A 69,371-nucleotide genomic window follows, 5' to 3' on the forward strand; every position below is an offset into this window, starting at 1 on the left:
TTATCTTCTGCATCAACCATCCAGGGTGAGGGATCACGCAGCATCTTACTAGTTGGTGCCGGACCGCCGGGTCTGGACACCGACAGGCGGTAACAAATATGGTCTTGTTATTATTGATGATTTTTCTCATTTTACTTGGGTGTTCTTTGTGAATGACAAAAGCGAAGTACAAGGAATTGTCAAGAAATTCATTAGAAGAGCTCAAAATGAATTTGAGTTGAAGATCAAGAATGTTAGAAGTGACAATGGCTCGGAATTCTGGAACACTAATGTTGAGGAATATCTTGATGAAGAAGAAATCAAGCATGAATTCTCCGCTCCATACACACCACAACAAAATGGCATTGTGGAGAGGAAGAATAGGACATTGATTGAAGCCGCAAGAACCATGCTTGATGAGTACAAGACTCAGGATATCTTTTGGGCCGAAGCAATCAACACGGCGTGTCATGCCATCAATCGTCTCTATATCCACAAGTATTTGGGCAAGACACCCTATGAAATAATCACTGGTAACAAGCCTTAGGTGCATTATTTTAGAGTTTTTGGTTGCAAGTGTTACATACTTAACAAGAAAGCCAAAAGCTCAAAGTTTGGACCAAAGGTTTATGAAGGTTTTCTACTTGGTTATGGTACTAATGAACATGTCTATCGTGTTTTCAACAAAACCATGGGTGTTGTTGAGACCACGGTAGATGTGAAGTTTGATGAATCCAACGGCGCTCAAGTAGAGCAAGTTGATATGAACCTTGTAGATGATGAAGAACCTCCAAATCTATCAATCATGAGGATGGGCTTAGGTGAAGTAAGGCCACAAGAAGAAAAGAAAAATGCTATAGTTGAAGCAAGAAATGACGACACATCATCATCCCCTAGAGTTGAGCCATCAAACTCTCAAGTCCCTCAAGATCAAAGTCATGATCATGGTGACGATCATGATCATGGCATGGATCAAGGGGGAGCACAAGGTGAAGAAACTCAAGGAGAAGCACCTCAAATTGAAAGAGATGATGATGGTGAACCTATTCAACCACAACGCCAAGTGTCTCATCCAAGATTGAATCAAAGTGTTCAACGGGATCATCCCGTTGACAATATTCTTAGGAGTATCCAAAGAGGAGTAACTACTCGTTCTCGTTTAGCAAGTTTTTGTGAGCATTAGTCGTTTGTTTCCTCTTTGGAACCTCTTAAGGTAGATGAAGCACTCAGAGATCCGGATTGGGTAATGGCTATGCAAGAAGAGTTGAACAACTTCACAAGAAATAAAGTTTGGGAATTAGTGCCAAGACCCAAGCAAAATGTCATTGGAACCAAGTGGGTTTTTCGGAACAAGCAAGATGAACATGGGATTGTGACAAGAAACAAGGCTAGATTGGTTGATCAAGGTTTCACTCAAATTGAAGGATTGGATTTTGGTGAAACCTATGCTCCGGTGGCTAGGCTTGAATCAATTCAGATATTGCTAGGCTATGCCGCTCATCATGATTTCAAGTTATATCAAATGGATGTCAAGAGTGCCTTCTTGAATGGACCACTCTCCGAGCTAGTCTATGTAGAGCAACCCCCGGGCTTTGAAGACCCCAAGCATCCCAACTACGTGTTCAAGCTCCATAAAGCGCTCTATGGGCTTAAGCAAGCTCCTAGAGCATGGTATGAATGCCTTAGGGAATTTCTTCTCAAGAACGGATTTGTAATGGGCAAAGCCGATTCTACTCTCTTTACTCAAAAAGTAGATAAAGATTTTTTTTGTATGTCAAATTTATGTTAATGATATTATTTTTGGTTCTACTAATGAAAAGTTTTGTGAAGAGTTTAGTAGGATCATGACCAAGAGATTTGAGATGTCCATGATGGGTGAATTGAAGTTCTTTCTTGGTTTCCAAATCAAGCAAATGAAGAAAGGGACTTTCATATGTCAAACCAAGTATACACATGATATGCTCAAGAAGTTTGACATGACCGATGTTAAACCCATCAAGACTCCCATGGCCGTGAATGGACATCTTGATCTAAATGAAGATGGAAAATCCATGGATCAAAAGGTATATCGCTCCATGGTTGGTTCTTTGCTTTATCTTTGTGCATCTAGGCCGGATATTATGCTTAGTGTGTGCATGTGTGCAAGATTTCAAGCTAATCCTAACGAATGCCATTTGGTAGCCGTTAAAAGAATCTTGAGATATTTAGTTTTAACTCCAAACCTTGGCTTGTATTATCCCAAGGGCTCCACTTTTGATTTACTTGGCTATTCCGATTCGGTTTATGCCAGTTGCAAAGTTGATCGAAAGAGTACAACGGGGACTTGCCAATTTCTTGGTCGGTCCTTGGTGTCTTGGATCTCTAAGAAACAAAATTCCGTTGCGCTATCCACCACCGAGGCCGAGTATGTTGCAGCCGGTGCTTGTTGTGCTCAACTACTTTGGATGAGGCAAACCTTGAGTGACTTTGGTTGTGAGTACAAAAAGATACCCCTCTTGTGTGACAATGAGAGTGCTATCAAACTAGCCAACAACCCCGTCCAGCACTCAAGAACCAAGCACTTTCACAAAAGACATCACTTCCTAAGAGACCACGAAACCAAAGGAGATATCGCTTTGAGTCATGTGAGTACCAATAAGCAACTAGCCGATATCTTCACAAAGCCCCTCGATGAGCAAAGGTTTTGTTTTCTTAGGAGTGAGCTAAATATCTTGGATTCTCGTAACTTGGCTTGACATGTTGCACATATCTTGTATTGATGCCTAGACTAGAGAAAAACTTGTTATTTTTGTGAGTTTTTCTAAAACTTTTGATGTTGTGATCGTTGGATCATTCCTTGACTCAAATGATCATTATTATGTATTGTTGGTTGTGCCTGATCATTTTGAGTTAAGGATCTTATATGTCCATACATTATTCTCTAAATCATCGGATCAAAAATCTATCATCAAATTCATCCTTCTTGGCAAAACTTTCTGGTAGAACCCGGATGATCTGGACATCCGTCGGATCATACGGCCAAAACTTTCTATGCAAGTCCAGATGATCCGGCCCTGTCCCAGATCATCCGGCCTGAGCACCCGGACCTTTCTGGTCAAGTCTGGATGATCCAGCCCTACCCCGGATCATCCGGCCCTGACAGTCGCCCTATATAAAGAGCCGGTGGCGGGGGTGCCCTAACTTCTATTCTTTTCTCCCCGCCGCCCCCACTTTGCTCCTCAAATCATCATGCGGCGATTTCAAGTTTGGACCAAGGATTTGCTGAGCTCTCTTGTGCCTTTGATTCTCCACGTCTCGAAAGATCCGGCTCCTCCGGAACTCCTACGATTCGCGCGGGAAATCTCAAAGGTATTTGATTCAAAATCCTCACGGCCCGATCTCTTAATGTAGGATGTTCTAGGGGATTTCCTCCAGTGAATCATCTCATTTATCTATCTAGAGGTCATGCCTAGAGTTTCATAGGTTTTTGTTGGCCAAATCCTCGGATTCATGGATTTGGGGTTCATCCCGAGCGCAGCCCGGATGATCCGGCCTATGCCCGGATGATCCGGACCTAGACAGGTCCGGCTATCCCCAGGGATGAACTACTTATTCTTTGAATCTTTCAATTTCTATCCATCATATTCTTAATCTTGGCTACCTATCTTGTGTTCTAGATGGTGAAAACAAAAGTGAGCAGGAAGAAGGGTCCTCCCACTCCCACCGACTCCGACAGTGATGAATCCTATAGGGGGAGCTTTGATGAGGATGCTCAAGCCAGGCCGCAAAGCACTAAGAAGGGTGCAACCAAGAGGAATGTCAGAGGTCGTGGCTCAGGAAATCCACCAAGGCGAGGCAGAGGTACTTCTAGAGGGCAATCTAGCTCGGCTCTAGCTGATCCTGTGCCTGATATTGACATTTCACATCTTGAGAATATTATGGCTACTGTTCAACGCCCAACTCATCACCGTCTCGATCCTCCTATGGTGAACTACAAGAAAGGTGGAAATTCTGTTGAGCACTTGAGATATAGTGAGGATCCAGTTGAGGTTGAGCGTATTTTTCGTGGTGATTCTCGCTTTTGGTTTCCTCATCAAGCCAACTGGTATGAGTCAGTCATTATTACCAAGAAGCATGTCACCACAGAAATGAAATGGATTGACTGGAATTATCTAAAGGGATTAGCTTCACCTCTCAACGAAGTTGTAGATGCTGTGTTTGACCGCTGTCAGGAGATGGACTTGACTGAGATCATGAGCTTCTCTTGTGATTGGAATGAGGAAGTGGTGGCCCAATTCTATGCCACACTTCATATTAGTGATTTGGAAGAATCTTTCAGTTTGTTATTGGAGGGAAGCGGTTCACATACACCATGGCTCAGTTTAGCTTCTTGTTTGGTCACGGTGAAGATCAAATTGGCTATGGTGGCAGCTATATCGTAAATCGTGATGCGTCAAAGGTGGATCTTCATGAAGGTAATGAACTTGATGCCTCCAGAATGCACTTCATGTATGATAGAGCTTATGGTGATATAGTGCTTGGGCAAGTCAAGGGCCTCACTCCATTTTATAGATTGCTCAACACTTTGTTCCATTTCACTCGGATAACATATCACATAGGGCCAAGAATTTGCTAGTTCATATAGCTCCTGGGAAGCGCAAGTTTGCTATTATGGAGTTCATTTGGAATGAGATCATCACTTGTGCATCAGATCCTTCTAGTGCTTGTCATTATGCTCCCTACATATTCCACATGATCAAGTCTGTGACTCATCTCAACATTGTGCCCAACACCTCACATGTGTCATACCATTCAAGCAAGGGCAAGATTGAGCAGTCTCTCCACATTGGCAGGCACAGCACTGGTATTGATCCTATTGGACCTTTTCCTGGTGCTTATTCATCTTTATTTGCTCCTGGTGCATCATCTTCTGGAGCGACTCCTCCACCTTCTAGAGGAGCTCCTTCATCTTCTCGGGCAGCACCTGCATCACCTGGACCATTCACCTCACGTGGGCGACGGGCTCCCAAGGGCAAGAAAGGAAAGCTGGATTTCATTGCTCAAGGTATATTTGCTTGCTTCAATATGTGTCACCAAAACTCCCAGGAGATCCGTGAGCACAGAAAGTATATGGATGAGGAAATCCTGAAGCTTGAGAGGAGGCAAAAAGAGATCATGGCCAAGGTTGATCTTCCATATTCTCCAGTTCGTGAGCCTAGGGACTTTCCCACTCCTCCTAGAGTCTACAATCCTTGGGATGACTATATGCCGCAAGAGAATCCAGATGAGGACATTGAGCTTGACTATGGCGGTCAAGAAATGCCGGGTCAAGCTCATGATGATGAGGAGAAAGAGGCCGGAGATGATGAGGTGACCGAGTCTGACGGAGATGGAGATGACGATGACGACGACGACGAGTAGCTTCCTTTTTGGCACTTGATGCCAAAGGGGGAGTGAATTTGGCGCTTAGATGCCCCTCATTCGCTTTCGCTCTATCATTTCATCTATATATCTTATTTATGTATTGGACTTATAAGAACTATTTGTGATGGTGTTATGTGTGGTGTGTGCCACGTGAACAATTTCTATTTGTAAGAACTTAATTTGCTAGTGTGATGTTGAACTCTTATTTATCTATGGTGTGATGCTTATGGATGATGTATTGTTATTTCTCACTTTATTGTTGTGTTGATTTTATCATATCCATCACGGATATTACTTCACACAAAAGCACATATATGCAATGCTGTAGGGGGAGCTCACTTAAATATGTGCATTGGCATTTGAGGTCACTTTGAAAGTTTTATGCACATATTTAGGGGGAGCTCTCCTATCTCTTGTTTAGAATTCTTGAATCTTATTCTCCCTTTTTGAGCCCAAATTGGTATTATCATCAATCACCAAAAAGGGAGAGATTGAAAGTGCATCTAGGCCCCTAATTGATTTTGGTGATTTTTGACAATCACAATTTGGGGATATCATGCTTTGAAGAAAGTGTGTGCAGGAATAAAATGAGAAAAACAAGAAGAAGATGAAAGGAAGGTCCCCAATTTCAAAATTAGTATGGTGGATTCAATCGGGATTTAATTTTAGTTTTCGGTTTGAATTTGAGTATAGGTTTCACCGTACTATCAGGGGGACGCTTTCGAATGAATTTCAGGTTGTTAAAATGCTTCACATGAGATGCAACTCTTGAGAGAAATTCACTCACAAAAATTTAGCCTCTGCACATTATTTCAGCACATGGTCGGATGATCCGGCCGAACAGTGCCCGGAAGTTCGGAGTAAGTCCGGATGATCCGGCCCTAGGCCGGATGATCCGGACCTGGTGACTTGTGAGCGTCCAGAATGTAACACCCTAATTTAAATTTCAGCATTTATTAATAAATTTAATTGGTTTTATTCAAATTTCTAAGATTTATTGTGTTTAGTTGGCATTTAAATCTAATTTTTTGTTCAATAAATAATTAAAATCCATCATAGGTTAATTTTGTTGTTGCATCATGCTGGAGCATCTTTTCTTTTGTTGTGTGGTTAGGTTTTGAATTCAAATTAGTTTGAATTCAATTAGTTGTTTTGTTTGAATTAGAAATAGGAAAGGTAACCCAAGACCCAAAGCCCAACAAACCAGAACCCAGTCCAACCCTTTCACCCGGCCGGCCCAGCTGCAGCCCGCTAGCCTCCCCGGCCTGCCTCGCACCACACGGCCCAGCTCCCTTTCCTCCCCAGCCCGCTCGCCTCCCGCTTGACCCGGCTCCGCACGGCCCACACTGCAGCCTGCCTCCGCCCGCTCCCCGCGCGGCCCAGCGCCCCGCCCCCTCACCCGCACCGCCTGGGCCCGCACGTCAGCGCGCCCCCGCGTCGTCCCGCACGCCACGCGCCTCGCCCGCCCGACCTGCCGGTCCCACCCGCCAGCGGCACCCCGCTCGCGCTCGCCCCGTCTCGCTGCGCCGGGACCCCACCTGTCGGTCCTTCCCCTTCCTCCCGCAACCGCCGCTCGCGCAGCTCGCCCCGCCCGCAATCCCCGCCGGGATCACGCTGGGCACGCACGCCCAGGATCCTCGGCCCCCTCCTTTAAACACCGCCCGAGACCCTCTGCGCCCACACCTCGCCTCGCAATCGCCGCCATAAACCCTAGCGCCGCCTCCATCTAGCTCCGCCGTGCTCCTCCACGCCGGTGAGCCCCTGTTCCGCTTCAATTCGTCACCTCCGGTGACCACCGGACTAATTCGGCTTTGGACCTCCCTCGCAGGACCCGCACGGACCCCCTCCGGCAGATCCAGCGCCTGGAGCACCCCCGTACCGGCCCCGCCACCGAGCTCTGCTCCCGCCTCGCCGCCGGTCAGCATCGCCGTCGACGCTGCGCTCCTTCTCCGGCCAAGCTGAACCCTCAGTAAGAACCAGTGCCCCTCCCTTGCCCTTTTGCGCCTTTTGCCGTAGCCTGTAGCCCTTGGCGTCGCCCAGCGCACTCGCGCCGGCGAGCCTCCGCCGCGCTGACCCGCCATCGCCGGTGCGCCCTCCGCCACAGACCTCCCCGAGCCCAGTAAAGGCCACGGGTGGATCACGCATAACGCGTAGATCCTCCCCGACCCAAGCCCGCTCGGTTTTGACCCCCGGAGCGCCGGATTGGGCGTCTCCGGCGAGCCGCCGCCGCGGAAAACCGAGCTCCGGTGGCGCTCCGCCGCCGCCGTCGCCCGCGAGGCACTCTGGCCGTCCGATCCGAAACCGACGCTCCAGATTAGATCGTAGGTTGATCAAATCCAAACCGCCAGATCTGAATCCTGCGGTCGAGATCTGTAGATAACGGTTCGGCCTGCTCTTTTGCTAAAGAGCCCCCCAGCTTGCTTGAAATAAACCCGCCGTCCCTGGTAGTTCAAAAACAATTAGATCCAGGTCCGGTTTTTAGCACTTAACACCCTGAGCTTCCTGGTTTTCAAACCCGCCGTCCAGAGCTGTTGGTTTTGCACGTTAGCCCTTAGATTTAATGTTTATTTACGTTTTAGTCCTCGGTTTTAGCAAAAAAGCCCCTGAAGCTTCAGTTTTCTTACAAATAAGCCCCTGAACCTTGTTTTAGGCCTAGTTTATGCGTTTTAGCTCCGTTTTTAGCGTTCTTTATATCCACGCGATCGTTGTGACGCGTAGAATAGTTCTAGAGTAGTTTTGTGCGCTGTTTTTATGTATTGATGTACTGTTCTTTAGTTTTTGTTAGTGTTTGCTTGTATGCTTATTTTTGTGCATTGTTTTGGCCATGTGTTCGTGAGTAGACGTTGATCCATCTGAGGAGCCCCAGTACCAGTACCCGGAGCAGCCGTCTTCGGAGCACTTTGAGCAGCAGCAGGAGCAGTACGAGGAAGGCAAGTATAACATGAACAACCTATCATCTTTAAATACAATTTCATACTGCATTTTAATACTGTATGCCTTTAAGGATTTCCTAGCCAGTTTATATCCTTTAAATATAACCTTGGGTTGCATTTTGGTTAGTTGTGCTAGGTTGCTGCGCTATAACACACTCTGGTCCTTTTTAATTAATTTGACTAATGGTTTACTTGAACTTAATTCTGAGAGTGGCACTCTGTGTGGCTTGAGTGGCTCACGTCTCGTTAAAATTGGCTTTTGTTAGAAACATGGTTTAGGGGGCCAGCACGGTGCTTAGTGCTTGGTTGGCCACTCTCCATAAGGACCGGTTCATAGAGCGACAACCTGGGACAACAGCGCTACCACAAGACTGGAATGGGACGGTCTTGGCTTACTAATTAGGCCATTTTGGTTCGGGAGTAACTTACCGACGGGGCATGGGGGGTGGTGAGCTTCAATGGTGGCCAGGCTACGAGGCTGGTCTGTGTGTCTTGTACCCCCTCGAGGTGGTTACCATCGTTGCGGAGCCTGATTCCTTAGCGGTTACACCTTGCCAATGTGTCCTTTGTAACGGCCTCGTAGTGAGTTTGCTAGTCATCTCACCTAAGGAAGTGTGATGAACAACTGGCGTAGCTCACGACTTGTGGGTAAAGATGTGCAACCTCTGCAGAGTGTAAAAACTGGTATACTAGCCGTGCTCACGGTTATGAGCGGCCCAGATCCTCCTTTTGATTAGTGAAGTTATCTCCTTCCGACGAGGGAGGTGCTTCTCGGGGTTACCTTGGTGGCTTGGTCGTGGTTTGGTTCTCAGTAGTAGTATAATTTAATTCTGATTAATGACTATGTAACTGGGTTAATGGTAATTCATCAATTCGTAGTAAATAGCTTTAATAAAATTTTGCCAACACTTAAAAGCTAATGCAGTTGAGTCAGCCAACCTTAGAGCCTCATAGTTTGTGTTATACTTGTTGAGTACAAGTTGTGTACTCACCCTTGCCTCTTCTCTACTTTTTCCTCTTGGCTACGCTACTGCTGCTCAGTTCCTGCCGACGCGAGGGAGTTCGCTCAGCGCTACCAGGACTACGAGGACTTCTAGGTGTTCGTCTCCCAGTCGACGTCCCTGTGGCGCCCTGCTTCAGCTTCGGAGAGCTTTTTCGTATTTTTGTACTTCGCTTCCGCTGTATCAGACATTTTGTCATTAATGTAATAAATAACATTCGTATTCGCTTTATTATGTCTTTTTACGTGATATGTGCTATGATATATTGTTCATTCTGTTGTATATACGTGTGACTTGATCCTGGCACGTATATGATTGCTCGGTTTATGTTCTTTTATAAACCGGGTGTTACAGAGTGGTATCAGAGCCATATCGACTGTAGGACGAAGCCTAGATAGAACTGGTCGAGTTTTAGGACTTCTTCTCACCAATCCTTGTCTGCTGAAACTATTTTACTATTATACCCCTTGACTTCTTTGACTTTTTACCCTTCTTGCCTTGATTTCTCTCTCTGAAGAATAGTTTCGTAGATTTTGGCCTGAATCAGTCATCTGACCACCATGAGCATAGCTAGGTGACCTTTTTAATAATAATACGATAGCACGTTCTGCGACGCGTTGTGTTAGTCGAGTCTTTTGCTAAACTCGGCTAAGTCGTGAAAATTGTCTGCTTGTTATTATGCTACATGCTTGATTTGGATTTTTGGAATGATTGCATAGTTTTGTAGTATAAATTTGTTTAAAGGAAATCACTCAGATGTTAAAGTTAACTGATTAATAAAATGAGTTAGATCGTTGGGGGTAAAACAGTCAACTCTATCCTGCCTACTTTATCATGGCTGAGTCTTTTTCCGCAAAGAGTTATCATATCCATCTGAATTTATTCCTGCAATATCCTTACTCGTGAAATCTTTTGGTCAAATCAGATGGTGAACACCAGGAACACCGGTTCCGGTTCTGGCCAGCAGCAGGGTCAGAACAACCAGGGTACTGGGATCCCGATGCCTCCACCCTTGACTCCGGAGCAGTACTTCCAGCTCCAGATGCAGATGATGGCTACCCTGAACAACACTGTTCAGGCTCTTCAGCACGCTCACACTCAGCCTCCGCCTCCTCCACCGCCGCAGCCTCGCGACAGGCGTGCTGAGTTCCTGAGGGGTCACCCGCCGACGTTCTCTCACACGTCCGACCCTCTTCAGGCCGACGACTGGCTCCGTGCAGTGGAGCGTCAGCTGGACATCGCCCAGTGCGATGATCGTGAGCGCGTCTTGTACGCAGCAGGACAGCTGCGAGGTGCAGCTTTGGACTGGTGGGAGTCCCACCCGGTCCATGACCGCGAGTCTCTCACCTGGCTCCAGTTCAGGGAGCGTTTCCGCAGCCACAACGTCCCCGCGGGCGTTATGAAGATGAAGCAGAAGGAGTTCCTTGCACTGAAGCAGGTAATCTTAAGTATAATCATTCAACGGTTTCTTTTGAGCTAATGCCCCTTGTTCTATCCTTATGAATCCTGAGTTAATTTTCCGATATCTATCTGTCTTTGTGAATTCAGGGGACTATGTCGGTCACGGAGTATCGTGATCGTTTTCTTCAGCTGGCACGTTACGCCCCTGCCGAGGTTGCGGATGACCGCAAGAAGCAGGAGCACTTCATGGAGGGTCTTGAGGACTACCTCCAGTACGCGCTGCTCAACCTCCGCTTCGACGACTTCAACCGTCTGGTTGACAGTGCGCTCAACACTGAGCATAAGCACCTGGAGATGGAGGACAAGAAGAGGAAGGTTGTCCCCGTTGCTTCCGGCAGCAACACTCGTCCTCGACTCCAGCAGCCCCAGCAGTACCAGCCTCAGTACCGGCCTCCTCAGCAGTACCAGCAGAGGCCACCGCAGCAGTACCCGCCTCGACAGCAGCAGGCAGGTCAGGGCCCGAGGTTACCGGCACCTCCGGCTCGTACTGCTCTACCAGCTCCACCGGCACCGCAGGCTCCACGTCCGGCAGCTCCTACCGGACAGCAGGCTCCAGCACCTCCTCGCGTCTGCTATCACTGCGGCCAGCCGGGGCACTACGCCAACACTTGCCCCCGGAAGGCGCAGGCGGGACAGCAGGGGCGCCCAGCTCAGCCCAGGGCGCCACTTCAGGGCAGAGTGAACCACGTGACGGCCGAGTCAGCGGCCGAGGCTCCCAACGTGGTTATTGGTACGTTCATGGTCAACTCCCATCCAGCTTCAGTGCTTTTCGATACTGGTGCTACTCATTCTTTCATCACCAAGTCATTTGTTGAGGAGCATAGTTTCTTTACCACTGCATTAAAGAACTGTCTGCTAGTTTCTTCACCGGGAGGGGAGTTGAGATCCCATATTGTTTGCCCCCGAGTCAGTGTAGCCATAAGGGGGGCAACGTTCAGTGCTGATCTGAGGGTGCTAGACACCAAGGGTATCGATGTGATTTTGGGAATGGATACTCTTGCCAAGTGGGGAGTCAGAATTGATTGTGCTCATCGGGCAGTTCACCTGACAGCATCTGATGGCCAAGAGGTGACAGTTAGTGCTTCAGAGCCTTCGGGATTTCTTCATCAGATGGAGGCTAGACCCACGGACGGTATTCGCGTGGTGTCTGAATTCCCGGATGTCTTTCCGGATGATCTGCCAGGTATGCCGCCTGAACGCGCCATTGAGTTTTGTATTGATCTCTTGCCTGGCACAGCTCCTATTGCAAAGCGGCCCTACCGTATGGCGCCTATAGAGCATGAAGAGGTCAAGAAAACTATTGATGAGTTGCTAGCCAAGGGCTATATCCGTCGCAGCTTCTCTCCTTGGGCTTTTCCATTGCTGCTAGTAGATAAGAAGGATGGCTCGAAGAGGATGTGTGTGGATTATCGTGAGCTGAATGCAGTCACTATCAAGAACAAGCATCCACTGCCCCGTATTGAGGATCTCTTCGATTTGCTTCGAGGTGCTCGTATATTCCCGAAGATTGATCTTCGTTCGGGATATTTTCAGCTGAGGATCCGTCCTGGGGATATTCCGAAGACGGCATTCACCTGCAAGTACGGGCTATATGAGTATACAGTCATGTCCTTCGGCTTGACTAATGCCCCGGCTTTCTTCATGCATCTGATGAACATGGTCTTCATGGATTATCTGGATGTCTTCGTGGTGATTTTCATTGATGATATTCTGATCTTCTCCAAGACAGAAGAAGAGCACGAGGAGCATCTGAGACTCGTATTGCAGAGGCTAAGAGAGCATCAGTTGTATGCCAAGTTCAGCAAGTGCGAGTTCTGGATTGACGAGGTTCCATTCCTCGGTCATGTTATCTCTCAGGGAGGCATTGCTGTTGATCCGAGCAAGGTGAAAGATGTGCTCGAGTGGGAGACACCGCAGACAGTAAAGGAAGTCAGGTCTTTCTTGGGCTTAGCAGGATATTATCGGAGGTTCATTGAGAATTTCTCCAAGATCGCGAAGCCTTTGACTTCTTTGCTGGAGAAGAATGTGGCTTTTGTATGGACTGATGAGCGTCAGATGGCCTTTGATTAGCTGAAGAAAAGGTTGACTACGGCGCCAGTCCTGACTCTGCCGGACCAGACGAAGAGGTTCACCGTATATTGTGATGCTTCGAAGGATGGTCTTGGGTGTGTTCTGATGCAGGAGGGCAGAGTGATAGCTTATGCTTCACGGCAGCTACGCCGGCATGAGCTGAATTATCCTACTCATGATCTTGAGTTAGCCGCAGTTGTGCATGCTCTGAAGATTTGGAGGCATTACTTGTATGGGCAGCGATGTGATATCTACACTGATCACAAGAGCCTCAAGTATATTTTCACGCAGAATGAGCTGAACATGCGGCAGAGAAGATGGCTAGAGTTAGTCAAGGATTATGATCTGGAGATTCACTATCATCCGGGCAAGGCCAATGTTGTAGCAGATGCTCTGAGCAGAAGAAGTTATGTCAACATGGCCGTGGCTTTCCAGATGCCTCCAGAGTTATGTGAGGAGTTTGAGCAGTTGAGTCTGGGCTTCTTGCATCATACCTCCAGTGCAGCATTTGAGGCAGTACCGACTCTAGAGTCAGAGATCAGGCAGCATCAGAATGATGATGAGAAGCTGCAGGAGATTCGTGAGTTGCTCAAGAAGGGCAAGGCTCCTCATTTCAGAGAGGATGATCAGGGTACCTTGTGGTACAAGAACCGGATCTGTGTTCCAGATGTGAAGGATCTTCGGAAGTTGATTCTGAGTGAGGCCCATGATACAGCTTATTCTATCCATCCGGGCAGCACGAAGATGTATTATGATCTGAAGGAACGTTTCTGGTGGTATGGGATGAAGCGTTCAGTGGCAGAGTACGTGGCTATTTGTGACACCTGTCAGCGTGTCAAGGCTGAGCATCAGAGGCCAGCAGGTCTATTGCAGCCTTTGAAGATTCCAGAGTGGAAATGGGAAGAAATCACTATGGACTTCATTGTTGGATTGCCTCGTACTCAGAAAGGGTACAACTCCATTTGGGTAGTAGTGGACCGATTGACGAAGGTTGCTCACTTCATTCCAGTGAACACTACTTACTCCGGTGCTAGACTTGCAGAGTTGTACATCTCTCGGATTGTCTGCTTGCATGGTGTGCCGAAGAAGATTATATCTGACAGAGGGTCTCAGTTCACTTCTCGTTTCTGGGAGCAGCTCCATGATTCGTTGGATACGAAGCTGCGTTTCAGTACGGCTTATCACCCTCAGACAGATGGGCAGACAGAGAGAATCAACCAAGTGTTGGAGGATATGCTGAGAGCTTGTGCTATTCAGTATGGTACTAGTTGGGATAAGTGCCTGTCATATGCTGAGTTTTCATATAATAACAGCTATCAGGCCAGTCTGAAGAAGTCTCCCTTTGAGGCACTGTATGGCAGAAAGTGCAGGACTCCTCTCTATTGGGATCAGATTGGTGAGAAGCAGCTCTTCGGTCCTGAGATCATAGATGATGCAGAGCAGATGGTTCAGGCTGTGCGAGAAAATCTGAGGATTGCACAGAGCAGACAGAAGAGCTATGCAGATGGCAAACGGAGAGACCTGACTTTCAGTGTCGGTGATTATGTGTATCTGAAGGTGTCTCCGATGAGAGGAATCCGCAGATTTAATGTCAAAGGGAAGTTAGCACCTCGTTATGTGGGGCCATTCAAGGTGCTAGAGCGGAAAGGCGAAGTTGCTTATCGCCTGGAGTTACCTCTCAGCCTCTCAGGAGTTCATGATGTCTTCCATATATCTCAGCTGAAGAGGTGTTTGCGAGTACCCGAGGAGCAGGCACCCCTGGATGGAGTCGATGTGCAGGAGGATCTGACTTATACTGAGCATCCGGTGAAGATTCTGGAGACGTCAGAGAGGGTTACTCGGAACAAGCGCATCAAGATGTGCAGAGTTCAGTGGAGTCATCACAGTGAAGCTGAGGCTACATGGGAGCGAGAAGATGAGTTGAAGAAGACATATCCGGATCTCTTTGCTAGCCAGCCCAGCTAAATCTCGGGACGAGATTTCTTTAAGGGGGTAGGGTATGTAACACCCTAATTTAAATTTCAGCATTTATTAATAAATTTAATTGGTTTTATTCAAATTTCTAAGATTTATTGTGTTTAGTTGGCATTTAAATCTAATTTTTTGTTCAATAAATAATTAAAATCCATCATAGGTTAATTTTGTTGTTGCATCATGCTGGAGCATCTTTTCTTTTGTTGTGTGGTTAGGTTTTGAATTCAAATTAGTTTGAATTCAATTAGTTGTTTTGTTTGAATTAGAAATAGGAAAGGTAACCCAAGACCCAAAGCCCAACAAACCAGAACCCAGTCCAACCCTTTCACCCGGCCGGCCCAGCTGCAGCCCGCTAGCCTCCCCGGCCTGCCTCGCACCACACGGCCCAGCTCCCTTTCCTCCCCAGCCCGCTCGCCTCCCGCTTGACCCGGCTCCGCACGGCCCACACTGCAGCCTGCCTCCGCCCGCTCCCCGCGCGGCCCAGCGCCCCGCCCCCTCACCCGCACCGCCTGGGCCCGCACGTCAGCGCGCCCCCGCGTCGTCCCGCACGCCACGCGCCTCGCCCGCCCGACCTGCCGGTCCCACCCGCCAGCGGCACCCCGCTCGCGCTCGCCCCGTCTCGCTGCGCCGGGACCCCACCTGTCGGTCCTTCCCCTTCCTCCCGCAACCGCCGCTCGCGCAGCTCGCCCCGCCCGCAATCCCCGCCGGGATCACGCTGGGCACGCACGCCCAGGATCCTCGGCCCCCTCCTTTAAACACCGCCCGAGACCCTCTGCGCCCACACCTCGCCTCGCAATCGCCGCCATAAACCCTAGCGCCGCCTCCATCTAGCTCCGCCGTGCTCCTCCACGCCGGTGAGCCCCTGTTCCGCTTCAATTCGTCACCTCCGGTGACCACCGGACTAATTCGGCTTTGGACCTCCCTCGCAGGACCCGCACGGACCCCCTCCGGCAGATCCAGCGCCTGGAGCACCCCCGTACCGGCCCCGCCACCGAGCTCTGCTCCCGCCTCGCCGCCGGTCAGCATCGCCGTCGACGCTGCGCTCCTTCTCCGGCCAAGCTGAACCCTCAGTAAGAACCAGTGCCCCTCCCTTGCCCTTTTGCGCCTTTTGCCGTAGCCTGTAGCCCTTGGCGTCGCCCAGCGCACTCGCGCCGGCGAGCCTCCGCCGCGCTGACCCGCCATCGCCGGTGCGCCCTCCGCCACAGACCTCCCCGAGCCCAGTAAAGGCCACGGGTGGATCACGCATAACGCGTAGATCCTCCCCGACCCAAGCCCGCTCGGTTTTGACCCCCGGAGCGCCGGATTGGGCGTCTCCGGCGAGCCGCCGCCGCGGAAAACCGAGCTCCGGTGGCGTTCCGCCGCCGCCGTCGCCCGCGAGGCACTCTGGCCGTCCGATCCGAAACCGACGCTCCAGATTAGATCGTAGGTTGATCAAATCCAAACCGCCAGATCTGAATCCTGCGGTCGAGATCTGTAGATAACGGTTCGGCCCGCTCTTTTGCTAAAGAGCCCCCCAGCTTGCTTGAAATAAACCCGCCGTCCCTGGTAGTTCAAAAACAATTAGATCCAGGTCCGGTTTTTAGCACTTAACACCCTAAGCTTCCTGGTTTTCAAACCCGCCGTCCAGAGCCATTGGTTTTGCACGTTAGCCCTTAGATTTAATGTTTATTTACGTTTTAGTCCTCGGTTTTAGCAGAAAAGCCCCTGAAGCTTCAGTTTTCTTACAAATAAGCCCCTGAACCTTGTTTTAGGCCTAGTTTATGCGTTTTAGCTCCGTTTTTAGCGTTCTTTATATCCACGCGATCGTTGTGACGCGTAGAATAGTTCTAGAGTAGTTTTGTGCGCTGTTTTTATGTATTGATGTACTGTTCTTTAGTTTTTGTTAGTGTTTGCTTGTATGCTTATTTTTGTGCATTGTTTTGGCCATGTGTTCGTGAGTAGACGTTGATCCATCTGAGGAGCCCCAGTACCAGTACCCGGAGCAGCCGTCTTCGGAGCACTTTGAGCAGCAGCAGGAGCAGTACGAGGAAGGCAAGTATAACATGAACAACCTATCATCTTTAAATACAATTTCATACTGCATTTTAATACTGTATGCCTTTAAGGATTTCCTAGCCAGTTTATATCCTTTAAATATAACCTTGGGTTGCATTTTGGTTAGTTGTGCTAGGTTGCTGCGCTATAACACACTCTGGTCCTTTTTAATTAATTTGACTAATGGTTTACTTGAACTTAATTCTGAGAGTGGCACTCTGTGTGGCTTGAGTGGCTCACGTCTCGTTAAAATTGGCTTTTGTTAGAAACATGGTTTAGGGGGCCAGCACGGTGCTTAGTGCTTGGTTGGCCACTCTCCATAAGGACCGGTTCATAGAGCGACAACCTGGGACAACAGCGCTACCACAAGACTGGAATGGGACGGTCTTGGCTTACTAATTAGGCCATTTTGGTTCGGGAGTAACTTACCGACGGGGCATGGGGGTGGTGAGCTTCAATGGTGGCCAGGCTACGAGGCTGGTCTGTGTGTCTTGTACCCCCTCGAGGTGGTTACCATCGTTGCGGAGCCTGATTCCTTAGCGGTTACACCTTGCCAATGTGTCCTTTGTAACGGCCTCGTAGTGAGTTTGCTAGTCATCTCACCTAAGGAAGTGTGATGAACAACTGGCGTAGCTCACGACTTGTGGGTAAAGATGTGCAACCTCTGCAGAGTGTAAAAACTGGTATACTAGCCGTGCTCACGGTTATGAGCGGCCCAGATCCTCCTTTTGATTAGTGAAGTTATCTCCTTCCGACGAGGGAGGTGCTTCTCGGGGTTACCTTGGTGGCTTGGTCGTGGTTTGGTTGTCAGTAGTAGTATAATTTAATTCTGATTAATGACTATGTAACTGGGTTAATGGTAATTCATCAATTCGTAGTAAATAGCTTTAATAAAATTTTGCCAACACTTAAAAGCTAATGCAGTTGAGTCAGCCAACCTTAGAGCCTCATAGTTTGTGTTATACTTGTTGAGTACAAGTTGTGTACTCACCCTTGCCTCTTCTCTACTTTTTCCTCTTGGCTACGCTACTGCTGCTCAGTTCCTGCCGACGCGAGGGAGTTCGCTCAGCGCTACCAGGACTACGAGGACTTCTAGGTGTTCGTCTCCCAGTCGACGTCCCTGTGGCGCCCTGCTTCAGCTTCGGAGAGCTTTTTCATATTTTTGTACTTCGCTTCCGCTGTATCAGACATTTTGTCATTAATGTAATAAATAACATTCGTATTCGCTTTATTATGTCTTTTTACGTGATATGTGCTATGATATACTGTTCATTCTGTTGTATATACGTGTGACTTGATCCTGGCACGTATATGATTGCTCGGTTTATGTTCTTTTATAAACCGGGTGTTACACAGAAGAAGGCCAGGCCGGATGATCCGGCCCTACACCGGATGATCCAGACCTTGGAATTTCAGTGTGTGTTTAGCCTATTCTGTCACGACCCCGGATGATCCGAGGTTACCCCGGATGATCCGGGTACCACTAGAAAACACAACGGTCACTTTCGGGGGTGGGAGTATATATACCCCTTCACCCCCTTCATTTACTCTCTCTATCTCCTCGACCAACCTCGACTCCAAAACACTAAATCCTCCACTTCTCTCCATCCAAGAGCTTAACTCTTGCAAGGAAACACCTAGGGTTTGAGAGGAAGTGAAATTCGAGGTGTGATTCGAGAGCACTCCGTGAGCTAGCACTTGTTCATCAAAAGAGGCATTTGAAGCAACCTTGATTCATCGATTCACGTTTGTTACTCTTGGAGCTTTGCTCCTAGACGGTTAGAGGTGCCGGTGAGCTCCCTTTCCTTTGTGGTTGAGCCTCCGGAAGTTTGTATTACCCGTCCTTTATGGACTTTTGCTAGTGAGCACCTCAATCCTCCTAAGTGGTTGATTGAGTGAGGGAAAGGGTTAAAGGGCAACCCTGCTCTTTGTGAGCACCTCAACGGAGACGTAGCTCCTTTGTGGACTGAACTTCGGGATAAATCTCGTGTCTATTTCTTTTTTGTTGTATTTATTGTTCTTGAACTAATCTTGACTTGATCTACTCGTTAGTCACATTTCCTTTGTACTAAAGTGACTCACAGGCTTGGTTACATTATTTATCAACTTTGTATTCAAAGGGAATCGTCAAAAGCTAAGTAAATTTCAAATCTCATGCAAGATTCTTTCTCCCTGTTGGATCATCCGACCCTAGGACGGATCATCCGAGCCTGACATTTTTCTGCCAAGTTTTTCAGGAAAATTTTTAACATGTCTATTCACACCCCCCCCCCCCCCGCTATAGGCCTAGTGTCGATCCTTTCATTCCACCCAGCCTTGCATCCCCTCACCGCTCGCTAGCCCACCCCTTTGCTGCGCCGAGGGAGCAGGGGTGGCGCGGCGCGGGTTTGAGGTGTCGGAGGTGCCGCGCCGCCACAAGCCGCCGGGCCCTGCTCCCCTGCTCGCAGCCGCACGCGCCACGACTCGCTGGCGTGCTGCAGACGGCGGAGGATGCACGGGTGGAGGGTGCAAGGGAGCGCGGTGGCCGTGGAGGATGCACAGGTGGAGGCCGAGGTGCTCCGGAGGCAGGGCCAGGGGCACCGCCGGTGGCGAGGATCCACCCTCGCACCACCGCTCCGGCACACCGGCCTCCTCCGCCGCGCCACGCCGCGCGCCCGCCGACCCGCTGTGGCCGCTCTGTATCTCAGCACCGCCGGGTGTGCCACACCACGTGCCCGCCGATATTGCCGTGCCGCCGGGTGTGCCGCGCCGCGCGTTGGATCCGCCGAGCTCGAGCAGGGAGGCCGGAGGAGTACGCTGCCAGCCTTGGGAAAGAGGAGAAGGGAGGGGAGAGAGAGAGACAGAGAGAGAGGCGCGAGGGGACGGGGTGCTGCGAAGGAGAAGAGTGGGTGGGGGTTTAAAAAGTAAATGGTGTATGACATGTGGGCCTGGTAGTTGGTGTAGAGGATGGATATAGAGGATGGATGGATGCGGAGAAACTGGATATAGAGGAGAGAATCACGCTGAAGGACAGAATATTGCTTTTAGAGGATGGATTTAGAGTACGACGAGTACGAACAGCCTTAGAGTATGCATGGCACGTCCACGTCAGCTACCTACAAATTTTCTGCATATTTATCTAATTCGTTCTACTAGCACCCAATATATAATTGGTCTGCAGCACTGGATCGGAGGGACAAGCGCCGTCACTGCCATGGTGCACTACAAGAGTCTGAGGCTATCTGCGCCATCGTCTGCTATCTCTCCCTTGAGGACGGGGTTGCGAAAAAAAACCGCTGCACCAGCGTCTGCTATGCGGGACGCTACCACAGCGGAGGGCCTCCCGCACGCCAAATCCAGCGGAGGAGCGGATGTCCGCTACGTGCGTACATGGCGCGGGACCTGCCCCGCCCGACCTTCTACACGTGGTGCTCGCTGCCACAGTCGGCGGAGGCAGCAGGAGGAGGCAGCAACGAGCTTGGAGGCCACGAGGAGGACGCAAGAGGGTGCGTGAGGAGGCGGCCGGCACCGGAGGATGGAATATAGAAGATGATGGGTGTGGGAGAAATTGGTATGAGGGGGAGAATCTCGATGATCACGACAAGATATTACTTTCGAGGATGAAAATAAAGTATGACGATTGTGGACAAGGAAGTACCTTTACTGTCTCGTTCCCGGGTTTGGATCCGGCAATAGGCGGTGATATTTTCATATTGCATCACATGTGGTAGAACTGGCAGCGATACCATTTTATCACATGCTTCCTCCATCCTATAAAGAATGCAACTCTTTTTTCTCGAGAAGTCAAACAATTTCAAATTTGATCAAATTTATACAAATATTATTAATATTTATATTATAAAATAAGTATCATTATTAGATTAGTGATGTAGTATATTTTCGTACTAATCAATTTGGAGACATAAATGTTAATGTTCTTTATATAAATTTGGTCAAACTTGAGATTGTTTGATTCTTCGGAAAGCGAGGTTGTGTTCTTCTTGGAACGGAGAGAGTACTGTATTTGTCTTTCACCCATCGCTCAAGATGTTGGATGGAGGTGGATATACAGCTAGGCTTCTCTCTATGGCCGTCAATCTTCTTATCATGGTAGGGGTGGTAAAGGACCTAAAACTTTAGTCCAGAGGATAAGTACCGGATCCTAAAAAGTTGGTTTCTTATAGAATTTTGAGTTGAAAATATATAAGAATTAAGTAAATTGTAAAAAAGCACTAATAGTCTATAATTACGATCCGTTACCACTTCTAGTCGTTGGAGAGCTTGTCCCTCCACCATCCATCCTGGTGTCATTTCCATAGCCAATTAACAAAAATAAATCTCGTAGTAGCGGAGACCACTGACGCTTGTGCCTGGTCAACTTTTTTTAAAAAAAAACATCTCTTTTCTTGTTCTTCTAAGTAGTTGGGTGTGGGTCAATGTGTCGGCCCTCTCGACACAGCACTACTATAGCGTGGGCTCAGCTCAGCCGTACGCCTGTACTTGTAATACATGACTCTGCCCCGTTTAGTTTTCAAATTTTTTTTTTACAGTATCCGTCGTATCGAACTTTTAAATACATATGAAGCACTAAATATAGTTAAAAGAAATAACTAATTACACAGTCTGACTAATTCTCACGAGATGAATCTAACGACGTTAATTAATTCATAATTGGATATTAATTATCAAATAACAACAAAACGTGCTACAATACCTAAACCCAAATTTTTTCACCAACTAAACACACCCTCTCTCTCACCAACCTTCCCATCACTGATGTGTATTGCAGCGAACGCACTGTGCGCCGACTGGTTGGTTCTTTCTTTCTTTTCTTTTTTTTTAATAATGGTTTGGTTCTACTCTGGCCGGTGATTGAGAATATGCTAGAGATGACAGCGGATAGTGAAATGATCGATCGAGAGGCTCCTCCTGTAGTACTGCTGTCCGTTGCCAATCTGCCTCCTAGCTCATCAGCCCATAAAGAGTGGACAGCAACCATCAAACTAACATCCTCCCTCTCCCCCAGCTGCCTGCCCACTCCACCCTACTCCACCATTCACAAGTTGGTTGTATTCCCTCCATTCCAAAATAATTACACATTTAAAATTTAAATTTTATTCCAAAAAAATACAACTTTGACCAACCTACCATAAAAAACAAGAGTATCCAGAAACTTCTCACACAAAAGACAAGACAATATCTAAATTCTTCTCACAAGAGACAAAGGGTATTTTTGTAATTTCACATTTATCATTGGTTTGCGTGCTCGATCCTAGAATTGCATTTATTTTGAGACGGAGGGAGTAAGAGCTAGCGTCCCATGCTTTCCTTGCTCTTCTTTTCTCTCTTGACTCCTTCAACTGCATCATCACTTTTAATATAATTTTTTTAATCTTTTATAAATTACACAGTACAACTCAGGCACTTATAATGTATCTTTATGAACATTTTCGAAGACTAAGCCGTCAAATTCACAAGATTGATGAAGTCACCATAGGTATCTCGCTGTCAACGAAATATCGCCTACTACTGAAAGCACAACATTGTTAATTCCTATAATATTATATCGATGTCCGGCCTGCTACTAGATTCCTATAACCAAACCAGGAGCATGCTTTTGCACATGCATACTTCTAGATGCCACGTGGCCAAGCCTGCCTGCTTTGCATTACACGGGCCCACAAGAGACTTAAACTCTATCTGGCCCTGGCCCAACTACTGATTCTGCAGTACATTCTTCTTCATGGGCCGCCGCACTCATCTCCCTATGCCGGCCTTTTTTAATTTTTTATATTTAAAAAAATACAAAATTTTAAAAATATATGGCGGTTTCAACAAATTTCAAAAATGGATCCCTGTCGCCCGGGGGGGGCGACAGGCCCCCTGTGGCCCCCTGTCGCCCAGGCAACGGGCGACAGAGACCTTTCTGTAATTTTTTTTCTTCGAATAGGTCCCTGGCGGGGGACGTGGTGCAGGAGGGGCCGGTCACCCCCCCCCCCAACGGGCGACAGGGGGGCCTGTCCCCCCCCCCCCACCGGGCGATAGGGCAGGGCCGCCCTATATAACGCCTCCCCCATCATTCCCTCCTCATTTGAGCCCAAAAATTCCACCAAAAGTCTAGAAAAAAAAGAGGGGTGAGGAGAAGGGAAGCGGCGAAACCCTGCCGGATTGCGCACTTGTGATCTGCAGGTAATTATATTTAACTTATGTATTTTTCCATTGCTATTGTAGAGTAATTAAATTTAATTAGTGCTATAGTAGAACCATTTAAGTAGGAGTTTAAGGATATCTTACTTACGTAGTAGTAAATTAGTTTAGGAAATTAAGATTACGCGTTTATTATTACAACTGCAGTACTATTAGAGACGTGTTTATAAATTAGTTATGATTTAGACTAGAATTTCGGATATGCAGTATAGAATTTGAGTGTTATTACGTAGTTATGAATACTTATATGTTGTAGTTAAAATTCGTACTTAGTTCGTACGGATGATTGAATAATGTAGTGAAGTAAAGAGTATGACTCGATAAGTATTTGGTGATGTACAGATATGTTGAGCAAGATGCAGTTTCAAGTGTTTTTTGGTAACTGTAATATTTTGTATGGACCAAATGGAGTAGATCTTTCTGCCTTTAAGTGCACATCTAGCGCCATAGATAAACCTCTAGAGAGGAGTTTTGGTTCTATATATAAGTGGCTGCAGCGTGGGTTCCGTGTTGATCCGGAGACACATGTGATGACCGTCCATGCTCTTGTGAATTGGGAGGTAGAAGGTGATTTATGGGAATTGATGATGATACACAGCACTGATGACTGGCAGAAGTACATGCAAGCAGCTCTAGAGCGTGGGTGGCCTCTGGCAATTCTTGTTCAAAATCGGGAGAAGATACGAAATGAAATCCAACATGGTGCAGATCAAGCAACTCCGAGTATTCAAAGAGATGGTGCAGATCAAGCAACTCCGAGTATTCAAAGAGGTGGTGCAGATCAAGCAACTCCGAGTATTCAAAGGGAGACAAACTATATTGAGCAAGATGAGTCAGAAGAGATTGAGAACCCAAACATCGAACCACAGGGCCTTGCTGATGAGGGAGAGAGGATACATAGCATCGTGGACGAGATGGAGGCAGAAGACCATGCCGCAATGGAGATGGAAGAACATGAGGGCTCATCTGATGACGAGCAGTACTCATTGCCAAAAGTGTGGAAGGAGCATGGTTTTGACAATCATGTCGTAGAAGACGTACGACATCAGGAGTGGGAGTACAGAGGGAATGAGGTGGTGCAAGGTGCAACATATCCAAACATTGAAGCCGTAAAAGATGCTGTGAGAATGTGGGCAATATCATTGAAGCGAGAATTTAGAGTCGTGAAGTCTGGCAGTAAAGAATATGAGGTGAAGTGTGTGAATGCTGGATGTCCATGGCGAGTACATGCATTCAAGGGTAGATGGAAGTCGAACTGGAAATGTTCCATTGTGACAGAGCACACTTGTTTGTTGTCAGAAGTTCAGCTATCACATCGCAATATATCATGCGACTTTGTTGCAAAGCAAATATATGGGTTGATTATGGACAACCTAAATTATGAGCCAAAAATGATTGTTCGACATATTGAGCAAACTTACCAGTACAGCATTAGTTATTTGAAGGCATGGCGGGCTAAACAAAAGGTGTTCGAGATGCGGTTCGGCACATACGAGGCACCATATGATAACCTACCTCAAATGTTATCCTATGTTATTGCTAGAAACCCTGGAAGTTTCTATAACACTTACCTCATGCCAACCGTGAGGAGGGGACAAAGCTTTCTGCTTCGAGCCTTCTTTTGCCTAGGTGCATGTGTGAGAGCTTTTCAGTATTGTCTTCCAGTTTTATGCATTGATTGGACATTTCTGACTGGAAGGTACAAAGGGCAGATACTCACCGCAATCGGGGTAGACTGCAACCACCAAATAGTACCGGTCGCCTTTGCATTTGTTGAGAATGAGAACACAGAAAGTTGGTATTGGTTCCACGAACGAGTGAAGATTCATGTTGTTGTCGCCCATCTAGATGTGTGCCTTATAAGTGATAGGCACGCAGGTCTGCTACAAGCAATTATGAAATTACAAGTCAGAAATGGAACAACGCCTCCATTATGGCCAGATGTGCAAAACAGGTGGTGCATTAGGCATATGAGTGCAAACTTCTTTGACCACTTCAAGAACAAGGAACTAAAGGACTTGTTCAAGAGGTTGTGCACTCAGAATCAGCAGAGAAAATTTAATGCTTTGTGGCAGATGCTTGATCAGCTAACTGCGGAGCAAGTGAAGGCAAGGGCAGCAGGAACTAGCAGTAGCCAGTCAGCAGATGCAAGGGCTTCTTTGGAGAAGCCATTTTTGCACTGGATTCGAGGTGCACCGAAGGAGAAATGGTCATTCTTTTATGATACAAATGGAATGTGGTACGGTATCCAGACAACAAACCGCGTAGAGTGTTTCAATATGGTGATGCGATGTTGTCGTGGCTTTCCTCTCGTGGGAATTGTTGAGTTCATCATGTATGGATGCATGAAGTATTTCAGAGAGCGATACATGGCTGCAACCATAAACATGAGCAACCCCCAAATTCAGTTTTGCACAAGAGTGACACAATATATGCAAGACAAGATAGCAAAGGCCAGACAGCACCGCGTCATATCGACGGGTACAAGGGAGCATAGATTTGAGGTTCTATGTAAGGATAGAACTAGTGGCATCCGTAGAGATAGGGTGGTGTAAGAGAGTTTAATTAGAGCAGATGGCACTGCCCGCTGCACCTACATGAAGCCAAAGTTATTGCATTTGCCCTGTTCGCACGTCATTGCCGCTTGTGCAGAATCTGGGTTGCAGCCCGGAGTATTTGTGTCACCCTATTTCAGTAAGGAGGCAGCTACATCCACCTGGGGACATGAAATATACGGGATTGGCATAGTTGGACACTTTATTACGGACCGGGAGGTTAAGACTTATGTTCCTGATCCAGCCGCTAAGAAAGGCAAAGGCCGTCATCAGACGCGTCGTATAAGAAATGGTATGGACGAGTCCGAGGCAAGCAAGGCACAAAAGTGTTGCAGCCAATGTGAAGCATTGGGTCACAACTACAAAAGGTGTCCTCAGAATGCAATTCACGGTGATGCAGACGCTGGTCCTTCTGGAAATCCAACAGATGGAGCACCTCCTACGTTCAGACCACCATTGCTGAGAATTGCTCGTGGAAGGCACTCAGTGTCGTGATTTAAGTCATTGTAAGTTCATTCTATCGACTCGGTGCTGTTGCTTGGTGGCACAATCCAAAACATATAAGGTGTTATATTGTTGAATGTGTTTCTATACGTATGTTTAACTTTGTACTAATCGTGCAACCCTATTTGAATATTTTAATGCAGGTATGGGCTCGTTGCTAGACCCTGTTATCGACGCGAGCCACCGGTCTTTCGCCGCAGCAGTTCAGCGCCGAGCCCTTGGAGTGCTACGACCGCGTCCACCAGGAGAGGTCATCTCTATACACCAAGATTGGGTCAAAAGGTATGTATTTAAATTTTATATGTTAGTTCTATTGTTTATTTTATAATATTTGTACTCACTTTTCTTCATTTGTTCCATTGTTTCAGGTTACGTGAGTGCGGTCTACTGACTCTGGGCCGTCTTGTGAAGGGTGGGATTGTGAAGCTCGACCGATCCCTCCTGACGGCGCTAGTGGATAGATGGAGGCCGGAGACTCACACGTTCCACCTCCCATGTGGGGAGAGGACTCCGACGCTGCAGGACATGACCTACCTACTGGGTCTCCCTATCGTCGATGATGTCGTAGGTCCGCGTGTGGTGCCGGCTTCGTGGAAGGATGACCTGGAGGAGCGCTTTGCTCCGGTACAGTGCGTGGCAGTAGCAGGACCGATCAACCCGCACCCGCGAGCCGCAGGTCCTTCGAAGACCTGGTTGCTACAGTTTACAGTACGTATTTCGATTCATCTTTACACTATGTTTTTAAAATTCATATGTTTCATTGTGAGTTTAAATCGTACATTATATTTGTGTATGCAGCCTACCCAGTTGGATGCGGATGCGGACGAGTATAGTGTAACCAGATCGCTGGAGGCGTACCTGCTATGGTTGTTTGGTTACATCATGTTCAACAACACCCATGGCAACTCCGTCGACAGGATCCTACTTCCGTACGCACGAGAGATTGCGGATGCAGAGGATGACTTACCGCCCTACAGCTGGGGTTCGGCGGTATTGGCGGCCACCTACCGTGGACTCTGCAACGGGTGCAGCAAGACCGATGGTGAGGCTATTTTCTCGGGGTGCCCACTCCTGCTTCAGCTTTGGTCGTACGAGAGGATAGCGGTTGGTTGCCCTATCGTGAGCCAGGAGCCATACCACGATGGGCACCCTCTGGAACTGGCGTCAGGTACATTCGCGGAAACTCTACTTTTGTCTTGATTAGTTACTCGATACATGAAGCTCATTATTAATTTCATATGTTTCGATGTGCAGAGATCTTGGGCGCATGCCCAGGTTAGGCACGCATATCCTGAGTTCGTGTCGGAGCTGGATATGCTGACGCCCGAGGACGTTATCTGGGAGCCATACACCCCAGAGGCGGTGGCGAGACGTGCACCTTTAGGCCTGTCTCCACACTGCTCTGCGAATGCGGGCATGTGGCTTACTACAGCCGTCCTTGTTTACGACATCGCGGTTGAGGTGCATTGCCCGCACAGGGTCATGAGACAGTTTGGACAGCGACAGGAGTTTCCGGTGGCCACGGCTTTGGACCGAGTCGAACGGCACAACCATAGGTAATTATGAATGCACTTGTATTATTCAATCGTATCGAATCTAACGATTTTTTGTCTACCACGTTTGTAGGTTGTCGAGGAGTGGCATGCCGTGCTCAGCCGTTTGGCTCACCACGATGCAGCCGTGGTTGGAGCAATGGGACGATGCAGATGAGAATGTGGTCGAGCCGACAGGACCACACACAGATAGCTCTTTCAGGGCTTACCTCACCTGGTACTTGCCTCGGACTCGGGCTCGTTTGGTCTTTCCTGACACGAACCCACAGCCACACTAGGCGAGTCTTCGGGATGGCTATGCCAAGCACCACGTGGAAGCACTAGCTGGCGCGGTGAGTCTCTTCATAGTGTTTGCGAATGGATTCAAATTCATAATATTATTCAGTATGCAAGTAAATTTTCCATTACTAAAATGAATGCAGTTTCGACTTTGCAACATGATGGAGGCGGACTGCTCCGCTTACCTCACGAGGGTGGATCACGGTTCCCCTATGACTCAGGTTGAGCAGAGAGAGGCATGGTCCAGGCACCGTGACCACTTGCGTACAGTACTGCACGATTTTGGTAGCCGTGTGGACTATGAAGAGAGCCAAGGATCGTCCCAGGCCTCGACGTCGTTCCCGTGTCCGGCGACGACGCACGAGCCAACCTCTCAGCCAGATCAGGGACGCCAGTGGAACACTACTGCAGGTAACGTGGATACTGAATTTAAATAATATCAGTTCTTGCTATACTTTTACTAATCGACACAAACAGGATTCGGTCCCTCTTCTTCCTTCGGCCATACTGGCCATTGGGGCCAACAAGGATCCCACTTCGTCCCACAGCAGGGGATGGGAATGTTTGGAGGGACAGCGCCAGTTGGGGGACCGTACCCAGGGATGGGACCGCCGCCATCGACACCAGCCTACCCAGGTTAGCTTATGATTCATATGTCATTTTCTACATGTTACTATGAACTACAATAGTGTACGCTGACGTGCAAGTTTTTTATGCGTAGGATTCTATCCAGATGCGGGCGTAGGACCTTCTTCCTCAGCACAACCTGGTACATAACACTCTCAATTTTTTCACAAAGTTAAGACGCAACATATGTTGGTTCACATTTACATATTACGCAGGGTTCGTCTCAGACACGTTCGTTCCAGATAGCGGTGGCTTCAACTTAGAAGATCTCGACAACTTCACTTCCCTCTCACCCGCGGAGCAAGGTGACCCCGATGTCTTGGGCTCTTCACAGCTAGGAGGAGCACCACTTGGTTACTCTCAGCAGCAGACACCGCAGCCTTCTTTGCGTCCTTAACGACAAATGAGGTCTCCGGATCGTCACACCTACTCGCAGGGCCATGTCCATGCCTAGCAGAGGGCGAAGAGGGTCCGACACCGTCGGGGTGGCTAGATATGACTTATGTTTGTATCTCGTATGTTTCTTTGTAATGACATAGTGGCCGAACATTTATGTCTTATGGTACCAACGATGTTGTCTTCTCATTGTTATTAACTACTTTCCATGCATACGCCTCTGTTCTCTCACGCATTTTCCATTACGTACGAATTATAGACATTGAAACCGTAAACTAACATTTATTTATACACAACAAATGCAAACTTCCATGTTCAGTACAACACATATCATAGATCTGTCATGAAATCATCTACATCGTCATCCGAGTTCTCATAGGGTGGTGCTGCACGAGAGTTTGAAGACTTGGACGATTCTCCGGTTCTCTGATCCTATCTTGGAGGCCAAGGTTTGGGGGGCATAAAATCATCATCGTCGTCATCCCAGTTAACACAAGATGGTGCTGAATGTGGTGCGTTACGACTGGACGAACCTCTGGTTCCCTGATCAGGTCTTGGAGGCCAAGGTTTGGGGGGCATGAAATCATCATCGTCGTCCCAGGTAACACAAGATAGTGCTGCAGGTGGTCGAGTACGACTGGACGAACCTCCGGTTCGCTGATCAGGTCTTGGAGGCCATGGTTTGGTTGGCATGAAGTCATCTTGGTCGTCGTCGAGGTTAACAGAAGTTCGTGATGCAGGTGGTGCAGTATGACTTGATGAACTTCCTGATCTCTGTTCATGCGGACGCAAAGTTGTATTACCCGATGATCTTCGGCACCTCCTTCGTCTAGTTTGAGACATAGGGCCACCGAAGATTAATACCAATTTACGGAAATTGGGTATTGATTTGTTAATCAACTCCGTGTTCTCAGGAAAATCCTTGCATATAAATACAGAATAATATTATAGTTTCAAAAATATGAATTAAAAATACATTTAAATATTAGATCTGAATGAAAGTTACTTTAATGTGTATCTCATACACCTCTAGCCGTATCCATATCTTAGCAGTACTTTCTAAGAATCCAATAGCATTAGGATGATTCGCAAGTTCACATATACGCATGTATACCTTACGGCGTTCTAGCAGGTGTCCCTTTAGATCTTGCGTTGTAATACCATGAAACAGTGTGCAAACTTGAAACCCTAATACTTTGGCCATAACCATCTCTATCGTACCATCCGCAAGTGGATCCAACTTCTTTCTAAGCACAAGATCTTTCACGATATCAAGTATTATAGTAGATTTCTCTTCAGTCCAGAAAAAACCTCCAAAATTGGAGGCAGCCATGGCGAAATGCTAAAATAACAATAGCTACTATTATTCTAAGATTACGATCCAATATTTCAATATATAAAGATTACTTCTACTCTGATTCATAAGAAAATCACAATGAAAGGTCAAACGTTAATACCTGCAAATCATAGATGCGCACTTTGGCAGGGCTTCGCCGCTTTCCTTCTTCTCACCCCTCTCTTCTTTTTTCTATTTTTTATGGAATTTTAGATAATAGAATGAGGGGTGAGAGGGGAGGGGGGTTTAAATAGGGCAGCCCTGCCCTGTCGCCCGGTGGGGGGGGCGACCGGCCCCCCTGCACCACGTCCCCCGCCAGAGACATGTTCGAAGAAAAAAAATTACAGAAAGGTCCCTGTCGCCCGTTGCCTGGGCGACAGGGGGCCTGTCACCCCCCCCCCCCCAATGGGCGACAGGGGTCCATTTTTAAAATTTCTTGAAACCGCCATATAATTTTGAATTTTTGTATTTTTTAAAATATAAAAAAAGAAAAAAAGGCCCTATGCCGCCCTTTAGCTCGCGAGTCCACGGAAGCCCAGACCAACAAGCGAAGCAGCTCTCAGTAGAGATACAAATTGTACGGATATTTTCCGGCTGTATTCGAATTCGATCTGATTTGGAAGAGTTTTTATCTGTCCGTATCCGAGTATTAAATGAGTGCGTCTCTGTATCAATCGATTGAAAAATAGTTTATCCGTCAATCACCCTCGCCTACATGGCTACAACCCTTTCCCGAATGTTATTTGGCCCGCAGCATGCCGGTGCACGCCTGTTTGTGTAGTAAAGCAAAATATTGGGAAGTTTTCAATCCGTGGACTGGTAATGCTTTTGTTCTATTGGAGGCCTGTTTGTTTTTGGGCCTTGTTTTTGAAATTCAGTCCAGTAGCTACCTTTTTGTTTGAGGTTCTTTTTTATTCAGCTAAATGATACAAGACAAAATACCTAAAATAACAACGAAACAAAAGGTCACATTCAAAATTTTTGGACAAACAAAAATTTACAAGTAAAATTTTATTACAAGAATCACAATGGCTCAAATCGCTGCAAGTTCTATAAAATAAGACTCAAATCACATATGGGCTTAGAGTGATGCAACTCAAATTACACACATGTAACTTTCTATATAATAGATCTCATATGTTCCCTCTTCTCCTGCTGCTGCTAACCTGTGTTTCTTCATAACAGAAATTGACAGCAAGCAAAATGAATATCCAAGTATACATGATGTAAAATTACTCGACATAGTGTGTCCAGTTTCAAGAATCCCTTCTCCACATTCACATAGCTAGGGTCGACTCATGCAAGGCATTCAGGCTTAAGGGAGGTAAGAATTACAGAAGACACTATTACATAAGAAAAATTTAACCCTGCTGACAGGCCATTTTAGTATATGCAAAACACGGGTAAGCAGAACATGATCTAGATAGAGCCGAACAAGACAAGAACATACCTACAAGTAAAAGAGTTTCACAAATTCATGTCTCATTTTCAGAATCGGATCCTGATGTACTAAAAGATCACCACCGACAAAGTATATAGAGCAACGGTAACAAGAGATAATAGGAGCTTTATTACTTCAAAGATAGCTCACGGATTCTTTTTCAAATTTTGCATCATGCATCCAATTCCAGAAGTTATATAACAATTGACAGAGTCAAACACATGTGGATAATGGTAGAACCTAACAGAATAAGCAAGTATAAACACTCTTATTTGTTATAATTTGCTAGCAAAAAACAATAAAAAGAATTAAATTACAGAATTTGCAAGTAGTTTTACTTTCATAGACGCTACAACTACAAGTGAGGTTTTCAAGTGGCAACCACTGAACTTCTAGTGAATTGTCCAATAAAGACACATGATATATGTATTAAAAAGAAAGAAAAATGAGCCTATCTATAAAAAAATAAGAGATGCTGAAAAAATATAGCCAAGCTAAATTAAACAGCAGACATAAAGCTCGACACTTGTTAGCTATGTTTTAAAAAAAATTACCTGAAATTACGTAAGTCCTAGATGTGTGATTTATATACATTATCGTTAAGTTTTCAATTGGTCCTAATAGTATGTATATATTTACATGAGTGATCTTTCAAGCAGGCTAAGAAGAAAAGAATTGAGATTGAAAACCAATGGTCAATAGATCTGGAAGCACAAAGGACATGTCAGATAAAAACAAACACAGATATGATGAGATGAAAGCATGACAAGCCTAAACACAATAATATGGAAATTATATTTAACTACTTGGTCTTCATAAACAATACAAGCTAATAGTACTACTATATAACTTTACTGGAACAAATAATTCAGAGACATATAATCTACTATGCTATAAAATTACGTAGGAGTAATATGGAAATTACACAAACTTTGCCTATAAATTTAATACAACGACCATGCAAGTTTACCATAGAACCTGCTAAATGCACCATGCAATCTTCATTAAAAGACCCTCACTGGCAGGACCATCACCCTTGAGATAGAGTCCTAGGACACAATTGATATCATCAATCAAAAGAATAATAAACATATAGCACTATATATAAATTAAACAAAAAGCAAAGAGTTTATTTTTTACTTGTACATAATATAGTAATAATCTAACTTACATAGATTAGACAAAGTCTTATATTAACTAACACCATAATATTTCCCTAGCTTTTTTAAAGTCCCAAACAATGCCAGACAAATAATCTAATTTACATAGGTTAGACAAAGTCTTATATTAACCAACACCATAATATTTCCCTAGATTTTTGAAAGCCCCAAACAATGATAGACGAAAAATCGTTTTTACTTGCTACACAACATAGTAATAATAAGATTTATACAGCTAAGAAAAATATTGCCTTAATCAACCATAAATGAAACAAATCACAAATCACAGGAAATTAGTAGAATCTGGTTAAGAGTCTACAAATGGAACTTAATAGAACATCTGGTTAACAATCTAAAATTGGAACCTAGTATAACACAAACCGAACAGAATATGTGAATAGATAACTTCAATCCCTCCATATTGCGCACACGCGCACACACATATTCAGACATCTAGTTGAGATCCTTCCATGTGATGCGCAGACTGCAGACTAAATAGTCAAATATGTTGCATAAGTGGTACTGGCTAGACAAGGGACTATTATATATCCAAATAAATTATCAGTGACCACTTATTTAGAACACATGCCATTATTTCATCATCATGCACACAAAGAATCAGGGAAACAAAAAATTTAGAATTAGTATGAAACACATCACATATAAGCCAACGGCAAAACATCAGGAAGTTTGCATCAAAAGGCAAATGCAGGAACTTGCATTAAGGCGTCGGAAGGAGCGTTGCAAAGTAACTTTAAATAGCATAGCTATGGAAATTTGGCAAACAACATGAATTTCAGAGGCAACAAACTGAAAGAGACAGAAACATCCCAAAGGGACAGAACATACATAAAACACAACTACACAAGTGCAGAGGCACCAAACTGAATGCATGGGTTAGTTGAGAGGTCACTGATGCATCGCTTAATATGAATTTCAGAGGTTAGTTGAGTTTCTGATAAATCTTAATTTTTGGTCTTTCTCAAACATGAAGAAGTCCAACAGGTCATCATTGGCAAAAAGTATGAATAACCCAGAAATGGGAAATAAGAACTGGATCAATAATTCGACAAATTGCGAGCGATTACCTCCATGGGAAAGGAAAACTCTTTAAAGGAGGAGGAAGCGGCCATGGGGTTGCTGAATGTGGAGAGGTGGCTCAACATATCAACTCCGGAGCACATATGACATCTTGATAAAATGAACCCCTATATAGAAAAAAAACTGTAATCAGAGTATAAGATGCACATAAGGAATTTACAGATTTCACATCCTACGGAAAAGCAACCAAGCAAAAATCCACATATTTGCCTAGCCTCCCTTATATATCAATAAACAGTTTATGCAACGTACTACACATACAATCGAAGTAGCCAAAGCAGGGTATGCAGATCATAATTAAAAAATAATTATTTATTCAAATCACAAAGCTGAAGAGATGAAGTTGTATTTCTTTTAATAATAGTTAATAAATACCATAGCGGTCTTCTGTCATTTCAATGTTAAAAGTGTCATCTGAAATTCATTTGAAAAAAAACGGCAACTAAAATCAATTGAATGTTTCTTTTTACCTAAACAAACATTACCACACGTCAATTGGATAACTCTGCACACTTCAGTTCAACACTAGAGGTGCAAAATATATCAAATGTAAAAATCTCAAACATTAATATGATTGAATTGGAATCTAATTGAAAAAAAGGACCAGATGCCATATACAAATTAAATGGAGTATTGCTATGCTAACAATACAGCTACGAGGGCAGATACACATTAATTTGATTTTCTGATGAACTAAAAATGTTATAAGAGGGCAGAGTGCAAGTGAATTCAACAAACAGTTACAAAATAATAAAGATGTGACAATACAGTAACTGTTGACAAAGGAAAAGCAGCAGAAATTGATGAGATGTTGATATTAAGCTGATCTCTAGAAAATCAGCACACTACGGCGCTCATGAATGAATAAGCATAGACACAGATATGACAACCCCCATGGTTACCAAGCAAGCCATCATAACCAAGTAACAGAGCACATGCTGACCCTGAAATTCGTAGGTAAAACAAGAGGAAATCCTAGAATGGCACAAAATCCTATTACTCCTAGATCAGTATAGAACGAAATTAATCAACACATATCAGCCTATCAACCCCCTCACATGATCCCACGTACGCCTAATCCATCCACCATGGCCAACGTAAGTCCAGGAACAAGGTTCCCCTCCCACTGCCTCACCTCATCAGGTGATCTGCATCGGGGAAAAGGAAGGGTAAATGATATGACAAGTCGACAACTAATGCTGTATTGAGCACAAAATATCCAAAAGGAAGGGGCTAACAGTGCCGTACCTTAGACGAACTGGCGGAGAGGACAAGGCGTCCCTGCTTTGGATTTGCAGGGGCGGCAAGCTAGCCGCCGGTAGCAGCTCCAGTCAGGCTCGCTTTCTTCCCGGCGTCCTCGGCCTGGTGCCACAAGGTGTTCCGCCGTCCACGAGCTAGCAGATTCTCCCGCCTCCGCCGCCGATTCCAACGAGGACACTCGTCAATTCGTTCGCATTCCCCTCGACTGAGGGTGACAACAAAGATTAGGGTGGAAATGGAATAGACAGTTGAATCCCCCACAGCTCCACAGTCCAAACGGGTTGCTCACACGTTGCGGACCCGATAATAACTACGCAAGGCGGCGGGCGCTCAGCGCACATCCGTTGCCGATCCGACGACAGAGAACGTTGATTGACGGAAAAACAAAATATCCATCGGTTGACAAGGAGCAAATCTGGTATTCAATACATCCCTAGCTCCCAGCTGCAGCAGCCATGGCGACGACCACCGCCGCGCCGGGCCTCGCCGTCGCCGCAACCGATCCCATCCGCTCCTTCCTCTCCTCCTCCGCCGCCTCGGGCGACCTCGACGCCGACCTCCGGGAGCTCGCGTCCGCGCTCTCGTCGGAGCCTGACGTCCCCTACCGCTCCCTCCGCGCCATCTGGTGCGCCGCCCCGCCAGACGCCCGCCCGCCCCTCCGTGGCCTCCTCCGGGGCGCCGACTTCGTGCTTCCTAGCCCCAAGCCTCGCGAGAAGGTTCTCTCTCGTTCTCTTCATCCTTCGTGATGCTGGCTTTGTTCTGATTCGCCTGGGTTTGCCGCGCGGTTGGGTTGCAGAGCGATGAGCTCAAGGCGAGGCTGGAGAAGCTCCGGGAGATGCAGGAGAGAAAGGAGTACGCCGAGCTAGTCAGGGACGTTGCGCCGCCCAGCAGGGAGGACAGCCCTGAGCCCTTCTCATCCTACAAGGATCAGATCGGATTCGGTACCTACCAACTGTCCTATTTTCACATTTTTCTTTGCTGACTTATTCAGTTTATTTTTCTAGCCACATTCCTCTTTGCATAGCTGCAACCTTCGGATTGCTTATTCAACCGAGTACAGTTATTCCATTGAAGGAATGGGATGATGAACTCCCTTTGTTTTGTTCACCAGAATATGAGCTTTATTGGTCTGAGTCTGTGGGTCTGAAAAACTAGCTGTGGCACTAATCTATAAGCATGATCGCAATGCACGAACTTTTGTTTTCCAAATTAGAAACTGCATGGTAGCTTTGATGCAAAATCATTTTGGTTATCTGCAAAATGACTAGAGGCAGAAGTTTCATGGGGCTACTCCGCTACTTTAATTTCCACATGGTTTCTTTTCCTGCACGCAATAGTAGTGAAATCATTTAAATCCATTCTTCACTAGTAGAATGCACCGCTAAATAAACCCGTGGTGCACAATCAAGCATGATTGCGATAATGCAATACATTTTCAAATTCGGACTTCAGAGTCCAGGTTTAGTGGAGTTCTTGGTTTGCATATCAGTGTTCTGCAATAAATGCCTCTTTTTGTATAACTAATTATTTGTAACCACAACAAACACTTTTGTAACTTTGACTAACAATGTGTCCAAAAATATATTATCCTAATAAAAGAATTATAAATTGTTTGAAATTATTTTGAATAATGAATGAATAATGTATATGATGGTCAAAGTTTAAACAGTTTGACTGAAAACAAACTAGGTGGACCTATACTTGTGATTGGAGGAAGTAGTGAAAATGGATTAAGTTGTTGTAAATACGTGAAAATGGGGGCTTATGGGTTTTCAGCAAATTAATCGAGAACATATAAAGACACATATGCAGGATTTTGATTTGAATTTGTTTTTGGTGCAACTATTTGAACATTTAATAAGCTAAGGCTGAACTGCTGCATTTTGTTGGACCTACTCTACTTTCTTCTTTTATTTTCTGTTTGTCGTTGGTTCTTGTGGGAAATGTGATTCCTTTATCTCACTAATGGTATCCATCTATGTCCATTATGGAAAAAAAAGGACCTTTAAAATTTAAACAAGTGCAGGTGAAACTTATAATCAAGTTTTCATGAAAACTTAATATACTGGTGATAAACAAAAGCCTACTTCATTTGAACAATTATGCATGCCAATTGTATTGAAATCACACAAATGTATTCTTGACTAAAATGTATATGCAAACCAACAGTGCACGATCAACTGATGGATGTTGTTGGCTACTTTAAATTAGTCATTTCACCTAAAGAATTAGAACTTGCTTTGCATTTCTAGAATTACTCTTGATAGTGCATCATAGGCATGAAGGGCGTGCCTGGCGCAGTGGTAGAGCTTTCCACTTGTGGCCTGGCAGCCTGGGTTCGAACCAGCCTCCTTGCACTGCAAGGGTAAGACTGCTAGATAACACCCGTGGCCCTTCCCCAGACCCCACATAACGTGGGAGCACTCGCACTGGGTACGCCCTTAGTGCATCATAGGCATCAACCACTTTTCACTAAAAGGAACAGGAAAATTATGTTCTACTTCTCTGCAATATTTTGAAGCACAATTCTTTGGTTTGTCTGTAGCAACCCAGTGCATCAAGAATTATGAATTCATATTTCCTAAAATTGAGCCGAACTTAGTGTATCTGTGTGCAAAGTCATCATCATTCTTTTTTTAAAAAAAATCAGTGCATTTGTCCTTGTAGTATGCTGTACAGTCTTGAGCTCCGGCTAGGAATTTCTTGTATGGTTTTCATTGTCTGAACATCTCCTTTTTTTCAGGTCTGCATGTTGTTGTTATAATGTTTACAGGTTATTTGGTCGGATTTGCCATGTTCAGAGCTCTGTTCAACAATAGCCCTGTACTGGTAAGTCCATTAGAACACTGCATCTGGTACTAAGGCATGTAATACTGCAGCATGCCTCTTGTTTTTTGGAGACAGATGCTATCTAATGTAGACTGTAAGGCTGCGCATTATGGATTTTTATTCCTCATTCTCTTATTCGGCTGAAAGATTTGTAGTTCTTGTCACAACTCATTGATTGGGGAGGTTACCTTGTAGATATAGCAATGTAATTTCTTGTATACATTGGGCTGAATAGGCCAAACAGCTAGCTTTGTTTCTTCTGTAGCTGTAAACGTGTCTGTCTTATCCTGCTAAGATCATACCTCATGAAGTGAACCTTGTGGTGTTTCTTCTTTCAGAATGCTGCTGGAGGTATCTTAGGATTAGTCGGTGGAATGTTGGTGGAGACCATCCTTTTCATCATCAGATCATCAAGTAAAGAGTTGGCGTCTTCTGTTCCAATATCAAAGAAAGTTCAGTAGGCACTTGAAGTGCCCTCATCAGTTGGTGGTGGGGAAATGATGATAGGCCTTACCTTTTGAAGCTTATGGAGCATTTGTTTGAGTTCAAAAGACGCAATTTAGTTGATATCCAGTTTGAGTTTGTATCAAGAAGAAGAGGACAGGGGGATATGATTTCATTGTTTTTAGTTATCCAGGAGTTTGTACCTCGCCCAGTGACTGGCTTGCCGATTATTAAAGAGCATGCTCCTGTGCTGCGTCAGCATATATGTAAATGTAAAAACTACATGTAAGAGGCTGATATGTTTGAGTAACATATCATTGTTGAGTAAACGTAGTTGAAGTGTTTGTTTTCCATGACCGTGCATGTCCTTCACTAAAAAGGAGTTAAGTGTCACAAACACAGATGATCTAACACACTACCCCCTCTGTTTCATAATGTTTGTCCAATCTGCATATCTAGGCAGCATGATGTTTGAATAATATTGAATAGAATTATGTGAAATTTGTACTCGTTGGATAGATCAATAGTATATCCATCCAATGAGGCTAACAACTATCATGTTTCATCAAAATTTACATAGCTTAGCACCCTATAGAAACATTATGAAATGAAGGTAATGGAGGATTAGAAGGCCACCCACATGATGCTGAGATAAGTTTTAAACACGTACAACGACGTGCTAAGATGCAAGGGAGCCTTCCATCCAATAAACTGAAGCTACGGCCTAGAAGATTATCAATATTGATTAACACCAAAGCACAGAGCTCAAAAAGTGAGGGAGAGCTGATTATCAATATTGATTAACACCAATGCACAGAGCTCAAAAAGTGAGGGAGAGCTGTATAGACAATGCAAGCGAAGCACAGGCTTCACCTTAGTAGAGAGCCATGACAAGCATACACCGCACCACAAACAAACGACTTCAAGATGAGAGTGAACGGCCCGTTTGGTTACTCCTAGAACAACTAGCGCTACGAGGGAATCATGTATGCATGCAGTACTAAATAAATTTTATTTACAAAACCTCTTTACGGATGGGTGTAACTTTTCGCGATGAATCTAATAACGGTGATTAATCAATGATTGGCTACAGTAATGCTACCATAACTATCCTCTAATCATGCGGTCAAATGCCTCATTAGATTTGTCTCGCGAAATAGCGTAGGGATTGTGAAGTTAGTTTTATAAACAACATTTATTTAATACCCATAATTAAAGGTCAAAATTTACTACAGTAGCTTCTAGCTTGTGCTACAACAGCCTCCCCAGGACCCAAAGTCGACAATGAAGATCAGAAGATGTATGAAGCTTGGACTGCTGTGCCAACTCTATATCTCCATGCATTTGCATTACATGGTTAGAAACCACAATAATCAGAGTAGCTATACAGAAGTGGAGCACTTGTTTCATGTAGATTTTGTTTGAGCTCTAGTTATTTCTGTGGGATTCCTTACGCCTCAAAATATCTCTTTATGGTTTTTTTCTGAATTTTGGAAGCTGCTTATTATCTTCCCTCTTATTTATTAAATGTTTTTCCTTAGTTAAATTAAAATCCAGCCATGATATCCACTTTGATCAGGATCCGGGGCCAAAACTATATGGAATTGAAAATTGACAATGGACTTGTACTACAGAAGCCATTCCGCTAGTGACTATAGTACTGCTGCTCCATTTTCATTTTCATTGACACTATATGATTCAGTGTGGATGTCAACTATGAACTATGTCTGAACCTATATATTCACCGAATATGAGAAACTAAAATCTGTTCATGCACCTCATCATTTCTCCTCTTCTTCCTCTTTACTCTATCTACTCTCTCTTTTCTTCTTCCTCTCCTTCATCCATGGGGGCACTAGAGCACACCTAGACCCACCTGGGTCCACCCGTCCATAAATAAAATTGAGTAAACCGCAGTCTGAGCGATGGAAACAGTAAGGAAACAGGAAAATGAATATCCGAGATATCTAAATCCATTTCCATGCGTATCCGATCTATTTCCATCCTAGGAAAAGGAAACAGAAAGATGGATACATGAGATATCCGAATCCGTTTCCATATATATCCGATCCATTTCCATCCTTTGTGTTTGGTTTTCAACTGACAGACGAGGAAGTAGCCCTCTGACTGGTGGGCCCGAATGGTCATGGTAGGCAGAGGTAGTCAGGCTGTTACAATGCCCAGTTACAATGTTCTGGGCACAAGTGCCACTGTCTGGCTCGTTATGAGCGAGATATGTTTCTCTATGTCTCTGTAGATCGTGAGGTTCTCTGAACAACTAGGGCGTAGCATCACCAATAAACGCTCCAGGATGCCTGCTATGTTTGCAGGTGGATGCCGTGAGTCGGCAAGGCACTGCAAGGAATGGAATTGCACAAGGAAATTAAAGTCAGACGGAAAGAATAGTAGCTTTTAGGTTCTCGTCGACAAATGACAATGAATGTGTAAATGCTTTTGAGGGGCAAAATGCTTAAATGTTTTACCTTCACTGCAAGAACAGTGGCAGTGCAGTTCGTAATCAGTTTTGATGGAAGCTGGGCATCATGAGTAGCAGACCCAAAATCAGGGCTTATACAATTAGTTGCTTGATTCCCTCTGCCTGCCTCATCATCTTGAGAATCGTTACCTCCAGATGTTACCTGTCCGACATGATGATCAATTGTTGGGTGAGACTACAAGAAATTTAATTGCACGGAAGTCAGTAATTGCAGGGCAGTCATTGACCAACCTGCATAACTTCGTCTACCATTTCCCTGGCTTGTGATTGCAAGCTTTGGACGAATGCAGAACAGTACGACTCTAGTTGACCATAATGATCATCATGGTTTAGGAAATCTATAGATTGTACAACCCCATCAGAAGTACTCTCTTTTTGTGTCCTTTCACTATCTACTGAGTATTCAGCCTGCAAGTAAAAACAACAGTAAAGAATTGGCTCTGAGATGCCAAAGATCAGGCGTATTGCATTTTACAGAACAGACAAGGAGCGGTGTTATATGTAAATACGAAGTTAATTTAGCCTGTGTAAGCTCTGTTTTTTTTAACCTAAGAAAATGAAGTATGACTGAATAGAACCTCAACTTGTTGATCTGATGTAATGTCCAGACTAATGGGCAGGTCGGGTATAGAAACTTCATTAATGGTATGACCTCTGTTACCACTTGGTGTAAGCTCGGAAATGTGCTCCATCTTCAGTATGTTGTGCACATCATGTGAATCCAAAGTGCTCCTGACATTATCAGGAAGATTATCTAGCCAATTTGCAGGCATACAATCAATGTCCTGAAAATAAATACATTCAGTTATGCACGTCCTAATGTTGACCATCATACTGAGATTCTCAACAACATTGATGCAAAAATTTGTAAATTTAAAGTAGTTTTCCAAGTCAAAAGTAGAAACATGATCCCAAGTCATGACTTTCATTTCCATGGCGTCAATCATCTGGCCAAAAGTAGATAAGTCATCACAAACCAAATTGTATACTAACTATTGTTATATATTCCCTCCATTCAAAAATAAAATGGTGTATTTTTGTAACTGGCTTAAATACTGGGCATATTCCCAAAGCAAAATAATTGTGCTATCCCCTATATACTCCTTTCAAATATCTGGTTTTTCCTTTGTATTGCTAAAAACGCATATGTCCTGTTTTCTCAGATGGAAGGAATAACATGATCCTTGAACATTACGACAGCATAGCTGGACACCAAAACTACAATAGCTGACACTCATGGTCCGCACATGTACAAGGCAAAGGCTTGCCACTCATGGTTCGCAAGAGGTGATTATCGCCTCTTGTGTACACTGATGATTGAGCACTTATAATATAATTAACTTTCGATTTTTTTTGCAGAATGTAAGAAGCAAATTGTTGATTACTGAAAACAATGAAACTAGCAGAATTGTACCTTTACTAGATCAACACCAAGTTCAGGGTTATCAAACTGGACCTTGCAACAATCCTGCTCCACCGCCATCACTTTACCATCACAAAGTTCCCTAGAACATGGGTGACGGACGATGACCACCTGGCCAATTGAAAATGGCTGAGCTACGTCTGCTGGTAGAGAATCTAGTGAACCATCACTTAGTTGAGCATAGTATGTCCTAACTCCATTGCGATAATCCTCAAGCTGTTGTCTTTCCACCTTCAGAAAATTATCAGAAAAGCGCCGGGGCTTGCCACGATAGCTGCAGGAGAAAGTTCATTCACTGTAGGACTTAAACAATAAAAAATAACAAACTGAGGATATGAGAACAAATGTTGTTCCAAGGTTAGCTAGCTAATACCTTCGTACTATGCTCCACTCAGATCTAGCCAGCCTTGAAATATGCCTCAAATATGGATGATTTAAGTACTTTGCCAAATCATTATCCATAAACCAAGGAAAGTCAACAGCGCTGTAGAACCACTCATATGTACACCATCTGCGAAGCAATTCAGATGACAAACAATGCAGCAATTTTCTTGCCTGCAAACAGTCAGATTTAGGACTCTATGCGAGGACTAAATATAAATCTGCAACATTGATGAATTATGGCATACATTGTACCTGTAAATTATCTGAACCTTCATTGCATGATACATACATTTTTTTGCTATGCATTGTGTTTTTCATTTTTCTTGTTCTTGACATACTTATTTCAGGGTTTATTTCCCTTGGCACATTGGGGTACACTTCACCGGAAATATTTGCAGTTGATTACGGTAAATATCCTATTTTTACAGAGTCAGAATTTGAGGAACCCTCAGTGATATCAATAGCATCAACAACATTTACTTTTTCAGCAGGCACCTGCCATAAAGAAAGATAATGCAGATGAGAATTATCATAACAATATCCAAAGATATTAATATTGTAACAAAGGAGAGCGAATCAAAATTAACCAATAGTTAAGATGGCTTCAAATCAAATGATAAACGTGTAAGCACTGGACACTAGGCATATATTGCCAGATCAGTAATAATAAGCAATGACTTCCCAGTTCCAATGGACATCACCCAAGATTTTATGAACTTAGTAGGGCACAATCAACACAGATAAAGATAAAAAATGCAAAATAATAACATCTAATTGAAGAACAGTAGTGGAAGTGCAAATGCTGACAACATCAGCATGATTTGGCACAGAATACAGCTCCGTATAAAAAATTTTACCACTGCATTTAATAACTCGGTATGCGTTTTCTGCTTGGTCTTGGATGCACCGCATTCTTCAACTGACTTCCCTTGTTTAGATAGATCAAAAGGCGAATGTCCTTCATCCTTGCTCTCCGATAATGTAAAGTCACTTTCACTAAGTGCACCTGGATCAGTACAAAAGAGAAACAGAAGTGTAGGCAGTGAGTAACATGAATGAGATAATATACAATGTGAAAAACAAAACGAAGTAGGAGCTGTAAGGGAAGACAACCTGAAGGAATATTGATCTTGAGTTTTGACATCTTATCAGGCGCATTCACCAGACTCTCCAGCACGTCTAAGATGACCATATCATCTGCAAACATAATAGAATAGCCGTAGTCAAATATTTACACTGCTTGTCAATCTTAACAGTACCAATACCAGGTAAAAGTAAAACAAACAAGTAATCGAAGCCTTTCAACAATCATATATTCATAGAGCAGGAATCATATGACGGTGAAGATCCACTGAACAACAATCAAGTAGCAGAAGAAATGAACTTGATAACTGATCAATAGAGGAATAAAGTCTCCATAATGGACGTGTTCTAAGGTTGTATTTTGTTGACTACCTAATTGCTCTATAACGACTTGGTGCTAGAATTCCATCCTTTTTTTCTAGGTCGAGTTCCAATCTTATTCAAGGGTAGGCTGGATTAAACTTCCTGCTTTATCTTGGATTAAATAGTCACAAAAATCAGTTCATTTTTTATAACAACGATTCTGTATTAGAAACGCTATTAATACTCACATAAGTCCATCCTTGGTTCTAATCCCTGAATGAAATATTGGTATACTGAGGGCATACTTGTTAGATAAAAGCACCTAGAAGCATAAAGTGGGGTTTAGACTGTTTGCATGAACTATAAGACCCAAAAAATTTGCCTTAATGCAAAGGCCCCAGATAAATGGTCTGATCAGAGAAAGAGACTATACTCTAATGGAACTATCTATGATGACAATAGCGTATATAAGTATCATAAACAGAAAATGGAACTGTAAGCTAAGGGATTATTGAAATTTGTTATGACAATAATTGTGGAAAGGAACAGGATCATTGCAGAAAACTACCTGCAGAAATAAACTCACTGAACATATGCTGTTCTTTGAGTAATCCAAGAGGTTTATTCCCTTCTTTAACCGCCACCATGGTTTCATGCCCAACTTTACTGGTCCGGCCTCGGTTCATAGTTTGGTTCATTCTTCTTTTTCTCAAAGGTTGCTGATTCTGACATATCTCAGTGCCTCCAGTTCCTTTGGACTCCAAGAAAGTCTGGCATTCAACACCTTTGATTGCTTCCATGATTCTGGATCTTCCATCATGAGAGCACTCATTCATCGAAAAATCAGCACTATCATTATCAATCTTGTCATTATTACTTTTTGTTGAACTGATTGCATTTTTAAGTTCTGGTGTGCTGTCATCAATAGCATTCCTGTCTGTAGGAACTATAACTGGTATCCGAGGGGTACGATACCCAGCAGAATGACTTTGACTGTTCCTAGCCAGTTCTGAAAAAAACACTCAACTACTTAGGCAACAGAATTGTTCAATGTAAATGCTTCTCAACTTTTTGTTCAGCTAAGTCTTCTTATTTGACAATTTTCCCTCAAGAAACAGCCCAAAAGATCAATAAGGAAAATATAAAAATGATGACAATTTTCCATACAAATACTTGCCTCCATAATATCTTTTCTTAAAGGAAGTTGAAAATCCAGGAATTGTCCATGCATGATAGGAGTCATGAGGGTGAGGTACTCCATGTCCTTTATGCTGAGTAGCTTCTCCATGTTTTTTCGCCTTCCCAGGTGCTCTAATTGTTTGTCCATTTCCTCTATGACTTGGGGGTAATTCCTATAATTTCAGCCATAACAAGACAATGAAAATTCTCGAGTCGATGTGATCTATATACAGATTTTGCGTAAATAGATTAACAAAAAAATCGAAACCAAAGGGAACAAGATAGTGTGATATGGATCTGACAAGGAAGTTGGCTTCAGAGGAAGCCAATTTTACGTGTGTACACATCAAGATCGCTAGTTCCTCCTGTCACCAAAAAGCGACCTCGTATTCCAATTGGATAACTACACTAGGCCTAAGAAGAACAAACTAGGATGCAATACCCCAAGCCACTTCAGAATGTTGCTTTTAGGGTTAGGAAACGCATCACCATTGCACACTTATCTTATTTAATGAAGCTAACTTAATGTGGTGAAACTAATACACAGCAGTATAGCTGGGCTCATAAGAAGCAGAACAATCAGGACTCCAGCAGTGCTCATATTCATTACAATAAACTATGCACAGTGACTTCATAGGGTATTCATGTTTGCACAAGGAAATTACTGACAATTTAGCATACTTAGTAGAGAAGTAAAGAGTAACGCGAATGTCTACAAGCAGTAAATCCTAACTCGAGCTTACCCATTGCAATGACCAGTCACTAATGCAATAAATTCCATGGAAGTAGCTTGATGCTATGGAAGAGATAAGAAAGTCTGCCGATATAAAATATGACAATGTACAATAAATTGTGGTTTCAAACATGACTCCAAGCTGAACTACAAATTATGAACACATATTAAAACATGAAGTCCAGGTAAGAACAGTTGTTCAGATAGAATATACTTTTTATTATCAAAATATCGTCTTTAGTTTTGATGAACCCAGTAAATGGTAGTACATGCAAAAAGGAAAAAGGTAAAGTTTGCAAAAGAACACGAATACAATAACAATAGAATACAGTCATACAGACTCACCCGATGCGAAGTATAGAGAGCTTTTACCACATCTGGTGATTTATGACCAACCGCTGCACTGATCTGTGTATTCATATTCACCAAACAGCATTTATGCACTCAACAAATAGCTTTACCATTATGCCTCAAGAGTCAAGAGATACTTAAAAAATAAGGAAAATCAAAGGGAAATGGACAGCACATACCTTTTTCCAGTCTTTTTCATGTCGATGGTAGGCTTTATAGAAGCACATGAGCTCATCGTTGGACCATGTGGCACCTAAATCTGAGATTTTCCTCTTCTACAATACGGAAACATTTATTTTAAGACGAGAGCAGCTGAATGGCACATTATTGCAGAGTGAAATGGCATTCTAGAGAATATGGTACTACAGTTGCAGGCCACCATCTACAACGTATCAATTGATAATCTTCATGAAACTTCCAAAAAAATATATGTATATTTGCTTTTAGTTTATACCTTGGTTGAACTAGGTACATCCCCATGCTGCTGTAGATCCTCATATCCTTTTATTCTGATCTTGTTAATTTTTCGAGAAACTTTCACTGGACCCATCCAAACTGCCCTCGACTGTAGACTAGAAGTCGTACTGCTGCAATAGACAAATGCAAGATCGGTATCCAAAGCAGAAGTTAACAGAGAATACATAAGAATGTTGCTTACAAGTAGCATAACTTCATCCAAAATTCGAGGATTCGTATACTTGCTTTAATCTAAGTTAAGACGTTGTGCCAAGGTCGAATTAAGGAAGAAAAAAGATTAGCAGTCCATTTATTTAATTTAGTGGTTACATTGATCGGAACCTTGAACCAACTGCAGCCATACAACAATCATATTGATCTCATCCCATACTCCGGTTTAGGTACAGATGCAGAGTCTCGAACTTTATGGCCGATAGTTAGAATGGTCAACAGCACTGTAGTACAGTATATCAATATGGCACTTAAGACTGATCTGATACACACCCATGATACATGATCATCCATGGCAATGGAAAACCAGAAGCTAAACTAAGAAAAGAACCCCCTCCCCTTATCCAGAGCATCAATCCACGCATAACATTATTCAGTTGCATCTCCCGTCATCGCCACAAAACCCCAGCGATCTCTCTCTCGGAGGACAGGCAATGGCAACATCGTACCGCAATGCTATCCACCTGCCGACCTCCATGCTAACAATAAAAGAGAAACAAGAATCGGAATTTTACCTTACCTGTCAGCGGAGCCGGCGGGTCGAACCGGAATTTGAGTCGGCGACGGCGGCGGCTTGCGATGCTCGGCGGAGTCGGCCGCGGCACTGGGGCGGTCGAGAGGGTTCTACTGTTCTGGGGAGCGAACCGGCTGATCGACCGGGCTCGGCGGCGTGTGGCAGGAGGCAGGAGCGAGGGATTGATGCTGCTGCCGAAGGCAGGCGTGGGTTTTTTGGAGATAGAGAGAGCGGTATTGTCGATTGATCAGCGGCAAAACAAAATTGTGGTAAATAATAAGATTAAATTGATCCATATGGCATGCCGCATGCTAGAGCAGCCAAAAAAAAAAGAGCACGGCGAGAGCGGCGGGCTCACTCAGTAGGTTGGGCTTCGTGGCCCAGGTATTGGGCTGAACTTGTAGTGGGTTGGGCATCATGGCCCAGATCGAAGAGCTCGCCAAATTCGTTTTGGGCTCCAGTGCAGCCGGGCTCTCCCGTTGCCAGACACTGTGGCCGGCGAAAGGGCGCAAACACTCGATAGCGTACGTTCGAAAAGGCGAAACCGATGAACGAGGAGAAGACATTCGTAGATCGACGGTCTGTATGTAACTAAAATACTCCCTCAGTTCTGAACTGATGGAGCTGAAAAGTTCAAAAATTGTATCTAAATACGACATCCTAGGATGTTTTAGAACTAATTATTTTCCGTTGGGTAAGTGAGAATAAATAGCATGCAGATATATCCTGTTTAGATGCAAAAACGGTACATTTCAAAATTTTACATTCCAAATGGCTGTAAAGTGGAATGGCTGTAAACTTTACATTCCAAAACTTTGCATTCCAAATGGTTGTAAACTATATATCAAATGTTTGGATACATGCATGGAGTATTAAATGTGGACAAAATTAAAAAACCAATTGCACAGTTTTCATGTAAACTGCGAGATGAATCTTTTGAGTCTAATTGCGACATGATTTGATATTGTGGTGCTACAGTAAACATTTGCTAATGAAAGATTAATTAGGCTTAATAAATTTATCTCGCATACAGACGGAATCTGAAATTATTTTTGTCGGTGTCCTAACCCGGCGGTCCGGACACAACCAGTGATGATGCTGCGTGTTCCTCGTCCCAGATGTTAATGCAAGAGGAAACACAGTAACGCACGGGTTTATCCTGGTTCCGGCCGTGGGGTCGTACGTCCAGCAAAGGGGTGTGCGAGAGCACTGTACTGTCTTGCACCGGGGGTGTCTGTAGTAGGGGGTACAAGCGAGGCGAGAGAGGGAGGGAAGCTCCCAAGTCTCTGCTAGAGGGGAAGTTGATTGAGACGAGTGCCAATATCGGGGCTCAGAAGAGCGTATGTGCTCTGTCAGTAGTGCTGAGCGTTGTGTTCTACCGAATGGGCCGACCCTCTTAAGGGAAAGCCCGCCTCCTCCTTTTATAGACACAAGGAGGGACGGTGTACATGCACAGGGGATCATGGAAGTCGTCGTCTTCTCCCCGAATCGCGGGGGTGCAGTGGTCGAGCACTGTGGGAATTATACTGTGGGGTATGGCGCTGGGCGTGGCAGTCGTCCTGGGCATCGTTTTTTGAGATCGCGCTGGCGTCCTGGCGGCTCCAGCGGGCGGCGTGGTCGATGCTGTGGGGGTACCGTCCTCCAGACGTGGCGTGGCGTGGCGGCGTTCCGAGGGTCCTACAGGCTAGGGTCTTGTACTGGTCAAGGCCGGAGCCGCTTCGGAGGGTCGTGCCCATGCCGTTCGAGGGCTCCGCGGAAAGGAAAATACGAAGGGGGTATGGGGAGTTGGCAGTATAGTAGCTGGAGCAATGCCGAGCACGTCTTGCACTGCGTCGCAGGTTCCCACAGTATCGTCACAGCGTCCGGGATGGCGGAGCAGTGACCGGAGTTGGCGGACGAGACTCCGGTCACAGCCACTGTGGGGAATGGCGGTCTGGCGCCGTCTGGCCCGGGCGCTGTGGAGGAGTGGTTGGCATTTAATGCCTCCGTACGGCGAGCGGGTGAGCGGAAGGGCCGTTTGTCCTTTCCGTCGAGGGGTGGCCTCGAGCGAGAAGGAGGCGCGGGGCGCGGTCGAGGGCTTTGCCGGGGAGCCCTCGAGCGAGGCGGAGATCACCCCGCGGGTCCGGGGGGTGCGGATGGGCCGCACTGCGTACGTGGGCCGCGTGTTGGGCTTCTTTGAGTCCTTTCTTTTCTTCCAGATTGGAAGGAGGCTGCAGGCCTTCGTGGGCCCGGTTGCCGAACACGTGTTTACATTTTTAGGGCGATTTTAGTCCCCTGATTAGGGTGCCCCTAATCATGGTACCCGACAGTAGCCCCCGAGCCTTTGGTCGAGTTAAGGGATTCGGCCAGAGGGTATTTTGGCAATTTTACCCCTTGATGTGATCGATCGGCGTTGCGCTCCCGCCAGGCGCATCCGGGTGCTTGCCTGGTGGACGTGACAACTCGTCGGTCGGGGTAGTGCGTCTGCAGAAAAAGTGATCCGAGGCGCGCGTCCCTTCTTGTCTTGTTTTGGTGACGAGACGCGTCAGCGCGCTGAGCAGGTCAGGGTAATGATGGCACCTGCGGCTCTGTAGCCGGTGCTATTGCTGTGCTGTCCCGCGTTCAGGGTCTCAACCCTGCGTTCCCTGGTTGCCTTGCGGCGCGCCGTTCGAGGGCAGTCGGCCAGCGCCGATGCTGCGCTGCTCAGCGTCCAGGGGCTCGGCTTTGCCCTGTCCAGTCACATCTCGGCACAGAAATCGAGGGCATCTTTCGCTCGTGGGTTCCACACCGTCTCGGGCGGTCCAAGCCTTCCCCTTGCGATAGGCTTAAAGCTTGGCGCCCGACACAGCTATAAATAGGGGTCGTGGGACTCCTTTTCCTCTCCAACTTCTCTGCTCTTACTTCTAGCATCGCCTAAGTCTAGTAATGTTTCCCTTTGCCTTTCACGGTCGTCCCCCGGACGGGGTGGCCTGGCTTCTTTAGGCTTTGATGCTAGAAGAATGCTTGCGAGCGGCGGGGGAAAGCTGGAGAGTGCGTGCTCACCGTCCCTCGGCTTCAGTGGGATTAGCAGAAGAACATTGGGCCAATAGGACCCTGCCTCTGCGATGTCCCTCAGCTTGAAGGGGCATTGAGATGCCTGACCATGGCGTTGGCGCCAGGTTTGGTGGCTGTTCTTCGCATCGTCCCTCTTGGCGACAATGTCGCTCTCGGGGAGATGGTGCAGAGGGTGCTGTCCGCCAGCTTGACCCCCCGCAAGGTCTTTGGTGGAGGAGACACTAGAAGAAAGCTTGCGAGGAGGGCATCCCACCGGACCCGTGCGGTCTGGGGGCTGCTCCTCACAATCCCAAGCAGCTTGGTCGTGATGTCAGCCAAGGACTCGGTGTTCTTCATCGGCGCTCGCTCCTCCCCAAGACAGGGAAAATTGCCACGCAAGTGGCAATGTGTTTGTACTTTTCGACGGCTTCGTGCCGGTAACCCTTTGTAATCTTTGTTTGTAAAGAGCAATGAAGTCTCCTTCTCCTTCGCGGAGAGGATGACCGAGGGTGTAAAGGTGTGCATCAGCCCCGCAGAGGCTTAACTCTTCGAGGGTGTGGCTCGAGTACTGACTGCGGTGGCCTTAGTTTGCCCTGCGAGGGCACAACGGTGCTCTGGGGAGCATTGTTGGAGGAGTTTGATCCAGAGTCGGGATTTGTCGCTGGAGAAGCAGTGAGGTGGCCACTCCAAGTTGCCTATGCAGATCATAGTTGTCTCGAGTACCATGGTGCCGCCGCTGGGCATGTCGACGTCGTGCTGTTGAGGGCGTTCGAGCAAGCCTGCAGAGGATTTTGGTCCTCGAATGTGTGAAGTTTCCTCCGTGGGGGCATGCCAGCGCACCCGCGGGTGTAGCCCCCGAGGTCTTGGAGGAGTGTTTGCACTCGTCCAAGGGCTATATACGTCGCCCTGCTTGGTTGCTTTACTGGGGTGGCCGTCCAGGGTCTTTTTCAGCCGGCATCGGCATTCCTTTCAGTTGGCCTCGGCGTTTTTCATGCTGGCACAGTGACTCAGAGTCCTGCTGAACCATCTGGCAGGCGCGCGTTAAGAGTGGGGGTTTTTGTTAAACACGTGGAACTTCATAATCGACGGTTGTCGATTCATTCGAGGGTGCGGCCTGAGCCGCGGTGTGCGAGGAGCCCCCGAGCCCCGGCCTGCGTGAAGGCATTCAGGGGACCCTCGACTTTTATTACGACCCTCGTCGCCCTTCCGCAGGGAGGAGGGGTGAAGCGCACCATACTACCCATGCCCGGGCCGCGAGCTATGGCTGCTTTAGTGAGCTGCTAGCGGGTGGTTCAAGTGGATGTCCGTGCCCCATTCGATAAGGGTCGGCTCGTGGTCCGTGGACACGTCACATAAAGCGCTCGCAAAGGTTCGCTAGGCGGGGCTCGGACCCGTTCGATAGGGTCCGAGGGCTCGATGCGCTCCCTCGATGGGATCCCCCAGCTAGGCACCCTCGACTGGCCTTGAACACTGCGTAGGACGTCTCGAACTCCGCGTTCGAGGGTAGCTTGTACGGCACATCCATGCAGTCCCTGACTCTGGCGATCTGGGGCACCTGTCGAACCCTCGACGGGCCAGGCTTCAAACCCCTGATCAGTAAGGCCTCGGAATAAGGTTCCTTCGAGGGTGAAGAGCCCTCGAAAGGAATATTCCGTCACGGGTCTTCCGCTGGTTGTGCGAGCGGGTCTTCCGCTGGTCGTGGGCGACGTGGCCCGGTACGTGCGGTGCAGTGCGGGCGCGCCTTTTCAGGCAGCTACCTCGGGTAGACGAAGCGACGTGGGCTGCGGCTGATGGATGGAACAGTGCTACAGTTGCGCCGCGCCCGTTGGTTACCGCGCCGTAATTATTGCCAAGTGCGCGCGTGGGGGACTCCGTGGTCATGGGGCCCAGCCGTCAGCGACAGCAAAATCTACCACATTCAATGCGGTGGATTCGGGCTGTGGCGGCAATTCCGCCCGTCTTGATGGATAAAAGCAGGGAAGGAGGGATTGTTTGGGCTCACATGGCCACTTTGCCTTCGTCTTCCCTGTCTTCTCCGCCTCCCCTGCATCCTGAGCCCATAGCCGAGAGCGAGAGGAGGAAGAAGGAGAGAGCGAGAGCGCACCTTAGCCACCGTAGAGCTTGCCTTCCCACATCCCTCAGCGGTTCGAAGCGATGTCGGATGTCCAGGAGCCGTTGTCGTGGGGGAAGTCCACTGCCACCACGGCGGTTTTGGAGCAGCTGGTCGCCGACAGGCTGCTACCGGTGAACATCAACTCGGAGCGGCTGGCGTGGATTCCCCCGCGGCTGGAGGAGACCGAAATGAATCCCCCCAAGGGCTACATAGTGAACCTCGTGCGACTCCACGAGCGGGGATTCGGCATCCCCGTCGGCAGATTCATGCAGGCACGGTGCGAGTACTACGGGGTGGAGCTGCACAACTTCGGCCCCAACTCCATCTCGCAGGCGGCGGTCTTCGTCGCTGTCTGCGAGGGGTATCTGGGGACCGAGGTGCACAGGGATCTATGGATCCATTTGTTCCGCGGCGAGCTCTTCATCGAGAACGTGCGGGGCCAGCCGAAGCATTAGACCGCCCGCGCCGGCGGTCTAATGCTTCACTTGCGCCCAACCCGGAGGAATTTGTACATCCCCAACAGGATGACGACGAACAACGCCGGGTGGACCCGAGTGTGGTTTTACCAGCGCAACTTCGGCAACCGGCTCCCGGCGTTCACCAACAAGGTGCTCCGGGAGAGGCCGGAGAAGTGGGACTGGGGGGTATCGCCCCCACCGCATCAGGCCAGGCTCGAGGTGCTCACCGACGCGATGCGGCATATGGTGAGGAGGGGGTTGACGGCGGCAGCCGTCATCGCGAACTTTCACCGGTAGAGGGTGATTCCTCTCACGGAGAGGAGCCTGCCAATTTTTGACCTCACCCCCGAGGACCCGGGCTCGGGCTCGAGGACGTCGCTCGTGCTGCTCCCTCGTGATGTCGCTGCTCGGAGGGCGAAGAACGCGGTGGCGGAGTTCCCTGACAACCCGAACGATCTCTGGGAGATCAAGATGCGCCCCGAGACGGGGTACCTTTCTGTGGTAAGTTCCAGTTTCAATTCGTTGCCGATTTGTGCTACTCCTCTCCCGACTCCCTGATTCTGACTTAGTTGCGTTTCGCAGGGGATGAGCCGCAAGGGCTACACCTCGAGGCCTCCGGTCTAGGAGGAACACGAAGTCAACCGCCTGCACGTAGAGGTGGTGAAAAAGCAGAAGGACGCTGTGGAGGCGGCCGCTGCCAGGAAGAGGAAGAGAAGGAAATGCACGATAAGGCGTGCAAAATTGCACACGCGGAGGGAAAGCCGCGGCCCGCCACGCGCGAGTCCAAAGAGGAGGAGGAGGGCTCCTCGGATGCCGAGATCAACTTCTCGAACGACGATGAGCCGGCGACTGGCGCGGGTTCCCCGCCGGTCTATCGAGGGGTTGGCGACGAGAATGTGCCCGTGACGCTGGGTGAGGTGAGGCTCACGTCGGGGGCATTGGTGGATCTGCCCCTCGTAGGGGCGGGGTGGAGGTCGCCCACGCCAGCGGCGGGATGAAGGTCGCCCACACCGGCAGCGGGCGAGAGATCGTCTACGCCCATGACAGGACAGAGGTCGTCTCCACCGGCGACGGGTAGGAGTACAACCGCGCCCGCGGTGTCGACGGGTGGCGGCGGGTCCGCAGCGAGTGCGGAGACGCCCGCGCAGACAGCTTCGAGGCTCCAGGCCAATCCGAGGACGATGCCCTCGGGTCAGTCGTCGAGAGGTGTCAGTGTGCCGCTGGCCCAAAGGAGCGGCTCGGGCAAGCGCAGCATGAGCGCCCAGTCAGGGTAAGTGATTTTGATTTTATTCTTCGCGTTCGTTTAATCGACCCCCCAATCCTGCTGACTTCAGTGCTTCTTCCCCGATTATCAGCCCTGGGGCCATTGCTAGGGATGCAGCCCAGCTTGCACCGACCAAGGCCCTAAAGACCGGGGCGCGCGCCACGCTGCACACGGCACCGCAGCCCTGCCCGTCGTGGACATTGTGGCGGAGACCGCGAGGCTCCAGGAGGCGATGGCTTGAGGGGCCCAGAAGGCCCAACAGGCTCGAGTACCGGAGAGCAGGGGCGACGCCGGCTAGGGCGGCGCTGTAACGGCCGCTCAGACTGACGCCGAGGGGGAGGTCGACCGGCGTGGTGCAAATGACGCCACCCGGCCGGACGTCGACGTTGAGGCCGGTCGAGGCGACGCGGATAGCGCCGCCCGGCCGGTCGCAGGAGAAGGAGAAATTGGTGGGGACGCACAGGAGCGCCTCGCCAGCCAAACAGAGGTGGTGACCCTCATCCTCGAGCCCCCGAGGGCTGGGGTCGAAGGCGCCACGGAGGAAGAGTCGGTGCCAAGGGCACCGGCAGTGGAGGAAACCTGCGTCCCGGAGCCTGCGGGGGCTCGAGACGACGGTGTTGTTGCAGCGGTGATGGCGCAAATGGCGCCGGAGAATGTGGTGCTGGTGGTGCAGCTGCCGGAGAGCAGCGAGGAGTTCGGGGACTCGAGGGACATCGACCCTGCTGCTGCGGCTAGCGCCGCCGACCGGATTGCCGAGTTCACGTCGGCCTCCGAGGAGGTACTCAACACGGGGACGTCCGAGGGGCCCCGTCACGGGGTGATCATCCAGTCCGGGGTCCCCTTGGAGTTTCTCCGCAACGAGCAGGAGGAGGAAGCCATCTGGAAGGAGCTGTTCGAGGCCGGCTCTCTGATTCTGGGCCACCTCGACCGCGCCTTGGAGCTCCATAGAACGATTGATTTCCAGATCAGCCAGGTAGGTGGCTCCCTCCCCGGAATCATTTGTATTTGGCCTTGATTTTGTTCATTTCATTCACGCTCTTCCACTTGCAGCGGCTGAGGGATATTTCGCGCAAAAAGACCGACGAGCTGACCCGGCTGTACTCCCAAATGCGCTGGTTTGGGCAGCACAATGCCGACTTGGTGCTCCAGAACATCGACGCCAACACCAAGATGATAGATCTGGGGGTGCGTCAGCAGGCACTAGAGGAAGAGCTGGCGCAGACCGCCGGCGAGCGCGATGTCCAGAGGGCCGCGGCGGAGCAGAAGGCTCAGGAGGCCGAGGCGCAGACTGCCGAGCTGCAGCGTTTTAGGACGGCGCTCGAGCAGAAGGAGGCCGAGCTCCAGCACAAGGAGGCGACCGTCGCCACGCTCTCCGGGACCCTCGAGGAAAAGGGCAAAACCCTCGAGGAAAAGGAGGTGGTCATCCGGAACGCAGAGGCCGCCCTCAAGGAGAAGGAGGACTCCTTGTCCTCGCTCGAGGAGGCCGCCCGAGTCCAGCAGGAGGAAGCGCAGAAAAATATCGCGGGTGAGTGCTCGACATTTCACTGTTGTTGGATTCTAATTTATCGCGGCTTATCTTGGTTCCTTTGATCAGAGCTGAGGCAGAGAGTGGCAGACGAGACTGCGGCGAAGGAGGCGGTCAACGCTGCGCTCATGGTGGCGCAGGCTGAGTACACTGACCTGGAGCGGACTGCTGTGAGCGTGTGCCAGGAGCTCGAGGGGGAGGGCGCCGTGTCTGGTAGCTCGGTGATCAGCCGCCTGCGAGCGCTAGGTGGCCGGATCACCAAGCACGCCAAGAGCACCTTCCGCCTTGGTGTCCTGCGAGCCCTCGCCGTGGCCTCGACGCACTACATTATGGACCTCCAGAGAGTGTCGTCGGGGTACGTGGTCCCTAACGATGCCAGCCCGGACACTGCGTTGGCCATCATGGACGATGACGACGCCACCGTCGAGGGGTTCGCCACCGTCCTGGCCGCGAAGTTGGAAGCCGACATCCCCCCATAGCCGAATTCGATGTGTAGAAGACCCGCAAGGGGAGGATGGTAACCTGTAGGTAGTCTGGGCCTCGGAGCCCATGTAATAAGTTAGTACTTTATCGTAATAGTACTTGTGGATGTAAGAAATTGGTAATTATAAATCGACAGTGGGGCCCATCGAGGCCTTATACGTTCGAGCCCTCGTTTTCTTTACTCTATTTCCGTGTTCTCGTATGCAACTTTGGTAAACTTCTGCGAGTAATTTTGCGTTCCTAAGCGACTTAGGCGTGAGGTGGTGAGGGGGGTGCCGTATCCCGGAGGCGTAGGCGGCCCCACGGCTCAACCGGCCCCGTACCGTAGTTGCTCATGCCTCGCTTCCGTTTTTTCCAAGTATACGAGAAATTTAGATACGGAAATTTTTCGAAAAAACATTGGCGGTTTTTTGGGGACGTTCGGGGGTTCCCCCCATAGAAGCCCCCGATGGAGGCTTGGCTTTGCCGAGGGTAAAGCCAGGCGTACATCAGTGTTCGTGCGCCTCCGAGCCCCCGAGGGTCCGGAAAGTTCCCAAAAAATAAACAAGTAAATCATACTCCTTTATTATTTCGGGAAATCGTAAATGTGTGTACAAATGATGTATAAACAGCTTGGAACTCTAAGGATAGAAGCGACGGAGCTGCTGTATGTTCCAAGCATTGGTGAGGACTTCGCCATTTTCGTTCGCCAGCTTGTACGTGCCGGGCTTGAGCACCTCGGCGATGATGAATGGGCCTTCCCACGGTGGTGAGAGCTTGTGGCGGCCCTGTTGTCCTGTCGAAGCCTCAGCACCAAGTCCCTTTTGTTGAGGTCTCGGCGCCGAACTCTCTGCACTTGATATCTTCGCAGGGACTGCTGATAACGCGCCGAGAGTAGGAGCGCCACGTCTCAAGCCTCGTCCACTTGATCCAGCGAGTCCTCGCGGACTTGCCGGTTCTGCTGCTCTTGATAGGCCTTGAGCCTCGGTGACCCGTACTCCAGGTCCGTAGGGAGCATGGCCTCGGCGCCATAGACGAGGAAGAACGAGGTAAAGCTCGTGGCTCTGCTTGGGGTTGTCCTCAGGCTCCAAATAACCGAGGGTAGCTCTGTGAGCCACCTCCGGCCAAACTTGTTCAGCTTGTTGAAGATCCTTAGTGCTGACGGCCTCCTCGCCGGCGGTGTAGTTGGTGGCAGCGTCGAACAACTCGTTGGTGTTGGCGGGACGGCTTCGCGCAAGCTTGTGCACCAGGTTCCTGCACGTCGTGCCCTCGAGGAAGGCGTTGATGACCTCGACGTGGGTGACGCTGGGGAGCTCGGTGCATTGCTTGGAGAAGTGCCGCACGTAGTCGCGCAGGGACTCATTGGGCTTCTGCCGGCACCCTTTGAGGTCCCAGGAGTTCCCAGGGCACACGTACGTGCCCTGGAAGTTGCCCACGAAGATCTGGACTAAGTCGGCCCAGTTGTGGATCTGGTCCACGGGCAAGAACTCGAGCCACATTCGTGTGGCGTCAGCAAGGTGAAGGGGAAGGTTGCGGATGATGACCGCATCGTCCGTCGCACCGCCCAGCTGGCATGCTAGGCGGTAATCGTTGAGCCAGACTGCGGGATCGGTCTCACCCGACTACTTGACGAGGGTGGTGGGCTGTCGAAAGCGTGGGGGAAAAGAAGCGGTACGAATCTCCCGGCTGAACACACGGGTGCCCGGAGGCTCCGGTGACTCGCCCCTGTCATGTTCGGGGTCGAAACGTCCACCCCGTCGAGGGGTGTACTTCATGCCATTGATGATGTTGCGGGCGTCGCCATCGCTGGCATGTTCGCGCGTGTCGTGGAGTCGCTCCCTTGCGGGAGTCTTTCCGATGCGGTCGTGCACCGAGGGTGCCTTCGCACCGTGCGCTGCGGCTGCCTTTCCCTTTCCTCTAGTGGAGTGTGCACCGAAACCTCGTGGTCCTGCCGTGCAGTCCCACCGGGCTGCTTCGGGACTATCGAGCGCATGCGAGCCGCAGAGCTCTCGGCCTGTTGCACAGCAGCTTGCTCGATGAGCGCATGTGCCTCGCGGCGCAGGTTGCGACCCGATGTCATCGACGGCTCGGGCATTGCTTGGAGTAGGTAAGCCGCAGCGATAAGTTTTTCGCCGGCTGTTTTCAGTTCCGGAGGTTTGTCGACGTTGTCATCAGCTAGGATCCGCTCCCGGGGAACGCGTGCCGCCGCCTGGGCATGTGCGCCAAGCGTGGTGCGCTGCTGCTCGAGTGTGGTGCACAGCTCATGTGTCTGCCGACGCTGCTCGTCGAGCTTGGCTTGAAGCTCCTTGAGCTGCGCCAGCTGTGCCTACCGCGCCACCGAGCTTGACGAAGAAGAAGGGGTCGCGACCGGCACCACTGGTTGGTTTGCCTGTGCGTCTGCCCCGTCGTTCCCGTTATTGCCCGGAGCGTTGTCGTTTTGCTCGTCCGCGAGCTCGGCCATGAAGCACTCCTGAGTGGGATCGTAATCCCCCTCGCTGGAGTCCTCGGAGCAGGTGAGGCAGTAAGCCGCCGTGGGCTGGAACGAGCGGAAAGCGTCGGGGTCGTGTACCCCGGAGTAGTCCTCGGCCTACTCGGCCGTGAAGTTGTCCCTGAAGAAGCTGATGTCGTCGGCGATCGAGCTCGCCGTCTCGGAGTAGGAGTCGTCAGGAGATGATGCGATGAGGTTGCGGATCGATAGGAGGTGATGACCCGGTAGATCCTCGTACCCTACAAAGTTGGTGCTGGACGAAGAGGCGTAGGTGGCAGCGTTGCTCATCCCGAAGGGAAAGGACGACGGCGCAGTCGCGCCCCCCCTAGGAGGCACTGGGGCTGCAGTCGATGATGGTGCCGGCGTAGATGACGCCGCGGCACGTGATGACAAAGCGGTGGCCCCATCGGCCGCGACACTGAGCTGCGACATGGCAACCTCAACCCACGTGGGGGAGCTGAGGCGTGCCGCCCGGCGCCGCTCCATGCGCGCTTGTCGTGAGTGTTGGCCCGAGCGCCTGTTGCGCCGGGCTGGTGAAGTCGGAGTGTCAGGGTTGCGTCTGGGCGAGAGGAGCTCCATGAGGTAACCATTGCTGGTTGCTCTGAACTCAAGACTCCCGAACCAAATCACGTATCCCGCTGGGAGCGGATCCGAGGCGCCCATGGGGAATGGGTTGGATCTGCTCGCCATCCCTGGAGATCAAATGAGAACAAAAGAGAAATGTCACGCAGTGGCCCCTACCTGGCGCGCCAACTGTCGGTGTCCTGAATCGGCGGTCCGGACCCAACCAGTGATGATGCTGCGTGTTCCTCGTCCCAGATGTTGATGCAAGAGGCAACACAGTAATGCACGGGTTTATCCTGGTTCCGGCCGTGGGGCCATACGTCCAGCAAAGGGGTGTGCGAGAGCACTGTACTGTCTTGCACCGGGGGTGTCTGTTGTAGGGGGTACAAGCGAGGCGAGAGAGGGAGGGAAGCTCCCAAGTCTCTGCTAGAGGGGGAGTTGATTGAGGCGAGTGCCAATATCGGGGCTCAGAAGAGCGTATGTGCTCTGTGTGTAGTGCAGAGCGTTGTGTTCTACCTAATGGGCCGACCCCCTTAAGGGAAAGCCCGCCTCCTCCTTTCATAGACACAAGGAGGGACGGTGTACATGCACAGGGGATCATGAAAGTCGTCGCCTTCTCCCCAAATCGCGGGGGTGCAGTGGTCGAGCACTATGGGAAGTACACTGTGGGGTATGGCGCTGGGCGTGGCAGTCATCCTGGTCATCATTTTTGGAGATCGTGCCGGTGTCCTGGCGGCTCCCCCGAGCGGCGTGGTCGTTGCTGTGGGGGGTACCGTCCTCCAGGCGTGGCGTGGCGGCGTTCCGAGGGTCCTACAGGCCAGGGTCTTGTCCTGGTCAAGGCCGGAGCCGCTTCCGAGGGTCATGCCCATGCCGTTCGAGGGCTCCGCGGAAGGAAAAGTACGAAGGAGGTATGGGGAGTTGGCAGTATAGTAGCTGGAGCAGTGCCGAGCATGTCTTGCACTGCGTCGCAGGTTCCCACAGTGTCGTCACAGCGTCCGGGATGGCGGAGCAGTGACCGGAGTTGGCGGACAAGACTCCAGTCACAGCCACTGTGTTGAATGGCAGCCTGGCGCCGTCTGGTCCGGGCGTTGTGGAGGAGTGGTTGGCATTTAATGCCTCCGTACGGCGGGCGGGTGAGCGGAAGGGCCGTTTGTCCTTTCCGTCAAGGGGTGGCCTCGACCGAGGCGGAGACGTTCTGCTTTCTCGAGGGCAGGCTCGCTACCCTCGAGCGAGGCGGACACGATCCGCCTTCCCGAGGGTGGCTCGCTACCCTCGAGCGAGGCGGAGGTGCGGGGCGCGGTCGAGGGCTTTGGCGGGGAGCCCTCGAGTGAGGCGGAGATCACCCCGAGGGTCCGGGGGGTGCGGTGGGCCGCACTGTGTACGTGGGCCACGTGTTGGGCTCCTTTGAGTCATTTCCTTTCTTCCAGATTGGAAGGAGGTTGTTGGCCTTCGTAGGCCCGGTTGCCGAACACGTGTTTGCGTTTTTAGCGTGATTTTAGTCCCCTGATTAGGGTACCCCTAATCATGGTACCCGACAATTTTGTTATTGGTCTACATTTAATACTTTAAATGTGTGTTCGTATACTTCAAAACCTTGACACCCCTGGAACCAAATCTTTACATCCGAAACTTTACAAAGGCTTGTTTAGTTCCGAAATTCCAAAAAGTGATCCAGTTTCAATTTTTTTTTGGAATTTTGGGTGCATCTAAACAAGACCATAATTTATTTTTGTAAGTGTACATATAGTACACCGTGAAATTAGCAAAATAACAATCGAACAAGGCATTAAATAGAGGTAAATGTGTTATTTTCTCATCTCCGTATTTTGCTGTGAAAATGCTAGGACCTCATATATTTATATTTTATTAATTAGGAGGAGGTAGTATTGGGGTGTTTGTTTCGCCAGAGTAAATTTTAGTTCTGTGATGTGATCTTTGGACACCAATTAAGAGTAATAAATATATGTTAATTGTAAAATCAAATGCATAAATGGAGGCTAATTCGTGAGACAAATTCAACAAATCTAATTAGTTCATGATTTGATCATATTGTGCTACAGTAAATGTGTACTTATGATGAATTAATTAGGTGTAATAGACTGTCTCGTGAATTAGTTCCGGCTTATGCAATTAGTATATATATTTAGCTCATATTTAACCCTTTAATTGGCATCCAATTAACATCCAATGTGATCTGGACTAGAATTAGTCGCAGAATCAAAATACCTTCTAAGTCAAGATTGCATACGATGTGATCGAGATGTAGATGTATTTAAAAAGTACTTCCTCAATTCTAAATTGTTAATTATTTTGAGTTTTCAAATTTATAGATTTTGCTATACATCTACATATATATTATGTCTAGATGTATAGCAAAGTATATGAATCTAGAAAAAAAAATTAATAATTTAAAATGGAGGGAGTAGAAGTAGCAGTATGTGTCCAGGTTCACGGGTCAAGATTTCCTCGTAATTAAGACGGAGCCGGGCTAGCTGCATGCATGAGCAAGACGAGCATGCATCCATGTAGCTTCGGCCTTGTGGTCTACGGCTGGACGGCCGGGATCTCGTTCAGGTGCTGCCACCCGCTGACCCGCGCCTTGTACTACGTACGCGAACACACAAAGGCAAGGCCGGGCCGGCTGCATACTTCCATGCAACGCACGCTTTAACTGCTAATTTAATCTTGGCGGTGCACGTGGGCGGAGGTCAGCGCTTGACTAAACTTGAGGTGTTAGCGCTGGTATTAATTATAGCTAATTAACTTCGCATGGTTATCAAGCCCGCAATGCAAGAGACCAACAATGAGACACGATAGTCTGAGTTGAGACACGACGCAAAAAAGAAAAAGAATTTCTGACTTTTCCTCTGCCACCGCTGGCCGCTGCAGGAACGCACGGCGCGTATCATGACCGTACGGGGGATTATCATCTCCTCTTATTATTTTTTTAGAAGTCCCTGTCACATCAAAAAAAATCTTACTATTTTATATTATTAAATAAAATATGTTTATAAATGTTTTTGACAGCTGAGTGCTTTTTCGCGAGACGAATCTAATGAGCCTAATTAATTCATAATTTGCTACAGTGATGCTAGAGTGATGTGAGAAAAAAACACTTTTGGTTGGTGCTGGAGCAAAACAGCAGAGGGTGACTAACGGCATGGAGCGCGGCAGAGTCACGTTGTACTGGTTGCCGCTGGAGTGCTGGTCCCTAGACTCTAGTTTTGCTTGGCTTGTCCAATGCAATATGGTGTGTGTTAGGTGATGAAAAAGCCCCGCCACCTGCATACTCCATTTGATCCCAGAGATAAGTGCCACCACGTCATAAACGTACGTGTCCCGCATGCACATCTCCAAGTCCAGTCCTAGATAAGAAAGGGGCTTGCACAGCTGTAGCCACTACTCACCCTGTTCGCTGTGTTGGTGCTGGAAGTTGTTGCTGGAGTGGTGTGAGAGAAAAACACTACTGGCTGGCTGGTGGCTGGAGGCTGCTGTTGGAGTAGTGTGAGAAAAAAACACTGTTGGATGGTGCTAGAGCAGAATAGGGTGACTAACGGCATGGAGCGCGGCAGGCTGACGTTGTACTGGTTGCCGGAGTGCTGGTCCCTAAACTCTAGCTTTGCTTTGCTTGTCCAATGCAATATGGTGTGTGTTAGGTGATGAAAAAGCCCCGCCAGCTACATACTCCATTTGATCCCAGAGATAAGTGCCACCACGTCATAAACGTACGTGTCCCGCATGCACATCTCCAAGTCCAGTCCTAGATAAGAAAGGGGCTTGCACAGCTGTAGCCATTACTCACCCTATTCGCTGTGTTGGTGCTGGAAGTTGTTGCTGGAGTGGTGTGAGAGAAAAACACTACTGGCTGGCTGGTGGCTGGAGGCTGCTGTTGGAGTGGTGTGAGAGAAAAACACTGTTGGCTGGTGCTAGAGCAGAACAACAGAACAGGTGACTAACGGCATGGAGCGCGGTAAACTGACGTTGTACTGGTTGCCGCTGGAGTGCTGGTCCCTAGACTCTAGCTTTGCTTTGCTTGTCCAATGCAATATGGTGTGTGTTAGACTGACTCCAACAATGGAGCGCAAAATGGGAATGCATTTGGCCGTTTGCCTCGTCTACAGTGGCGACGCAAAATGCAGGGCAAAATCCGGTCTCCAACAGAGGCGACGCAAAATCCAGCCCCTTCCGCTGCGCCCAAGATCCAGCGAGCTCGCGGCGAGAGGGCGAAGCCCGCCCGCTCGAGCTCCGGCGCCGCCGGCCACATCCTCCGTCCGCGAGCCGCCTTCTCCCTCCCTGACGGCTCCCTCCCCGGTGCTCCTGCGTGGAGGCCGCGCGGGCCACGACGGCGGTGGCCGGATACGCGCGGGGCGCGGCGACTCCTCCCTTCCGGCCGCCTCCGTTCGTCGGTCTGCCGTGGTTGACGAACTCCTGGAGCACGAGCGGCGGGCGGAGCTTGGCGAGCCCCTCGCGGTGGTAGACGAGGAGCATCTTGTGGGACTTGGCGGTGCCGTCGGCGACGAGGGGCTTGGCGATGAGTGGGAAGCTGAGCGTGTCGAGGAGGCCGGAGTCGGCGAGCGCGGCAGCATCGTAGACGACGACCTGGCTGAGGATGCCGAACGTGCGGTCCTTGTCGGCGGCGTGGTCGAGCTCGGAGACGACCTGGAGCATAGAGATGCAGTTGTGGAGGCGGTCGATGGCGTGGGGCGGGTCGACGACGGGAACGGCTGGGTGGCGTGCGGCGAAGGCCTAGAGTTGGGCGCGCCAGCCGTCGCCATAGAGCTTGTTGATCAGGAGGTGGAAGGGGCCCTGCTTCGCCAGGGGCCGCGCCGCATCCACGGGGACGAGGTCCATACCACGCGCCGCCGCGCGGGCCACCAGCGACGGCTGGATGAAGCTCTGCTGCTTCTTCGGCGCGAGCGCATACCCGATGGCGTAGCGCGGGGGACGCTGGGTGTCGCCGGAGGAGGGCACGGCGGCAGCGGCAGTGGCGGCGTCGGAGGCCATGGGGGTCAGGTCGGGTTCGGGAGGGATCGATCGATCGATGGAGATCGAAATTTGTTGGAGTTAGGTGGCGGTGGATCGATGGGGGTCAGGGTCCTCACCACGGCCATCCTCACTGCGCAGCAGCCCCGCCTCGGCCGTCCTCGCCGTGGCGGCCCTGGCCGTGCGTCCTCGCTCCGACCGTCCTCACCGCGCAGCGGCCCTGCCTCGGCCGTCCTCTCCGCGGAGGCCCTGGCCGCGCATCCCCGCGCCGGTCCCTCCTCCTCGCCGCGGCGGCCCTGGTCGAGATCCGCCGGCGCGCGGAGCTGCTGCCGGGCCTCCCACGCACTGCCGCGGCTCTGCCGCCAGGCCACCCGTGCGCTGCCGCCGGAGCCACCCCGCGTCGCCGGCCGGGGCAGAGAGAATGAAGAGAGAGGAGCCACCCCGCGTCTGCCAGGATTTGCGTCGGAGGAGAGAGGAGGAGCATTTTTGCGTCGCGGCTGGCGTCCGAGGCAAAATGCCTATCCTTTATGCGTGTTCTGTTGGAGACCCTTTGCCTTCCCAAAAAGCACTGTAGCGACACATTTTTGGCTTTGCCTTCCGTTGTTGAAGTTAGTCTTAGGTGATGAAAAAGCCCCGCCAGATACATACTCCATTTGATCCCAGAGATAAGTGCCACCACGTCATACACGCGTGTCCCGCATGCACATCTCCCAGTCCAGTCCTAGCTAAGAAAGGGGCTTGCACAGCTGCAACCACTACTCACCTTGTTCGCTGTGCTGGTGCTGGATGTTGCTGCTGGAGTGGTGTGAGAGAAAAACACTGCTGGCTGGCTGGAGGCTGCTGCTGGAGTGGTGTGAGAGAAAAACACTGTTGGCTGGTGCTGGTGCTGGAGCAGAACAGGGTGATTAACGGCATGGAGCGCGGCAGACTGACGTTGTACTAGTTGCCGCTGGAGTGTTGGTCCCTAGACTCTAGCTTTGCTTTGCTTGTCCAATGCAATATGGTGTGTGTTAGGTGATGGAAAAGTTTGGGTTTTAGTATTATAATACATTTCGTTGTTACTTGACAAATAATTTCTAATTACGAACTAATTAAATTTAAAAGATTCAGCTCGTACTAATCAGTTAGATTTTTAATTATTTTTTTAATTGCATTTAATGCTCCATATATGTGTCCGAAGATTCGATAGAACGAGTACTGTGCAAATTCTTTTTGAAACTAAACGGGGCCGGTCCATCATTTTTCTTTTCCCTTTTCTCGTGTTATCACTTCTCAGCGGATTTAGCCACCAGCGCCATTGCCCGAAAGGAGATAGCCATGCATAGAACTCTACCGTGCACCACTTACTAGTTAGTTTACTACAGTCGAGCAGCAGAGTCGATCGTAAGCTCGGTGTCAGTGTGCACAGTGCTAGGCGTTGCCATATGCGGCGGCTATGCCCATACAAGCATCGCCGCCATTTGTACATGGATGGACAACGGCTGGACCCAGTGGATCGATCTCGTATCCTCGCCCGGGCCAATGGGCACGAAGAAGAACAAGTGCTTTGGCAGCTTGCCGCCAGGATCGACAGATAGCGATGCACACATGCATCTTCTAGTAGAGTAGTAGCCAATGCAACCTACCTACCCGATGTGGGCACGCACACTGTACGCAGCCACCCAGGCGTCTCCATCATCGATCGACTGCTGGCTGGGTTCGGTGAACAGGGCCCGTGGCGTCACCATGCGGCCGGCTCGGACCCATCTGTCGATTTGAACACGTGCTGTGCTGCAGCGCACATCCCGTAGCCATTATTATTCCTGCCGGGTTGGACGCGCGCGCGCCGCAAATGCGAGCGCTCGGGGCCGTCCGTCGTCCCCTCCACACATATTTGCATTATTATATTTCGATGGAAAACATATTTGCATTATTACATCGAGGCTCTTTTTTAGAATTTTATACCCCTAGAATGCGAACCATCTTGTGTTTTTATTTATTATATTTTACCCCCCGTGGACACGACTCTTTGTCTGATGCATGGGCGTGCCCGTGCTGTGCCTGTGCGTGTGCCGCCCCGCTTGCAACAGCTAGGTGCACATACACGTACAGATAGTAGGGAAGCAAATGAGCCGTACGTGCACGCACATACCCCGTACCCAGCTAACTAGTGGTGCGCCGTGCGCGCACAGCCGTAGGTTTTCCTGCGTTCCACGATTTATTTACGATAGAAAGAAGAAAAAAAACTCCTCTCCCAAAAGAAATTGATGCAGACCTGTCTACTACCCTGGGGTTTTGCCGTTTTGCGTTCGAAACCGGCGTCTCGATAGAGGGAAACCCGCGGCGGCCCAGCCCAATACGGCAATACCATCTGCTGATCTGCAGCCAGCAGCAGCTGGTCTGTCCGCTTGCTTGGCATGATGCCCCGCACGGCCGCACCGCACCGCACCGCACGTCGGCCGCGCCGAGAAGGAAAGGGGAGGAAGAAACATCATTCTCCTCCCCTTCTGTCTCGTGAGTCGCGCCGTCAATCTCGCGCTCCCAGCCTTGAACCTCACGCTCCCTCCACACCCCCCCCCCTGCTATAAAACACCAGAGCGGAAGAGGGAGAAGCCACCGGCAGAGAGCCAGCCAATCAACCAATCGCCCCCCGCCTGAGCATCCGACGAGCGATGGAAGCCGCCGCGGCCACCTCCTCCCCCCGCCTGACCCGCTCCGCCTCCCTCTCCGCCGCCCGCCTCCGCGGCTCCCGCGCCGCCAGGTTCCCGCCGTCGCCGCAGCTCTACCCGCTCTCCGCCGCACCGTCGCCGCGCGCCCTCCTCCCGCTCCGCCGCGCCAGGTCCGACGCCGACCTCGCGTCCTTCGCCAGATCCGCCGTCCTCCTCCGCCACGCCCCGATCCCGGCCACGGCCATCCTCGAGGCCGACGAGGAAGATGATGGCCGCAGGTCCCCCGCGGGCCTCGGCCGCCTGCTCGACGGCGCCGGCGCCGGCAGGAACGGCGCCGACGGCGGACAAGGAGGCGGCGGCGGCGGCGCTGGCGACGGAGGGGGCGGCGGGCAGGGCAGCGGCTGCGACATGGGCGAGTACTACCGCCGCGTGCTGCTGCTGGACCCCGCGAACCCGCTGCTGCTGCGCAACTACGGCAAGTACCTCCACGAGGTGGAGGGCGACCTGGCCGGCGCCGAGGGCTGCTACGCGCGGGCGCTGCTGGCGTGCCCCGGCGACGCCGACCTGCTCAGCCTCTGCGGCCGCGTCATCTGGGAGGCGCGCCAGGAGAAGGACCGCGCCGAGGCCTACTTCGAGCGCGCCGTGCAGGCCGCGCCGGACGACTGGTGAGTTGCGCGCCTTGATTGATCATTAATCCGCCGCGCGCAGTGCGTCGTCCCCCTGCCCCTCATCCATCCTTCGATCGATCCATTACTAATTGGATGGAATGATGATGATTGTGCAGCTACGTGCTGGGATCGTACGCGAGCTTCCTGTGGGACGCCGAGGAGGACGACGACGAGGCGGCGCCGGCAGCCACCACCCCAGCGGCTGTCGCGGCACCTGCGGCGCCGTGCGACTCCCCGGCGTTGGTGCCCGCGTGCTGAGCGCATTCGCCGGTGGACCGGCCGGTTCTTCGCTTGATCGATCTACGGGTTGCTACAGTATTACTGTACCATAGGAGGACGCGGCCCGGATCGGACGGCGGCGGATGGAGCTCCCGTGCTCGGTAGCGTGGATCAGCTGGCACCGCCCAGCCGCCGCCGACGGATCGCCGTCCAATCCGGCCAGAAATAACGAGGAGCCTAGCCGGGGGGGGGGGGGGGGGGGGGGGGGCAGTAGTGATCCGGTGCGGGGGTTGTTCCGAGTCGACGGCGCGATGGCAAATGAGATAGACGGTGGCAGCAGCGACACGCCGACACGGCTGTCCGGAGCTGGCTGGCGCGGCCATCGCTTCAGTCAGAGGCGTCGACGAGAGCTTCGTTTCCCTTCATCAATTACTAGTACTGATCGACATGTGTATAGAGCGGCCTTGTACTTACTAATCTAGCTTGATGAATAACACAACTTACTGATGACTATCTAGCCGGTAGTTACTGTGCCATTTCAGATGATGTTAGGTGAGATCTCATGCTTTCTGCTTCGATCGAGCTGATCGAGGAGAGAGCTTCAGCTTCCTCAATGAACATGTACTAGTGTCCTTCATGGTGCATGTAGATGCGCTGGGAGCACTGATTACCGTCTCGATGCTAGCTAGTACTCGTGCCTATGTCATGGGTTGGATATTTTGGCCGATGCACTGAGACTTGATGATGCTCGAGCAAAAGGACAAATTATATCATGGCCGCCGACCAAGCCCCTCTACCCATCGGCTATCTTGCCGACCACCAGCAGTGGCCTACCTAAGCTCCGCCCCCAAGGACAACAACTGGGGTAATAATATCATGCCTGTGTGGCAGCATCCATGAATGGTGTGAACTGAGACAGGCTGAGCTAAGAGGTTGGAGGTGGGGATCCGAGAAGTGAGGGGGTGTGCGCGTCACTATATGAATTGATTATTTTGCTGAAAAAAAATATTCTTGTACATAGAGTATTTTGCAGAGTTCTGCACTCACAGGACAATATATTAATATCCGCTGTGGTTGCCAAAATCAGTTCAGTGGTAGCTCGAAAAAATGGGCCTTGCAAAGGTGAGCCATATTGCGCGCGAATATTAGAAGTCGTGCGCGCGCGGGTGTCCACGAACTCGTTGGAAAAGGCCGTCCGTCCACACCACGGTTCGTCTTCCTCCTCGCGACATCAACCGGGTTCGGAAAATGAGGCTGCCGGTCACCTGCAAATGAGTTGGAAACCAA

General features: G+C 48.8%; 5 protein-coding genes, 1 long non-coding RNA gene and 1 pseudogene across 9 annotated transcripts; 4 read left to right on the plus strand and 3 right to left on the minus strand.

Annotated features, from left to right (window-relative positions):
• The first annotated feature begins 26,527 nt into the window (after positions 1–26,527).
• On the plus strand, positions 26,528–27,810 carry LOC120689081 (serine/threonine-protein phosphatase 7 long form homolog). The gene is made up of 4 exons (XM_039971421.1): positions 26,528–26,808; positions 26,899–27,204; positions 27,355–27,561; positions 27,727–27,810. Exons 1-4 carry the CDS (start codon positions 26,626–26,628, stop codon positions 27,808–27,810), a joined length of 780 nt encoding a protein of 259 aa, XP_039827355.1. The 5' UTR covers positions 26,528–26,625.
• On the plus strand, positions 27,702–28,956 carry LOC120689082. The gene is made up of 5 exons (XM_039971422.1): positions 27,702–27,985; positions 28,076–28,343; positions 28,410–28,568; positions 28,654–28,701; positions 28,775–28,956. Exons 2-5 carry the CDS (start codon positions 28,091–28,093, stop codon positions 28,954–28,956), a joined length of 642 nt encoding a protein of 213 aa, XP_039827356.1. The 5' UTR covers positions 27,702–27,985; positions 28,076–28,090.
• Positions 28,957–31,287: 2,331 nt separating this feature from the next.
• LOC120690224 lies at positions 31,288–35,596 on the minus strand. The gene is made up of 4 exons (XR_005681655.1): positions 35,242–35,596; positions 35,052–35,141; positions 33,981–34,100; positions 31,288–32,781 (listed from the first exon to the last, which is right to left on the minus strand). It is a non-coding gene; the product is annotated as an uncharacterized LOC120690224 (long non-coding RNA).
• A 31-nt stretch (positions 35,597–35,627) lies between these two features.
• LOC120690223 lies at positions 35,628–38,877 on the plus strand. Its single transcript, XM_039972809.1, has 4 exons — positions 35,628–35,969; positions 36,050–36,194; positions 37,997–38,082; positions 38,421–38,877. Exons 1-4 carry the CDS (start codon positions 35,709–35,711, stop codon positions 38,541–38,543), a joined length of 615 nt encoding a protein of 204 aa, XP_039828743.1. The 5' UTR covers positions 35,628–35,708; the 3' UTR covers positions 38,544–38,877.
• A 1,584-nt stretch (positions 38,878–40,461) lies between these two features.
• Positions 40,462–46,648, minus strand: LOC120691577 (protein ALWAYS EARLY 1-like). Of its 4 annotated transcripts, none has more exons than XM_039974675.1 (10): positions 44,785–45,221; positions 43,944–44,027; positions 43,688–43,836; positions 43,083–43,325; positions 42,820–43,001; positions 42,438–42,720; positions 41,608–41,808; positions 41,255–41,431; positions 41,010–41,165; positions 40,462–40,881 (listed from the first exon to the last, which is right to left on the minus strand). In XM_039974675.1, exons 4-10 carry the CDS (start codon positions 43,164–43,166, stop codon positions 40,711–40,713), a joined length of 1,254 nt encoding a protein of 417 aa, XP_039830609.1. In that variant the 5' UTR covers positions 43,167–43,325; positions 43,688–43,836; positions 43,944–44,027; positions 44,785–45,221; the 3' UTR covers positions 40,462–40,710. The 4 variants fall into 4 exon arrangements, 2 of the variants coding, with proteins under 2 accessions (XP_039830609.1, XP_039830608.1); XM_039974674.1 differs by having other exon boundaries at positions 41,602–41,808; XR_005682307.1 differs by lacking the exons at positions 40,462–40,881; positions 41,010–41,165; positions 41,255–41,431; positions 41,608–41,808; positions 42,438–42,720 and adding exons at positions 45,394–45,568; positions 46,474–46,648 and having other exon boundaries at positions 42,865–43,001; positions 44,785–45,225.
• A 16,929-nt stretch (positions 46,649–63,577) lies between these two features.
• Positions 63,578–64,693, minus strand: LOC120689083 (annotated as a pseudogene).
• A 2,428-nt stretch (positions 64,694–67,121) lies between these two features.
• On the plus strand, positions 67,122–68,625 carry LOC120692761. Its single transcript, XM_039976143.1, has 2 exons — positions 67,122–67,862; positions 67,982–68,625. The coding sequence occupies exons 1-2, from the start codon at positions 67,201–67,203 to the stop codon at positions 68,121–68,123; spliced, it is 804 nt and encodes a 267-aa protein (XP_039832077.1). The 5' UTR covers positions 67,122–67,200; the 3' UTR covers positions 68,124–68,625.
• Positions 68,626–69,371: the final 746 nt, after the last annotated feature.

The sequence above is a fragment of the Panicum virgatum genome, chromosome 9N (assembly GCF_016808335.1).
Source record: "Panicum virgatum strain AP13 chromosome 9N, P.virgatum_v5, whole genome shotgun sequence".
In the NCBI taxonomy this organism is placed as follows: domain Eukaryota; kingdom Viridiplantae; phylum Streptophyta; class Magnoliopsida; order Poales; family Poaceae; genus Panicum; species Panicum virgatum.

Coding starts and splice junctions, on each gene's coding strand:
- LOC120689081 (XM_039971421.1), top strand. CDS start 26,626: ATGACCTACCTACTGGGTCTCCCTATCGTCGATGATGTCGTAGGTCCG. Junction 27,205..27,354: donor GGTCGTACGAGAGGATAGCG/GTTGGTTGCCCT, acceptor TTCGATGTGCAG/AGATCTTGGGCGCATGCCCA. Junction 27,562..27,726: donor TTTACGACATCGCGGTTGAG/GTGCATTGCCCG, acceptor CCACGTTTGTAG/GTTGTCGAGGAGTGGCATGC.
- LOC120689082 (XM_039971422.1), top strand. CDS start 28,091: ATGATGGAGGCGGACTGCTCCGCTTACCTCACGAGGGTGGATCACGGT. Junction 28,569..28,653: donor ATCGACACCAGCCTACCCAG/GTTAGCTTATGA, acceptor TTTTATGCGTAG/GATTCTATCCAGATGCGGGC. Junction 28,702..28,774: donor TTCTTCCTCAGCACAACCTG/GTACATAACACT, acceptor CATATTACGCAG/GGTTCGTCTCAGACACGTTC.
- LOC120690223 (XM_039972809.1), top strand. CDS start 35,709: ATGGCGACGACCACCGCCGCGCCGGGCCTCGCCGTCGCCGCAACCGAT. Junction 36,195..37,996: donor CAAGGATCAGATCGGATTCG/GTACCTACCAAC, acceptor CCTTTTTTTCAG/GTCTGCATGTTGTTGTTATA. Junction 38,083..38,420: donor TCAACAATAGCCCTGTACTG/GTAAGTCCATTA, acceptor TTCTTCTTTCAG/AATGCTGCTGGAGGTATCTT.
- LOC120691577 (XM_039974674.1), bottom strand. CDS start 43,166: ATGTCAAGAACAAGAAAAATGAAAAACACAATGCATAGCAAAAAAATG. Junction 42,721..42,819: donor GAGTGGAGCATAGTACGAAG/GTATTAGCTAGC, acceptor TTTCTCCTGCAG/CTATCGTGGCAAGCCCCGGC. Junction 41,809..42,437: donor TTGGTGTTGATCTAGTAAAG/GTACAATTCTGC, acceptor ATTTATTTTCAG/GACATTGATTGTATGCCTGC.
- LOC120692761 (XM_039976143.1), top strand. CDS start 67,201: ATGGAAGCCGCCGCGGCCACCTCCTCCCCCCGCCTGACCCGCTCCGCC. Junction 67,863..67,981: donor CAGGCCGCGCCGGACGACTG/GTGAGTTGCGCG, acceptor ATGATTGTGCAG/CTACGTGCTGGGATCGTACG.